The sequence below is a fragment of the Platalea leucorodia genome (assembly GCF_965183815.1).
Source record: "Platalea leucorodia genome assembly, contig: HAP1_HAP1_SCAFFOLD_228, whole genome shotgun sequence".
Taxonomy (NCBI): Eukaryota; Metazoa; Chordata; class Aves; order Pelecaniformes; family Threskiornithidae; genus Platalea; species Platalea leucorodia.
In genome coordinates, this window is record NW_028121335.1 from 70,831 (window position 1) to 135,394 (window position 64,564).

At 53.8% G+C, this 64,564-nt stretch overlaps 2 protein-coding genes across 2 annotated transcripts; both read right to left on the reverse strand.

Moving 5' to 3' along the window:
• Positions 1–25,401: 25,401 nt before the first annotated feature.
• LOC309603872 (olfactory receptor 6E1-like) lies at positions 25,402–26,349 on the reverse strand (the record flags this gene model as incomplete). The annotated part of the gene is made up of 1 exon (XM_082338759.1): positions 25,402–26,349. One exon carries the CDS (start codon positions 26,347–26,349, stop codon positions 25,402–25,404), a length of 948 nt encoding a protein of 315 aa, XP_082194885.1.
• A 31,100-nt stretch (positions 26,350–57,449) lies between these two features.
• LOC309603873 (olfactory receptor 14C36-like) lies at positions 57,450–58,409 on the reverse strand (the record flags this gene model as incomplete). Its single annotated transcript, XM_082338760.1, has 1 exon — positions 57,450–58,409. The coding sequence occupies one exon, from the start codon at positions 58,407–58,409 to the stop codon at positions 57,450–57,452; it is 960 nt and encodes a 319-aa protein (XP_082194886.1).
• Between the last annotated feature and the right edge of the window lie 6,155 nt (positions 58,410–64,564).

Sequence of the window (64,564 nt, forward strand, 5' to 3'; positions counted from 1 at the left end):
CCGCTATTGTTTCCCTCACTCCTCTCCCACTTTGGCGGTTGTGACCTTTCTTAAATACACTTTCACTAAGGTTCCACCATCCTCGTTGATGGGCTCAGCTTTGGCCAGCGAAGGGTCTGTTTGGAGCTGGCTGGAAGCAGCTCTGTATGGCATGGAGGCAGCCCCTGGTTTCTTCTCACAGACACCACCCCTGCAGCCCCCCCACTACCAAAACCTGCACATGGACGCCAAGACACAGTGGAAAGCTTTGCCTTGCTAAATGACGTCCCCTGCTCTTCCCTCATCCACAAATACAGTTTTCTCGCTGCGGAGGAAGGGAGAGAAGCAGAGAAGGCCTTGATGCTGTGCAAACCCAGTTCAGCACTAGCTACAACATTGGGGTGCTGTCAACACTGTTTTGGTCACATATCCCAAACATAGCACCATACGGGCTGCTATGAAGAAAATTATCCCCATCCCAGCCAAAACCAGTACAATGTGCCTGGAAATACAGTTTCCAGGATTCACTGCTCTATCACCTTGCCAGGGAGAGAGGTGAGGCTGAGTGGCCTCTAGTTCCCTGGGTCCTCCTTCTTGCTCTTCTTGAAGATAGGATTGACATTTGATTTCCTCCAGTCTTCGGCCACTTCCCCCAGTTTCGATGACTGGTAAAAGATTATTGAGAGTGGCCTCGCAATGACATCTGCAGCTCCCTGAGCACTCGTGGCTGCATCCCATCAGGGCCCAGAGACTTCGGTATGTCCAGTTTGCTTACGTATTCCCTGATCTGATCCTCTTGCACCAGGGGTATGCCTGCCTGGCTCCTGACTTTCCCCACTGGTCTCTGGGACCTGGGATTGCTGAAGGCCTGTCTTGCCAGTAAAGGAGGCGGTGAAGAAGGCATTCAGTGCCATGGCCTTTCTCATGTCCTGTGTCAATAAGTCCCCTAACTCCTTCAGCAGTGCACCCACTGTTTTCAGAGCTTTTGCCATAGCTTTTGTCAGCTCTGTCAGTACAGAAACCCTTCCTGTTGCCATTAACATCCTTCATGAGATTCAATCCTACTTGGGCTTTGGTTTTCCAGACTGCCTCTCTGCATGCTTGGACAGTCTCTCTGTATTCCTCCCAGGTTACCTGTCCCTGCTTCCACCCTCTCCATGCTTCCCTTTCATGTCTGAGTTTGGCCAGGAGGTCCTTGCTCCTCCATGCAGGCCTCCTGGCATTTTTGCCTGACCACCTCTGGCACCTCCAATGTCACCAGGTGTTTGTGTGTGAACAACTCCCTCCTGGCCTCCACCCCCAGCAATGAGCATGGGAGCTGAGACAAGGAACTCACATGCAGGAGCCTATTTTGTGCACATGTATGAACTGAGGCAAGAAGAAACCCACCACCTGTGGGGTTGTGGCAGGCATGGGATAAAGTTTAGTCCCCTTCTAGCCCAAGGACTACAAACCCAGAAGGAGATGCCTCGACTGACTCAGCTGAACACCTTCCCTCCGCAGGAGTAAAGGAGATCATTCCCTGTCCCTCTCTGGGTGTCCTGTGTAATGATGGGAAAAGACAACATGATTTTCATGCCCAAATCTTTCTCCTGGCAGAAGAAATGCCACTGGTGGGAGTAAGTGTCTCTCCCCAGCTAAGGGAGGGAACATGGAATCATAGAATCATAGAATGCTTTGGGTTGGAAGGGACCTTGTAAGGTCACCTAGTCCAGCCCCACTGCAATACGCAGGGACATCTACAACTTGATCAGGTTGCTCAGAGCCCCATCCAGCCTGGCCTCGAATGTTTCCAGGGATGGGGCATCTACCACCTCTCTGGGCAACCCGTTCCAGTGTTTCACCACCCTCATCACGAAAAAGTTTTTCCTTGTCTTCAGTCTAAATCTACCCTCCTTTAGTTTAAAGCCATTACCCCTTGTCCTATCGCTACAGGCCTTGCTAAAAAGACTATCCCCATCTTTCTTGGAGGCCCCCTTGAATATTGAAAGGCTGCAAGAAGGTCTCTTGTTGAAGAGCCTTCTCTTCTCCTGGCTGAACAACCCCAGCTCTCTCAGCGTTTCCTCATAGCAGAGGTGTTCCAGCCCTCTGATCATTTTTGTGGCCTCCTCTGGACCCTCTCCAACAGGTCTGTGACCTTCCTGTGCTGAGGACCCCAGAGCTGGAGGCAGTGCTCCAGGTGGGGTCTCACCAGAGAGGAGTAGAGGGACAGAATCCCCTCCCTCCCCCTGCTGGCCACGGTGCTTTTGATGCAGCCCAGGGTACGGTTGGCCTTCTGGGCTGTGAGAGCACATTGCCAGCTCATGTCCAGCTTTTCATCTACCAGTACCCCCAACTCCTTCTCGGCAGGGCTGCACTCAATCCCTTCATCCCCCAGCCTGTACTGATACCTGGGATTGCCCCGACCCAGGTGCAGGGCCTTGCACTTGGCCTTGTTGAACCTCATGAGGTTCACACAGGCCCACCTCTCCAGCCTGTCCAGGTCCCTCTGGATGCATTCCGTCCCTGAGACGTGTCAACTGCACCACTCAGCTTGGTGTCATCTGCAAACTTGCTGAGGGTGCACTCGATCCTGGTCTCTGTGTCATTGTTGAAGATATTGAACAGCACTGACCCCAGTACGGACCCCTGAGGGACACCACTCGTCACTGATCTCCATCTGGACATCGAGCCATTGACCACTACTCTCTGGATGCGACCACCCAGCCAGTTTGCTATCCACTGAATGGTCCGCCCATCAAGTCCATATCCTTCCAATTTAGAGAGAAGGAGATTGTGGGGGTGTAGAGAACTGGTACCAAATGTGGTTTTGTCTTGACATTGCCACTGTAGCGGCATCCAGCGTCGCGCTTCGAGAAAACCCTCTTCTCCACAGTTTTGAGAAAAACAACCTCGTGCGCCTGTGCAGGGACTAAAGGCGCGAAAAGAGCCGAGGCAGGGACTAAAGGCGTGAAAAGAGCCAAGGCGGGGGCAGCACGTCCGTGGCGAACCGCATGTACGCATTTGTGATCCGCGCATGCGTGAGAGCCCCTACATAAGGAGCACATGTGCCCCAGGACAAGATTGGGCACGGGACCACTGGTTCCAACTGCAAAGTGTTATGGACCGAATAGCGGTTTTGCATAAAGAAGCTAGAGTGAAGAAGGGGAAAGGGAAAGCCATCGTTTGTGCTGTGTTAGGAGCGTGTCTGGCAGTGGCGGTGGAGGACAAGAAACGAGCACCCTGCCAATCGGAGGCTGTCGCCGCTTCATTGCAAGCAGCAATAGCACCGCTGCGAGAGCAACTACTAGAGACCAAACGGGCGCTAGAGGAGGAGAAGCACCAAAATATGATTTTAGTGAGGGTGAGAAGCACCAAAATATGAGGGTTCAGCTCCTGAGGGAGGCAGACACCCTCGCTGAGGCGGAGGTAATGTTGGAGGAGAAAGGGGTACGCCAAATCTATCCCCAGAAAGATTTAAAGCGATTAAGAGGGACTGTGGATAACCCCCCCCATATGTGCCTGCTAGTAAAGACAGAATACATATATGAAGATGATAGCGACAACCGTCCCCAAGTTGTAACCAAAGAAATCCCTTTTACCGCCACCGACCTGGCTAAACTCCGAAAGGATTTTGCTAGGATGGCAAGGGAGTCTGAAACCGAATCTGTGTGGAGGGTATCCCTGTCGGGGGGGGACGGGATCATGCTATCGGAAAAGGAAGCAGAGGGGTATTGGGGCCCGGGTGTCTTCCTCACAACAGGCAATCGCCGGGCCCCATGGTCTCTGACCCAGAGGGCAGCATATTGGGCGGGGGGGCTGAACCCATTAGAGAGGGGGGACCCCCTGGCTATAACTGGTTCCATCGATCAACTATTAGAAAACGTACAGAAGGCAGCATGCGTGCAAATGATGTATGACAGGGAACTTAAACCAAATCTAAGCTCTCCGATGTTGTTACCGGTAGACCCCGAGCGGCTGACACCGCTAATAAGAGGACTCCCCGACTCGTTAAAACCTATCGGGATCCAATTACAGGGGAGAATTCAAAATGTGCCTCGCGAAGAGCGAATCGCAGGTGCCCTGGAGGGAATGGTAACCCCCAAACAGCGGCAGTGGGGGAGGAAGGTGTGGACCTGGGGGGAGATAGCTCAGGAACTGATAAACTATGGGAGGAAATATGGGCCAGTAGGCAGGACTTACCAAAAGGTAGAAACTAGGGCTGTGCGGGCAGCGAGGCCGGCAAATAAATCGCTGGCTTTTTCGGGGGGAAGCCCCGACCTAACACAAAGGGAGAAACCCCCATTCCAACAAGGATTGTGGCAAATGGGACTGCAAAAGGGGGTGCCCCGAGACTTGATGGATGGGCTCCCCACCAAAAAGTTGAAGCTCTTGGTGCGGAGGTGGTCCAGGCAAGGACGCCCTCCCAAACCGAACCCACCTTCTGCGCCACCATTGGACAGGGAGGAAGGGTTTAAGAAGGATGAAAAGAGTGGCGGGAAACTAAGACCTCCGCCCCCTCAGGGTGAGGAGGGAGGCGGAGGGTGGGTGTTTATCAGACAACTCACCTGCAATAATAAAGGAGACCTACTAAACCCCGCCAACCGGGATGGGCCGAGCGGGTGGGGGAGGCAGTGGCCAATGTCAATAATTGCTGGGGTACAAATGGGTGCCTGAAAATTGCGGCATTTTGTCCACAGGCACCAACCATGGTACATGTCTCTCGAAACCCCAATTGCCCTGGTGCATCATCTTACTCTCCCGGCCAGCTGGTTCTGGTCGAGCTTCCCACCGTGGGAGCTGTGCCTCTCATATTAGATACCCCCGCTAAACAAATATACATGGAAAGCGAAAGATACCAGTGGGAGAACCTACAAAATCCACACCAAATGGATTATTCCCTCCTTCTAACCCAAGGAGCGAGTTTGTTCCTATTTGTTTTTTAAGGGCGGCAATATAACCATGATGCACCTGCTACTTTGGATCATTTTAACTCAGGGACACCAACCCATTAGAATATTCCACTGTGTATATCAGTTTTTATAATTGGTGGTCCATATGTGTGCATACATGTTTGTACTTCATTGCAGCTCTATGAATAATTCAAGATTTAATATTTATGGCAAACAGGCTAAATGTTAGATGTTTCAGTGCACTACAGTCTTTATGCAATAGTACAAAGACATCTAATTGTGTGGTGCGTGTCTAAGCATGTATATGTGTGTGTGTACTTATTTAATAAAAAATACCCAATAACTTTCCAATGATACCTATTTATGTTGGACATCTCAAGGAGTTCAACCTATGATTTACTATATATATAATTCTTACTTTTTTTGATCTTCCTCTATTTTCATCATTAAATAGTCCTGTATATGGGAAAACTTAATAGCCAAGTAACATGAAATGTTGTACTTGCTTAGAAAACGTAATTGTTTAGTTCTCTCTGCAAAAAGTAAATATTGAATGTTCACTACTCATGGGGCTTGGTATTGTACCAGCCGAATAAGGGATGGGGCAACCACCTTTTTCAGCCCTCTGGGTGACAAAGACACAACTTATTTTCAATTTCCACCAGGGAAAGATGGGCCATTTGCTCAAGGAAATAAAGCCAAAAAAGGGCATTATTGGATCTGTGGGAATACAGCGTATAAATTCTTACCCGCGGGGTGGTCAGGAGTTTGTTATATAGGGATCATAAGGCCCCTGTTTTTTCTCTTGCCGGAAACTGGTGGACCCCAACTAGGCCTAAAAGTGTATGATAACCTCGGGGATAGAAGTATTGCCTGTAAGACGCGGTCTACCAAGGTAAATTTAGGTGGGACACAAAAATATGGGAATGACGAATGGCCGCCCGAGCGAATAATTGAACGTTATGGGCCAGCAACCTGGAATCCTAATGAGCCCCTTGCAGGGGCAAGAGAACCAACCTATAATCTAAACCGAATAATCAGACTACAAGCGGCCCTAGAAATTATCACCAACAGGGCCGCTGATGCCATACCTATTAACTCAACGGTCTCAACAAATGCTCACGGCAATCCTTCAACACCGCATGGTTTTAGATTATTTATTGGCTGAGGAGGGAGAGGTGTGTGGAAAATTAAATATCTCTACCTGCTGCCTAGAAATAGATGATGTAGGAGAAGTGGTTCTCCAACTGACCCAAGACATCAGGAAAATAGCCCATGTCCCTGTTCAAACCTAGAGTGGTTGGAACGGCAATTTGTGGTCCTGGTGACCAGGGGCACCGTGGGTCAAACAATTAATATTGTATTTGCTATGTGCAACTGCCACCTTACTGTTCCTACCCTGTATGATTCCATGTTTTATTCAATTAATTCGACACGTTGTGTCAAATATGCACTTTGTTCCTAACACCCCACCTGATGGTGTAACGAAAATCTGTACCATCCATCAGCCACAACCAACCTCAGTACCCATCATTTAAACCCGTTCCCTTCTGAAGGAAGAAACTGCGTATTGCCAGTTATTGTTAACCCTATTTCCAATGTTTACCCTTCAAAGCTGAAGAATTGTTGAAGTCGTTCGAGAATGAGCTTGCATTGAGCAGTACCTCAGTTAACCTGTATCAAGACATTCCTTCACCCGAAACAATGTTATTCCCTTTTTCCTTCCCACAATTTTCCTCCACCCTTATCCTCAACTCTCTCAACTCTGCGTTTCTTTCTTTCTCCCTTGTTTTGTCTTTCTCTCTCTCCCTTATGCCACCAAGCTGCAATGTCGAGCCACTGGGTGGTGCAGAGAACCGGTACCAAATGTGGTTTTGTCTCGACATTGCCACTGTAGCGCCATCCAGCGTCGCGCTTTGAGAAAACCCTCTTCTCCACAGTTTTGAGAAAAACAACCTCGTGCGCCTGCGCAGGGACTAAAGGCGCGAAAAGAGCCGAGGCAGGGACTAAAGGCGTGAAAAGAGCCAAGGCGGGGGCAGCACGTCCGTGGCGAACCGCACGTACACATTTGTGATCCGCGCATGCCTGAGAGCCCCTACATAAGGAGCACACGTGCCCCTCAGCGGGGACAGTGGCAGCGCGCGCGAGACCACTCCTTCCGTTCCTGCACCTTCAAGGCCCCCCCCCCTCTCCCGCCCCATCCCCGACGAAGCCTGAGGCCACCGAAGATCCAGCGGAAGATCACCGGACTCGAAGTGGTGGTGATAAACTCCTCCTTCTCTTTCTCTCTCTCTCCCCTATTCTTTTCCTCTCCTCCCTTGCCCTCCCTCCTCCCTCCATTTTCTTCTCCCCTCAAGTAAAAGAAAAAAGGTTGTACGATATCTGACCGATTCCAGCGTCTTAATCTCGTCCTTGGGATCGTATCGAAACCTCCCCCGACATTGGATCGGGACAGCAGGTTATGAGAGCAAAGAGCATAAGTGTCCTGGTGTCACTGCAGGAGAGCTCCAGTGAAATCACAGAAGAAGTGGTGCACTGCACTGGGGCCACAGACCTGCATCTGGGACAAGAATGAAGTGACTCTTGCAGATGAGAGAAATCCCCCCTAGCCAAGGTGTAGCTGCCTTCCCAAAAGAGACCTTCCAGGCCATGAGTCTTGCAGAGAGAAGCAGGTGGCACACAGCCCAGTACTGATCGTAGGATGTAGCCACCAGCAGGAAACACTCAGTACATGCAAAAGTGCAGCAAGTACTACTAACACTGCTGGTGGTGTGTCCAGTCCGGTCAGCAGTGTGGTCAGGTCAAGGGCGCGGTGGTGGAGCTATAGCAAGTCTTCAAGTTGTCCACCACCAGCACAATGATGAGGGTGTTCCCAACACCAGTCACAGGGCAGGTCATGAGAGAGAGGAGGATTTCTCTAAGGCTTGGGGACATTCCCTCTTTGCAGTACAGGTAACTCCGTTGATGAGCTTTGATTGTCCCCTTCCCCTTTCTCCATTGAAGGTTTTATATCCTTCCTGTCCCCTCTCTCCTGGCAGGACACCTAGGAGGAAGAACATTTCTTTTTCTATGCTAGTTGCTTAAAGGAATTGTGGAGGAACTTCAGAGAGGTGAAACATGAAGGCGTGTGTGCCTCTGAGTGTATTCGTACTCCCCAGATGTGCTCTGTGCCTTCTGAAAGGTGAGAAATGCCGCCGTCTAGATGGCAATGCTGCTCATGCTAGCAGGAATACTTCTGACTGCACAGGTGAGATACTCCACAGGCGAGCTTCTTTCATACCATGTATTTGAAGGCACAGGCCAGAAAGGTCAGGGAGGGTAATGTAGAAGACCAGGAACATTTGCAATGAACCTATCCGAGGCAGGTGAGATGAATCTCACTGGGACAGTGGGAGTTGTTCCTGGAGTAACACACAGAAAGTTCAGGGGTCTGTCAGGTGTCCACATCTGAGCTGGCCTCGTGCACTCCTCATACACACACGGGTGTTCAGAGACAGGAATCCTTCCTTTGCAGACGTAGAGGCAGTGAATTGCAACAGTGGTAGTGCCTCCCTGGCCTCCTGTTGCCACTCCCAGAGGCTGGGAAGCACCTAAGCGCGGCAGTGCATCACCCTGCTTTGCACGCCTTAGAGATGCCCCAAGGCATGAGGAATGGACACAGGAACCTCGGGCCAAGGCAGCACATCCCAGTGCTGCATTCAGGTGGTTTCCCAGGGGACATTCCTCTCAATGTGAAGTGACCTCAAGACACTGTCTTTCCCACAAGCCTCCACAGCAACCCCAAGAATAGCTGATGGCATTTGTGCCCGCTCAGGTTCATCTCACCACGCACAGCCCATGTCTTTAGTCTCATCCCATAGAATCAAAGAACAGTTTGCCTTAGACGGCACCTTTAAAGATCATCTGGTCCAAACAGACTTCCATGGGCAAAGACATCTTCCACTAGATCAGAGAGCTCAAAGCCTCATCCAGCCTGACTTTGCACACTTCCAGGGATGGGGCAGCCACAACTTCTTTAGGAAACCTCTTTCACTGTCATAGAATCATAAAACAATAGAATCATAGAATTGTTAAGATTGGAAAAGACCCTGAAGATCATCGAGTCCAACCGTTAACCTAGCACTGCCAAGTCCACCAGTAAATGATATGCTCAAGCACCACGTCCACTCGTCTTTTAAATCCCTCCAGGGATGGAGACTCAACCACTTCCCTGGGCAGCCTCTTCCAATGCCTGACTACCCTTTCGGTGAAGAAGTTTTTCCTAATATCCAACCTAAACTTCCCCTGGCGCAGCTTGAGGCCGTTTCCTCTTGTCCTATCGCTTGTTACTGGGGAGAGGAGACTGCCCCCCACCTCGCTACAACCTCCTTTCAGGGAGTTGTAGAGAGCAATAAGGTCGCCCCTCAGCCTCCTCTTCTCCAGACTAAACAACCCCACTTCCCTCAGCTGCTCCTCGTACTACTTGTTCCCTAGACGTTTCACCAACTTTGTTGTCCTTCTTTGGACAAGCTCTAGTACCTCAATGTCCTTCTTGTAGTGAGGGGCCCAACACTGAACACAGTACTCGAGGTGCGGCCTCACCAGTGCCGAATACAGGGGCACCATCACCTCCCTGCTCCTGCTGGCCACACTATTCCTGATACAAGCCAGGATGCCATTGGCCCTCTTGGCCACCTGGGCACACTGCTGGCTCATGTTCAGCCGGCTGTCAACCAACACCCCCAGGTCCTTTTCTGCCAGGCAGCTCTCCAGCCGCTCCTCCCCAAGCCTGTAGCATTGCATGGGGTTGTTGTGACCCAAGTGCAGGACTTGGCACTGAGCCTTGTTAAACCTCATACAGTTGGCCTCGGCCCATCAATCCAGCCTTTCCAGGTCCCTCTGCAGGGCCTTCCTACCCTCCAGCAGATCAACACGCTCGCCCAACTTGGTGTTCTCTGCAAACTTACTGAGGGTGCACTCAATCCCCTCATCCAGATCATCAGTGAAGATGTTGAACAGGACCGGCCCCAGTACTGAGCCCTGGGGAACACCACTGGTGACCGGCTGCCAACTGGATTTGACTCCATTCACCACCACTCTCTGGGCTCAGCCGTCCAGCCAGTTTTTAACCCAGCGCAGAGTGCACCCATCCAAGCCGTGAGCAGCCAGCTTCTCCAGGAGAATGCTGTGGGAAACAGTGTCAAAGGCCTTACTAATGTCCAAGTAGACAACATCCACAGCCTTCCCCTCATCCACTAAGCGGGTCACCTTGTCTCACCACCCTCATCATAAAAAAATTTCTTCCCTATGTCCAATCTAAACCTAACCTCCTTCAGTTTAAAACCATTGCCCCTTGGCCTGTCACTACAGGCCTTCATATAAATTCTCTCTCCATCTTTCCTATAAGCCCTTTTGATATATTGAAAGGCCACAAGGAGGTCTCCCCTGACCCTTCTCTTCTCCAGGCTGAACAACCCCAACTCTCTCAGCCTCTCTTCATAGGAGAGGTGTTTCAGCCCTCAGATCATTTTCGTGGCTCTCCTCTGGACCCGCTCCAACAGGTCCATGTCTTTCTTGTCCTTGGGAACTCAGAGCTGGACGCAGTGCTCCAGCTGGGGTCTCACAAGACTAGAGGGGGAGAATCACCTCCCTCAACCTGCTGGCCATGCTTTTATTTAGGCCACCCAGCATACAGCTGGGTCTCTGGGCTGCAAGAGCACATTACTGGCCCATGTCCAACTTTTCACCCAGCAATATCCCAAAGTCTTTCTCTGCAGGGCTGCTCTCAATCCATTCACCTCCCAGTCTTTACTGACAGCGGGGATTGTCCTGACCCAGGTGAGTGGCCTTGCTCTTGGCCTTGTTGAACTTCATGAGGTTTGGACGGACCTGAAGCCTGTCCAGGTCCCTCTGGATGGCATCCCTCCCCCCAAGTGAATCAACTGTCCCATGCAGCTTGGTGCCCTCTGCAAACTTGCTGAGGGTGCACTCAATCCCACTCTCTCTGTCATTGATAAAGATACTAAATAGTACTGGTCCCAGTATGGACCCTGGAGGGACACCCCCTGTTATTGTTTTCGGCTTGGGCATTGAGCCATTGACTGTAACTATTTGCATGTGGTCATCTAGCCAGTTCCTTATCCATCTAACTGCCCATCCATCATACCCATACCTCTCCAATTTAGCAGCAAGAATGTTGTGGGGGACCATATCAAATGACTTAGGTTAGCTCTGCCAAAGAAGTGCCCATTGCCTGTCACTGCGTGCAATCACAGGACTGCCACACAAAAGGCCTGTGACCAAGCTGCAAGAGCAATCCTTCCTTACAGCAACGCAGGGGCTCAGAGAGACAGTGTGGAATTTAAAAGAGAACGGCTCCAGAAACACCGAGCGCTGGTGCTCCCCAGCAGTGGTGCTGTGCCAGCACTGTTTTCCCCTCCACCTCTGCACACAGGCACTGCCACTGTGGCACTAGAAGAAGTATCCGAAAAAGGATCTCAGATTAAGAAGTCGCTGCAGGGTCTTTTTGTTTTTTTAAATGCACAGAGAACATGGCTCTTATTTCAACAGTCTTTTCAACGCTCTCTGGGTAACACTAGAAAGGTAGATAAGGAATTAGAAATGGTATGAAGAATGACATTAATTTCTGCACACTATCACATGTAAAACAGAGCAAAAAACCCTCCACCACACCACCGAAACCTCCAGAAGACAGGCTGAGCCTGTAATGAGCTACACTATGAGCGATATGCATAAGAAAATGGACAGTTTACTGCTTCAGAAAAGCATCCAGTCATCAGTTTCCACACTGCATCCTTGAGCTCCTTGTTCCTCATGCTGTAGATGAGGGGGTTCACTGCTGGAGGCACCACTGAGTACAGAACTGCCACCACCAGATCCAGCAATGGGGAGGAGATAGAGAGGGGCTTCAGGTAGGCAAACATGCTGATAAACAGGGAGACAACGGCCAGGTGAGGGAGGCACGTGGAAAAGGCCTTGTGCCGTCCCTGCTCAGAGGGGATCCTCAGCACGGCCCTGAAGATCTGCACATAGGACAGCACAATGAAAACAAAACATGCAAATGCTGCTAAGAGACTAACCACAATAAGCCCCACTTCCCTGAGGTAGGAGTCGGAGCAGGAGAGCTTGAGGATCTGGGGGATTTCACAGAAGAACTGGTCCATGGCATTGCCTTGGCAGAGGGGGAGGGAAAATGTATTGGCCGTGTGCAGCACAGCATAGAGGAACCCACCGCCCCAGGCAGCTGCTGCCATGTGGACACAAGCTCTGCTGCCCAGGAGGGTCCCGTAGTGCAGGGGTTTGCAGATGGCAACGTAGCGGTCATAGGACATGATGGTGAGAATAGAAAACTCTGCCGACATCAAAAAGACAAACAGAAAGAGCTGTGCAGCACATCCCTGGTAGGAGATGGCCCTGGTGTCCCACAGGGAATTGGCCATGGCTTTGGGGACAGTGGAGGAAATGGAGCCCAGGTCGAGGAGGGTGAGGTTGAGGAGGAGGAAGTACATGGGAGTGTGGAGGCAGTGATCGCAGGCCACGGCGGTGATGATGAGGCCGTTGCCCAGGAGGACAGCCAGGTAGATGCCCAGGAAGAGCCAGAAGTGCCCGAGCTGCAGCTCCCGTGTGTGTGCGAATGCCAGGAGGAGGAATTCAGTGATGGAGCTGGCATTGGACATTTACTGCTTCTGGGCATGCGGCACTGTCTAAGGAGGAAAAGGTGGTGAGACGATACGGGAGACTTCTCTGAGCAAAATCAAAGCCATTTCCCATAAACCCTCCCCTGCTGCACACACCCACCCTTTTGCCTTTCTAGGAGACCTTCCTTCAGCTCTGTGGCTGGAACTCTGGTTGGTGCTGGTTCAGTGTGTGGTGAGGAGCGCGTGCTGTGCCCGCTGATGGCTGAGGAGTCAGCCCTGCTCTACAGCAGTGAGTTCATGGGAACGGTGGGGGCAGGAGCCAGTGCTAGTTTTTGACTTTATCAGATGAAACTGCTCCCAAAACAGAAGAGCTTGTCTGCATCTGCACTGCCAGCGCTAAGCAACGGGGATGGCAGAAGGCAGTTTGAGAGGTTATTTTTACATCTCCCCTCATTCTCCCCTGGGGAGTGTGTTTGCGTGTCAGAAACCCTCAGCATTTCTGCTGCACTCAGGGACAACAGAGTGAGTCCTACAAGACAAGAGGATTGCCTATGGTTTAGTGAAGAGTGAGGGGTGATTGTCTGTCCCTCCGTGTTGTTCCCAGCTGCCCAGTGCTTGCACCTTTCTGAGATGGAGGGTGATCACAATCCTACGTTTTCCTGAAAAGTCACCAGACAGTGCTGAGAGCAAAGGCATCCACTGCAGACCACTAAATGTCTTCCCGTTTCTCAAGGTCTTAGCACCCCATTTCTAGCCAAAGACACACATGGCTCATTGTGCATCCTGGAAGGCATCTGGCAGTTTGGAAGGACACCCCAAGGAGGTAGCCAAGTGTGCTAATGATGGCATCTGATTAAGGGAAAATCAGCTCATTTCCTAGCCTCACAGACTGCATTGCCCAGAGCTTCACAGGTTAGAGGAAAGCTGGACACCACATTGCCTTAAACACATCTGAATGGGAGGACCCACAAGATCCGTGCCTGACTCAGCTGAAACTATTATTCTCAGAGATCCTGACATCAACACCAAGAGCAGCTGAGGGAGGCAATGGAGAGGCAGAGGGACACTCAGGAAAGCCTTTCCCTTACCCAGCGCTGCAGAGCCCTTCCCAGATGCTGATAACACAGGGCAATGACCTTCAGCCCCTGGTCAGTGGGAAATGCACTTGATCTCTCCTGCTGGCAGAGGGACGAGGAGGTGACTAACACCCTAGATGCCATGGGCTGGCTGAGGGCTTTGCTAGGTGGGAGAGGAGACAAGAAGGGTGTTGCTCAGGGAAGGCATCTGTACTGCAGGGCATGGCTGGCAGGCACCCATATCTCCTCTGCAGCAGGGTTTCCCTTAGCATTTCCCTCTCTCCCTGCCCATGTCTCTACTGCCTGTGCTGTCCCTGCTGGGATCTGTTTCTCTGGCCCCACATCTCTTCCCTGCCAGTGCTCCCAGACCCTATCCCAGCCCCTGTGTGCCCAGCTCTGCCCTGCAGCCTCTGTGTGTGTGTGCAGGGGCCAACGAGCAGGTCATGCAAACCCTGATGAAACTGGAAAGGTGATACCAGTTTTAGCTCTAGGCTGGTGGGGGGTGAAGGTACTTGCTGAGCTTCCTAGTAGACCCCAAGGTGATGGTTTAGGAGTCTCAGCCCCTTCTCTAACCTGCACAGCTGAGTTTCCAGTCCCACCAAGCCAAGCCAGAGAAAAGTGGAAGCATAGATTCAGGAAAGCACAGACTCAAGCAGGAAACCCTGACCGTACTCATGAAAAGTCCCCTTGGAAATGACCTGGGCATGAGCTGGATCTGAGAGCAGCGTTGTCCCATGCAGCACCCTCTCAACAGCAGAAGAACCCTGCCTGGCCAGGGGTCACTCCTTGCACAGCTTCTCCCCACAACACCGTGGGGAGCTCCCCAGGCAGGCTGAGTGCTGACCCTGGCAGGCAGCAGAGTCCTTGCCCTGGCACACAGCCCCCTGGGGTGCAGGGACCCTGCTCTGAAGGACAGACTTGGGCATCCCTGGCTGCACACCGAGATTCACACTGTGCGTCTGTACCTGGGAGAAGGCAGCAGCCATGCCCCGTCCCTCTGATGGTGCAGCAGGGAAGCCCTGCTCTGGAGCACATCCTTCTCCTCTACACTAGAGAAACTGTGAGAGTCCTGAAAGATCCCATAGGCTGTGGGATGTGCCAGCTTTTGGAGATCCCTCCAGGAACACAAGGTACGTTGCCCTGCATCCAGAGACTTACCATGTAGAGGGCTTTGAAGATCTCTCCCTCAGCAAGGTCTCGGCCATCTTCCCACCCATGCCTGCCTTTAACTTGTCTCTGCCTCACTCATGTCCCCTCGGTGCCTGCAGGCAGTGCCCTCAGCCCTGCTGCGCTTTGCAGAGCTGCTGCTCCTGGGCAGAGCTGTCTCTCTGCAGCACTGCCCACTTCCCACGAGCTCCCTCTGTCCCAGGAGCCCAGCCCAGCTCAGCAGCACAGGACCAGCCCAAGGCAGCACTATCTCTGCCCTCTCTGGGCTCCCTCCAGATGTCTCTGGGGCTCCAGGGGAACCTGCTGTGAAACAGGCTGAAGGAATCACTGATGTTCCCTCCCTCAGCTGGGGAGAGGCACTACTTTCCAGCAGTGTCATTTCTCCTCTTGGGAAAAGAGTTGGCCATGAGAATCACCTTTTGTTGTTCCATCATTAGACAGGACACCTGGCAGGTGACAGGCAGGGATCTAATTTCTGCAAGCTGGGGAATGTCTTCAGTTGGGTGAATTTAGGCATTTCATTCTGGGTTTGTGTTCCTAGGAAGAGAAAGACATTCAGAATTCTTCTGTCCATGCCATGTCTCTGCTCTGAAGCAAAGCCTTTGCACATTCAGGGTCTTGGACACTGGGTAACAGGTTTCCTTATGGCAAGTAGGAGCTTGCCCGCTGCCACAGCTGGGGTGCTTCAGCACAAATGTGCACCAGTGCCCTCAGACAGGGGCACAGACAGGAGCCGATACTGTGGGAGACAGAGCTGTGACATGGTGGCAAAGCTCAGTACAGCTGGTCTTCAAGGACAGCATCCTCCAAGCTCAGCAATAGTCCAGATCGCAACTCGATCTAACCTTGAAAGGCAATTCAAGGGCACCATCTGCATGTTTACTACTTCTGGAACTGTTAAAGAAGAAACAAAGATACTGTGTGGCCACTGCTGAGTTTTCTAAGAGGAGGTGTAGGTAAATATGAGAGTCTCTGTTATCCTCTTTGCCTCAGTCTTCCCCAGCAAGGTCTCTCAGGCCTCTGTGACTCAGGGCGGGGCTCTGGAGGAGATCAAGCAGTGGTGGATGTGGATCAAGTCAGGGGGCACTTGAGCAAATGTAATCCTTGCCAGTCTACGGGAAAGGAGGGCTGGCATCCCAGGGAGCTGAGAGGGCAAGCCAGTCTCACAGCGATGACACTCTCCATCATCTTTATAAGCTCATGGAGACTGGGGGCACTCCCTGATGACTGGCAGCACCCAACCATTGCATGCACCTTTCAAAAACACCCAAGGGATAACCAGGGAAACTCAAGGCTGCGTGTGAGTGTGTCTGAGTGTGTCCATTCAGACCCCATTTCTGGGTGTCTGAAAAAGAAGGTGACTGGTTTTCCCCAGGGTAGCTTGTGTCTTGCCACCCTCTTTGCTTTCCGGGATAAAAGGGCAGGATTGCTGGACAGCGGGAGAAGAGTGGCTGTCTTTTAACCTGCAAGTCAGTGAAGAGTTCAGCATCATCCCTCACAATATTCTTGTGCCCAAGTTAGGATATTATGGCCTGCATGGGTGCATAAGTAGAGGGGAAAAGAACGAGACGGCTGGTCAGGCTCAGAGGGATGTGGTCAATGTGTGGTACTCTGCCTGGAGGCATCTAGCTAGAAGGGTCCTGCAAGGGTCTGTCCCACCACCTACCCTGTTTCACATGTTTATAATGACCTGGAGGAGATGAGAGAGCTCTTTTTCATGCCAATAGAGATGAAAGATTTTGAAGAGGAAAGATGTGTTTGGGTAATTTTGATGCCACCGTGATACTAAGAAAACATTCATGTTAGGCATCTACCCTATTTCTAACCAGGAAGCTTAAGCCCTAACCCTACCCCTACCCCTAAATGGCACCTTCCCCCTGACAGGAATCCACTACTCCAATCCCTAACCTCAAACCTTACCTCTAAACCAAAGCCCCAAACCTTAAACGCTTACTCTCATCCTGCTACTCACTCTAATTCCTAGCCTTCATCCTGAACAGCCCTCAGTGGGGCCAATCAATGCTTCAAGGTTTTGCTTCTGCCTTTGACTTCTTGAGAGGTTTGTTCAGTCTGCTCTCAGTATCTGAGGTTCACAGACACAGGGCCAACTACAGCATGGGGGCTCATTAAAATACAGAAAGCCCTAACGAGCTATTTCTCTTCCTGTGATTTTCTTCAACTCTTCAAGACTTGTCCAGCTAATTGTAGAGTCATTTCAAAGTGTAGTTAAGGAGGAAGATTCCCAAGTGAACCCAATAAAAATCCTTTTTTTAAAGGTTATATTTTATTCATTTCAGTTGAGAGCAGAGGTGATAGCAGCATTCTCCAACTGATATTGATGCAGAGGGTCTCCTCAGGAGGTCTGCACAGCTAGGAAAAGCAGTCCCTTGAGGTCTGGCACTGTAGTGACAACCTTGCCCCTTGCTTCCTCCCTTCCTCAACCTCACCATTTCTCTCATTGGCCACCTGGGATTTACATCAGTTTCCTGACATCAGACTTCACTGACCTCTGGGAGCTGAATGTTACAGCTCCATTGCACCATCTCCCACCTGATCTCCTTAGACAACTGGCTGCACACAGGCACGGAAGGATTCTTCCTGTTGGCAAGCAAAGAAAATTAAACTTGATAAAGTTTCATAAACAATAAAATACACTCCTCGAGCATATGCTACTCTACAAGCTACCTCTAATGAGGTTGCCTTTCTACAAGGGATAATCTTAGGAGAAATGTTTTAGATACATAGCTACAGAAAGGTAGAGATAAACATAACTAAAGAATTGGCTAAACAGACACTTGTCCTACTGAAGGACAGGCAAGCTTTTAGTCCCTGAAGCTCAAAGCAGCAGCACAGGTGAGAAGGATCTGAATGAGCTATGAGTAAGGGCAGGAGAAAACTGGAGAATAATGGAAAAGGGCTGTTGTCTGCACAACCTGCTGAAAAGATGACTTTAGAAATGCTCATCGTACCCGGACAGGTGAAAATATAGGAAAGATTAGAGAAATTAAATACAGAACACCATCCAGCATTTATCCGCTTGATCCAGTGTGACCTGGCGGCAAAGGCGGCCAGCAGTGTCCTGAAGTGCATAAAGAGAACCCTCACCAAAAGTGCGAGGGAAGAGGTTGTCTCCCCCTGCTCATCACTCGTTAGGCCACCTGTAAGCAGCTGTGTCCATTTTTGGGCCCCCATTTCAAGTGGACTGGGTCTGGCTGGGATGGGGTTAACTTCCTTCATAGCAGCCCATATGGTGCTATGTTTTGCATTTGTGCCTAAACCAGCGTTGATAACACACCCGTGTTTTGGCTATTGCTGAACCGTGTTTGCACAGCGTCAAGGCCTTCTCTGGTTAAACCTGAGAGGCAGCTAAACCCTGCACAGCCGTTCGCTCACTCCCTCGCAGTGGGATGGGGGAGAGAATCGAAAACAAAAGGTAAAACTCATGGGTTGAGATAAAGGCAATTTAGTAGGACTTAAAAGAAAGGGAAAAGAATAACAATGCTAAAAGAATATACAAAAGAAGTGATGCTGTCCAATGCCCATCCAGTTCCTGAGCAGCGGACCCTCGGCCAGCTTTTCCCCCAGCTTTATATGCTGAGCATGACATCATATGGTACAGAATATCCCTTTTGGTCAGCTGGGGTCAGCTGTCCCAGCTGTGTCCCCTCACAACTTCTGTGCCCCTCCCAATGTACTCGCTGGTGGGACAGTGTGAGAAGTATTACGTAGCAATTAACATCATCCAATTCAAACCATTGGCTATTCTCACCCAAAATCAAATCCCCTTGAGGAACGCATTGGACTTCCCCATCCTCCTGCATCACCCACCAAGTGCACCCAGGTCCTTGAGCAGAAGCAATCCCACGAATGGTTTTGCCTTTACCCAAGGCAGGAGTAACCCAGACTGTCTTCCCCAGCATATTTTTTATGTGCGCTAGAGGGACTTTATCCCCCTCTATGGTATGTAAAAGTTTTGACTGGGCAGGGCCAGCTCGATCACCACATCCCCTAGTGTTGACTAAGCAGGTGGCCTTTGCTAAATGTGTGTCCCAATGTTTGAATGTCCCAGCACCCATTGCTCTCGGTGTAGTCTTTAACACTCCATTGTACTGTTTGATTTTCCCAGAGGCTGGTGCATGATGGGGGATGTGATATATCCACTCAATGCCGTGCTCTTGGGCCCAGGTGTCTGTGAGGTTGTTTCGGAAATGAGTCCTGTTGTCTGACTCAGTTCTTTCTGGGGTGCCATGTCACCACAGGACTTGCTTTTCAAGACCCAGGATAGTGTTCCGGGCAGTGGCATGGGGCACAGGATATGTCTCCAGCCATCCGGTGGTTGCTTCCATCATTGTAAGCACATGGCGCTTGCCTTGGCAGGTTTGTGGGAGTGTGACATCACCAATCTGCCAGGCCTCCCCATATTTATATTTCAGCCATGGTCCTCCATACCAGAGAGGCTTTGCTTGCTTGATTGCAGCGTGTGTTTCACATCCATGGATAACCTGTGCTGTAGTGTCCGTGGTCAAGTTCACCCCTCAATCATGGGCCCATCTATATGTTGCATCTCTTCCTTGATGGCCTGAGGTGTCATGGGCCCACCCAGCTAGAAATAATTCACCCTTCTGTTGCCAGTCCAGATCCACCTGAGGCACTTCAATCTTAGCAGCCTGATCCACCTGATGGTTGTGTTGATGTTCTTCAGTGGCCCGACTCTTGGCTATGTGAGCATCTACGTGAGTTGTTTTTACAGCGAGGTTTTCTACCCAGGCAGCAGTATCATGCCACAGTGCAGCAGCCCAGATGGGTTTGCCTCTGTGCTATTAGTTACTCTGCTTCCATTGCTGTAACCACCCCCATAGAGCATTTGCCACCATGCATGAGTCAGTATAGAGATAGAGCATTGGCCATTTTTCTCCTTCAGCAATATCCAAAGCCAGCTGGATGGCTTTCACCTCTGCAAACTGATTCAATTCACCTTCTCATAGAATCATACAGTCATAAAATCATAGAATGCTTTGGGTTGGAAGGGACCTTTAAAGATCATCTTACCTCAGCAAAGAAAGCTGTAGCACTCACCTGCATATTGTCAGGCTTGGCGCCGTGACTACCTCCCGGGGGAGCTTCTTCCAATGCTCCACTACCCTTTGGGTGAAGAACCTTTTCCTAATGTCCAACCTAAACCTCCCCTGGCATATCTTCCTGCTGTTCCCCCGGGTTCTTTCATTGGTTGTCAGGGAGAAGAGATCAGTACCTGCCCCTCCTCCTTCCCTTGTAAGGAAGCTGTAGACCGTGATGAGGTCTCCCCTCAGTCTCCTCTTCTCCAGGCTGAACAGGCCAAGTGACTTCAGCCGCTCCTCATAAGGCTTCCCCTCTAAACCCTTTACCATCTTTGTGGCTCTCCTCTGGACACTCTTCAGTAGCTTTGTATTTTTTTTTGTACTGTGGCACCCAAAACTGCACACAGTACTCAAGGTGAGGCCACACCAGTGCAGAGCAGAGCAGGACAATCTCCTCCCTCGACCAGCTGGCGATGCAGTGCTTGATGCACCCCAGGACACAGTTGGCCCTCCTGGCTGCCAGGGCACACTATTGGCTCATGTTCAACTTGCCGTTGACCAGAACCCCCAGATCCCTCTCCATGGGGCTGCTCTCCAGCCTCTCATTCCCCAGTCTGTAGGTACATCCAGGTGCAAAATGCAGCACCTGCCCTTGTTAAACTTCGTACAGTTGGTACTTGCCCAGCTCTCTAATTTGTCTAGATCCCTCTGCAGGGCCTCTCTGCCCTCGAGAATGTCAATGGCTCCTCCCAATTTTGTGTCATTGGCAAACTTTGATAACAAACCTTTGAGTCCTGCATCCAAGTCATTTATGAAGACATTAAAGAGCACTGGCTCCAACATGGATCCCTGGGGAACCCCGCTAGTGACTGGTCGCCAGCCCGATGTAACCCCATTTACTATAACCCTTTGAGCCCCACCCATCAGCCAATTGCTCACCCATTGCATTAGGTGTTTATCCAGCTGTATGCTGGACATTTTGTCCAGGAGGATACTGTGAGAGACGGTATCAAAGGCTTTACTGAAGTCCAAAAAGATGACATCGACTGGCTTTCCTTGGTCAGCTAGGTGGGTAACCTTGTCATAGAAGGAAATCAAGTTTGTCAAGCAGGGCTTTCTCCTCATGAACCCGTGCTGGCTGGGACCAATGACTGCGTTGTCTTTCAGGTGTTTTTCAATAACTCCCAGAAGAATTGTCTCCCTCATTTTGCCAGGCACAGAGGTGAGACTGACAGGCCTGTAGCTACCAGGGTCATCCCTGTTGCCCTTCTTGAAGGTTAGGATAACATTTGCCAGCTTCCAGTCAACTGGGACCTCCCCAGATTCCCAGGAGCATTGTCCTTGAGCTTTGAGCTTTGAGCTTTGGTACTTTAAGTACTAAAGGCTGCAATAATACCACTTTTCTTTACATCAGACTTCTCCACTGAAGTCTGCACCTTGGTGTTACAGCTCCATTGCACCATCTCCCACCTGATCTCCTTAGACAACTGGCTGCACACAGGCACAGAAGGATTCTTCGTGTTTGCAAGCAAAGAAAAGTAAAGCATGATAAAGTTTCAGAAACAATACAATACACTCCTTAAGCATATGCTACTGACAAGCTACCTTTAATGAGGTTGCCTTTCTACAAGGGATAATCTTATGAGAAATGTTTTACATAGATAGCTACAGAAAGGTAGAGATGAACATAACAGAAGAGTCTGCTACAAGGGCAATTGTCCTACTGAAAGACATGAAAGCTTTAACTCCCTGAAACCCAAAGCAGCAGCATAGCTGAAAGGCATCTGAATGAACAAAGAGTAAGGGCAGGAGAAAACTGGAGAATAATGGAAAGGGCCTTTGTCTAGACAGTCTACTGGTAAGATGACTTTAGAAATGGTCATTGTATCAGGACAGATGAAAACACATGAACGATTAGAGAAATTAAATACAGTGCATAACAGGCAGAATAGTGGTAATGAAGTTACAGGGGAAGACTGATATTTCTGTGGAATATCCCTTTTGAAAGGTCATGGGATTGGTAGAGGTGTCTTGTGAGTGAGGACAAAGCAATGTTGCGTCCATCTCTGAAAGAAGCCAAAGGAGCAACCCAGGGAACCACAGGCTGTACAAGCTCACTTTGGTGAGGAGTAATCTATCGATACGTCGATCGAAGTGTTGATCTGCTGGAGGGAAGGAAAGGCCTGCAGAAGGACCTGGACAGGCTGGATCATTGAGCCGGGGCCAACTGTATGAGGTTCAACAAGGTTCAGTGCTGGGTCCTGCACTTGGGTCACGACAACCCCATGCAACGCTACAGGCTCGGGGAGGAGCGGCTGGAGAGCTGCCTGGCGGAAAAGGACCTGGGGGTGCTGGTTGACAGCTGGCTGAACATGGGCCAGCAGTGTTCTCAGGTGGCCAAGAAGGCCAATGGTATCCTGGCTTGTATCAGAAATAGTGTGGCCAGCAGGAGCAGGGAGGTGATAGTGCCCCTGTACTTGGCATTGGTGAGGCCGCACCTCGAATCCTGTGTTCAGTGTTGGGCTCCTCAGTAAAAGAAAGACATCGAGGTCTTTCTGGGGGTTGTTTAGTCTGTAGAAGAGGAGGCTGAGGGGAGACCTTATTGCTCTCTACAGTTACCTGAAAGGAGGTTCTAGCGAGGTGGGGGTCGGTCTCTTCTCCCTTGTAACAAGCCATAGGACGAGAGGAAACAGCCTCAAGCTGTGCCAGGGGAAGTTTAGGCTGGATATTAGGAAAAACTTCATCACCGAAAGGGTAGTCAGGCATTGGAACAGGCTGCCCAGGGAAGAGGTTGAGTCTCCATCCCTGGACGTATTTAAAAGAAGGGTAGACGTGGTGCTCGAGAACATAGTTTAGTGGTGGACTTGGCAGTGATAGGTTAACGGTTGGACTCGATGATCTTAACGGTCTTTTCCAACGTTAATGATTCTATGATTCTATGATATCTCTTGGGTTATATTTCTGGGATCTTTAAAGAGAAGAATGTTTCCAAAAGCAGTCAGCATGGACTTTCAAAGGGTAAAGCATGCCTCACCAGGCTGACTGCCTTCATGATGAAGTAACTGCATTTGTGCCTGAGGGGACAAGAGTGGATGCTGTTCACCTCAACTTCAGCAAGATTTGTGACATGTTCTCCCTCACTATTCTTGTACCCAAGTTAGGACATTACATTCTGGAAGGGTAGACAAACAGATGGTTTAAACACCAGCTGGATGATCAGGCTGAGAGAGCAGTGGTGAAGGGGTCATACCCTACCTGAAGGCCAGTGGGACATACTGGGGCATCATGGGGCAGCACAGGGAACACTCCTGGGCCTCGGATGAAATAATGCCGGGCACAAGTATAGACTGGGAGAGGAGTGGCTGGAGAGCAGCCCTGCAGAGAGGGATCTGGGGGTGCTGGCTGGCAGGGGGCTCAACAGGAGTCAGCAGTGTGCCCTGGCAGCCAAGAGGGCAAACCACACCCTGGGATGCAGTATAACGAGGTGCTGAAAAGAGGGGATGTTGTGGTTTAACCCCAGTCGGAAACTAAGCACCACCCAGCCACTTGCTCACCCTCCCTCCCACAGTGGAAGGGGGAGAGAATCAGAAAAAAAAAGTAAAACCCGTGGGTTGAGATAAAGACAGTTTAATATGACCGCAGAGGAAGGAGAAATACTAATACTAATACTAATACTAATAGTAATACTAATACTACTAATAATAAAAAAAAGAATATATCAAACAAGTGATGCACAATCACCACCTGCTGACCGATGCCCAGACCGTCCCCGAGCATCGATCGCTGCCCCCTGGCAAACTCTCTCCAGTACATATACTGAGCATAATGTCATACGGTATGGAATATCCCTTTGGCCAGTTTGGGTCAGCTGTCCTGGCTGTGCTCCCTCCCAACTTCTTGTGCACCTGGCAGAGCATGGGAAGCTGTAAAATCCTTGACTAGGATAAAGACTGCGTAGCAATAAGTAAACCATCAGTGTGTTATCATCAACATTATTCTCATCCTAAATCCAAACCACGGCACTATACCAAGTACTAGGAAGAAAATTAATTCTATCCCAGCTGACACCAGGACAGAGGATTATCCCGCTGTATTTGGCACTGGTGCAGACTCACTTAGAGTACTGTGTGCAGTTCTGGGCCCCACAACTGAAGAAGGATGTAAGGTATTTGAATGCGTCCAGAGGAGGGCACCAAAGCTGGTGAAAGGGCTGGAAGAAATGTCCTTTGAGGAGCTGCTGAGGACACTGGGCTTGTCTGGTTTGGAGAAAAGGAGGCAGAGGGGTGACCTCATTGCTCTCTACAGCTTCCTGAGGAGGGGAAGTGGAGAGGGAGGTGTTGATCTCTTCTCTCTTGGATCCAGGGACAGGACGTGGGGAAATGGTTCAAAGCTGCACCGGGGGAGGTTTAGACAGGACATTAGGAAGCATTTCTTTACCAAGAGGGTGGTCAAACACTGGAACAGGCTTCCTAGAGAGGTGGTCGATGCCCCGTGAGTGTCAGTGTTTAAGAGGCATTTGGACAATGCCCTTAATAACATGATTTATCTTTTGGTCAGACCTGAAGTGGCCAGGGATTTGGACAAGATGATCCTTGTAGGTCCCTTCCAACTGAACTATTCTATTCTATGCTATTCTGTTCTGTTCTATTCTGTTCTGTTCTCTATATATACCTGTACAGGGTGGATCCCTCCAGCAGCTGGGCTCTGATGCTCAGTCTCCTCAGTAACTGCCCTGGATACCAGCCTCCCCAGGTGCACGCACCTGGACATATGAGCCCCCTGAAGCTGCAACCCCATTCCAGATGCTGCTACAGACCACCCCAGTCACACACACACACACACACACACACACAAACTCTTAGAGTCCAGTCACTCCGGTCTCTCAATTGCTGGCACTAATGACATACGGGCTGTCTGACCCCCTGGTCCTTCTCCAGTTGTTGCACTCACCCCCCTGTGCTCACATGTTCATGCAGAAGAGAGATTCCCCCACACAGGAATGAGCTAGAAATTAAGTTTAGTGAGAAGACAGGACAGACTGCACTGGTCAGGGTCCTCCCCTGAACTTCCCATAATAAAAGTCCTGTGCAATCCAAAAATGCTCTTCCCCTGCATCCCATAATGTGTCCTACGCCCCTAGGCAACAATTCCCTTAGTCCAAACGGTGATCCAGAGAGCTGCTCGCAGTGACTCATCTTGGTGGGTTTCACACCTGGACAACGGGGCTGATGGCTCTCCCAGGGCAGCCCTGGAAGGAGCTGGGACAAAACGTTCCTTCCTCAAGAGCCCGTCATTTGGGTTCCCACCTGCCACGGTGCCTCTGTACTCTTCTCGCTTTGTGGAGATGGGCTCTTGATGAGCTGGTGGCTCTCCTGTGATGGCTCTGGGAGCAGCTGGGGTAGAGTGTTGACTGAGTTACTCCTCCTGCCATTGGTAGTGCCTTCTTTGCGTGTGCAGATGAGCTTCTTCTCACTTAACCTAACACAACCCAACAAGAACATGCATCTCCTGAGGCATCTGTACTTGCAGGTTACATACCTATGCACTGGTATTATTTAGCATATTGGAATTGCTGTCCAGAAATGCATCAGGATTAGGGGAAAGGCTGTGCTGTTGCACGGGCAATGGCTTCGTTCAGGGCCAGTAGCACAGTCTGGTTTCTAAGACTGTAGATGAATGGATTTAAGACTGGGTACAGGACAGTGTTCAGCAAAGCCACAATTCTGTTTGTCTCAAGGGAAACATCTCTGGAAGGACGCACATAGAGAGCAATGCAGCTCCCATATGCAATGGCCAAGGTGGTGAGGTGGGAAGAACATGTAGTAAAAGCTTTTTTCCTCCCAGCGGTTGCTGGCAGGTGCAGAATACAGAAAAGGATGCCCATGTAAAATGCCAGAGTTAAACATAAGGAACCCAGTAGGATAAACGATAACAAAACAGAGTCTATTTTCCAAAGCAGGCTGGGGTCAGAGCAGGACAATTTGAACAAGGGGGAGTTGTGACAAAAAAAATGGTGGATCTTGTTCGAGCCACAGAAAGTCAGCTTGTAGAGGAGGACCAGACGGTAACTCAAGACTGTGATGCCTATGACCCAAGCAGCAACAACCAGGTGGATGCAGAGCTGAGGCTTCATGATGGCAGCATAACGCAAAGGCTGGCAGATGGCAGCGTAGCAGTCAAAGGACATGACAACAAGTAGAACCATCTCTGTACAGCCCAGGGCAAAATAGAAACAGGACTGGGCAAAGCAGCTGCTTAGTGAGATCGTTCTCCTACCAGAACCCAGGATCACAAAAAATCTGATGCTTGTGGAGGATGTGAACCAGATTTCCAGGAAGGCCAGATTGCTGATGAAAAAGTACATGGGGGTTTGCAGGCGGTGATCCACACACACGAGGAAAATGATGGTTGCGTTCCCCATCACTGTTGTCAGGTATATGAGCAGAAGGAGCAGAGAGAGAAATAGCTGTAGGCTTTGATCAAGCCCTGAGAAACCCTCTAGGATGAACTCAGTAACTGCAGTTTCATTTTCTGCTCCCATGCTGAATATCAGTTCATCCTGCCGAGACAGGAAGATGGCAAAACCCAAGTGTGATTATTTCACCGTCTGGATGAAAGGAATCCTTCCTTCTCTGCTTCTTTCCTTTCTTGCAGTCTTCCTCCTATAGAGCACAGAGAGAGAGAGAGACCTTCAAGCCTTTCTCACCCCCTGATTTTTCTGGTTTACATTTCAGTTCGAGTCCTCAGAGAATTTGTTGTCATCTTTCTACCTTTCTCAAACACTCCCAAAGGATTCTTTCTCCAGAGCAGAAGATTTTAAAGAGGCTGCGAGCTATTTCACCCCTCTCTTGTTTTCAAAATAAGTAATAATAAGTCTCTTGTTTTCAAAATAAGTAAATAAGTCTCTTGTTTTCAAAATAAGTAAAAATAAGTCTCTTGTTTTCAAAATAAGTAATATCCAGTATCTCTTTTGTAATCTCCTGCTTCCTTCCACACCTTCCAGCCACAGAGATATCTTAATCTCCAGCATGAGACTGACAAACATGTCAGGGGAAATGACCAGAGTGAACCAAATATCCAAGAAGGACAAGGTGCTGCGGAAGGGATGCCTGGGGGTGTGGCACTAGTGGTGGAGCCAAAGGATGGCAACAGTGACTGCATTCCCCATGACAGTGAGCAGAGAAATCACCAGCAGCAGTGTGAAAAGGAGGGTTTTCAACTCGTGAAGGACTGAAAAGGCCTTCAAGAAAAATATTCTTGCTCTGGTATGGTTGTGAGGATCCATTTTGGTACCCGGTCAGTTGAACGTGTGGCAAGGGTAACTAATATCGTGCTTGGTGAAATTCATCTTGTTACCTCTGTCACCATTCCCTTCCCTTTTCTTAGGTTTCCTCCTCCTTCTTTCGTGGGCCTCAGAGCAGATGCCTAATTTCTCCAGTGTGGAAATCTGCTATACCTCCACTATCCTGCCCAGGCTGCTGGCCAGCTTCCTAGCCAGGGACAGAACCATTTCTGCTCAAGGCTGCATGACACAATTCTTTTTCTTTGCCTGTTGTGCAGGTAGCGAGTGTCATCTGCTGGCCACCATGTCCTAGGATCGGTACTTGGCCATATGCCACCCCCTGCTCTATGCCAGCCTCATGCAGCAGAAGCTCTGTCTCCAGCTGGTGGCTGGGTCTTGGCTAGCAGGATTACTAATGTCTACCATAGTCACCGGGCTACTTTCCAACTTAGACTTCTGTGGTCCCAATGCAATTGATCACTTCTTCTGTGATTTTGCCCCATTGCTGGAGCTTGCCTGCAGTGACACCACGGTGCTTAGACTGGTTACTTTCATCATCTGCTTTCTGGATATGGTCTTCCCATTTGTGTTCACCTTGGTATCCTATATCTGCATCATAGTTGTGATCCTGAGGATCCCAGCCACCACGGGGAGGCAGAAGGCCTTCTCCATCTGCTCCTCTCACCTCATCATGGTCACTGTTTTCTATGGTACCCTCATCGTTGTCTATATGATACCCAGAACAGCCTCACTGAGGCAGCTCAATACAGTGCCATCCTTTTTCTACTCCATCCTCAGGCCCATGGCCAATCCACTCCTCTACAGCCTGCGGAACAGGCAAGTCAAGGGGGCTCTTGGAAATGCCCTCAGAAAGACTGTGGCCTGCATCGAGAGCTCCTACTAGTTGTGACCCACCAGGAATAAACAGGTTGCGGTTGTGTCAAGTGTGGACAACTCAGAAGTGCATATTTTGTGTACCAGGTATATCTTTAGAAGTGCAGAATCTGGGGACTGTTTGGGGAATGAGAAGTGGGAAAAGAGAATTTGTGTCTTAAAGACATACAGGTCTGGTGTTGAAGAGTGTAAAAAACTTCCCTGGCTTTCTTCTTGCTTTAAAGTAACCACAGTTGTGATCCTGCAAGTGGGAGCTGTTGAAATGCCACACCTGCCCAGGACTGGCAGAAAGCTTACTCTAAACATGCTGTTTTCTCTTCTGTTAGCCAGCCAAGCTGAGGGGTGGGGTTCCTGTGTGTCTGGGATTCTGCAGGACATCTTCATATTGACCATGAGAAGGGGGCAGCTGAATCAAGCCCTTCCACTGGACATGTCTAAATCTGAGTAGATGAATCCCATCCCTCCTGTTCTCTGGGCTGTCTAGCAGAGGAGAACTGTGAAAGCTAGTCTGATAGGGCCAGCCCCTCTGGAGAAAAAAAAAAAAAGAAAAGTAGATCCTTCTTCAGAAGAAGGGTACACGAGCTGGGTCTCACCTTCCCAAATTTTTAACACAGAAATCATTACTTTCCATTTCTTTCCTTCTCCTAATCTGACCCGCCACCAGCCCCCCTCCCCCAATGTAATTACTTACTTGTTTCCCACTGACTGACTTCAATATTGCAACCTGAGTCCTCCTGTTTTCTTCTTTCTTGCAAAAGAGAGCAAGGTCATGCTCATGGGGCATGACTGAGGACATCCACCCCCAGCAGTGGGCTTTCCCCATTTCCTAGGCTGAGGCATGCGCACAAGATGGAAATGTCTCCATCACCCCTGATTTGCGGAAGGGCCTTCAGCCCTGACATACTCCCACAACACACTTATTCCTCCTCCACCCACAGACATAAATCTCTTCCCGCTTCCAGGCTCAAATCATGGTTGCAAGAAGTTGATGCATTCCAGAAGAGGCCTTGAGCTTCTTGGATCTTCTTGGTGCGTATGGCAATGTTCCTGGCTCCCTCCAGATTTGATGGACTTCCTGTCTATAACAAGGGCTTTCTGACAAGCTTTTATGAAATGTTTGGTTTTCTGTCATTCCTGTGTGTGGAAAGAGTAGACACAGAGCAGAAAGAAATATCCACCAAAACGGATGCTGAGTGAAGTGCCAGTAAGAACCAGGTGAGGCACCCCCCTGGCTGTGGCTTCCTGGCAAGAAGTCTGTCCTGAGAAGGGGATCCAGCCTCTGCCACTCTGGAGTGGGGAATCAGCAGTGTCCATGCCACCTGGCAGAGACTGTCTGTCCAAGCAGAGTTACTGTCTTGTCAGCTTTGAGCACGAGCTTGAAAATGCTTGGCTGCAGGGGTAGTGCCTGCGGGATTATCATTGCTCCAAAAGAGCAGTCCTTCCAGGTCTTTCTTGAGCAAGAACGGGAGAGTCATGGCTGAGGATGGGCTTTGGGGCCATGTGTCTGAAGCAGAATAGATGAGCAGCCCATCCCCGTAACTCCACTCAACCACTCCAGAAGGTCACAGTGACTGTGCTCTGGTTTTGATTCCCCTAAACCCTCTCTGCTAGGCAGGGGCTCAGCAGGGAAAAATCTATGGCACTGGGCAACACAATTGCCGCAGCTGTACCACCCTGAGGACACCATCCCTGCGTGTGGTCAAACCATCAGCCTTTGGGTTAACAGCTGAGCACGCTCACCCACCCTGCCACAGGGACCCCAGCCAGGGCTGTCCCCGGGCACGGCTTTGCTGTCAGGACAGACATCAGTGCTGAAGGAATGGGAAGGTCCCTGAGCCCAACGCCCATCCCCAGCCCCATGGAGATGGAAGCCTGCTGTTCACCTCACCTGCAGGGCTGCTGGGGAACAGAGGGGTGCAGGGGGAGGCCCGGTGTCTGGAGCAGGGGGTATAAGATTTCTGCCTCCATGTGCCCTCCACGGCATGCCCTAGGATGCCATTGGATCCTGCGGGCACATCAGTCCAGGGAGGGCGTTTCCCTCACCCTGTTGCACTGCTGCTGCTGCAGAGTTGGGGACAGGTGTGGCACAGATGGCTGTTGCCCTGGGTGGCAGAGGAGGCTCAGGGGAAAGGATTTTCTCCTCTCCATCAACCCATCCCGGAGTGGGCCAGAGTGTGGGAGCAGCACCTGCAGCAAGAGCCTCCTTCTGCCCCATTGCCCTGCAGAGACCTTGAAGGGGCAGCGCTCTGCAGTGCAGCCCTGTGCCAGGATCAGGACCCAGCAGAGAGGCAGTCCCAACTTGCCCCACATCAGAAGGATTCAAGTGCTGTTTGCTGCAGAGGGTCCCTGGGCACCCAGGGGAATACAGGACTTGTCATAGGCACATCACGGGAGGAGAGTGCCTCTCCTGCTGGCAGGTGTCAAGGGGATGTAGCTGAGTGGCAGAGCACCTGCTTTGCATGTGGGAGGGCCTGGGTTCAATCCCCAGCATCTCCAGGGGTACTTTTGCCCTGACTCCCCAGCCTCAGGCAGGTGCAGGCTGGAGCTCGGGCACTGGTCCTCTCCAGGCCCTGTGGGCCTGCCCTGCCCACCCAGGGCTTGCCTGTGAGGTGAGGAGGGCTGTGGGAGGGCTGTGGGTGCTGCCTCTGCTGAGCCCCCTCTTGGAGGAGAAGCAGGCAGCTGTGCTGGACCTGAGCTCAGGTCACTGCCCAGCACCACAGACCCACCCCACCGCCCAGGGACAATGCTTGGCAGCAGAGTGTGGGGGGACCTCAGGGAGGGGGAGAGGTGTCAGCAGCACACTAGGAATCATTTCTGGCTGCACTGAGAGATGTGGTGTGAGGGTGCTGGTCCAGCCCAGGCGTCCTTTGGGACCAGGGCCACACTGCCCTGGTGGCTTTTCAGGGATAAGGGTCTGAGATTGTCCCGTCTCCAGGTGGAGATCCCATACCACATGGGAAGCACTCCTCTGTGCCAGCAGGTAGGGCTGTCTGAGTTGGACGAGCCTGGGCAGGGCTGTGGGACTCCCAGCTTTGACATTTCTTATCCTGACCCTGTCTCCAAGTGCTTCTGCTTCCACCATCATCACTGGCTTAAGCAGAGCCTCAGCTCAGGGCATGTGGAGCTCCTGAGGTCAGACACAGCCCACAGACATGGGGCTGGTGCCCACCTCTTGTTCCTGGGGTGTTTGGTGTCTCTGTCGATGCTGCGCTGGTGGGATCAGGGAGGCACAGGCCTGTCCACAGCCGTGCACAGGCGGGAAGGGCCAGATGGTGCCGTGGCTGCTCCGCCAGCTAAAACATCCACAACCAAAACGGAGTGTGAGACATGGCCTTTCACTGCAGGGTGCTCAGCCCCTGGGAACAGTGAGCCCAAACTAAGAGAAATAAGGCCGCTCTCCCAAGGGCTTTCCACAGCCGTGCTCTGCCCAGCGTGGGGCAGCAGTGCTGAGAGTTGGGGGTCTCACTGTGACCCCCCTCAGGTAGGTCCTTGGGAGCTGCAGGAGCAAGCACCGATCTCGGGCACAGTGACAATCCTGCTTTGCTGCAGAGAATAGACCCCACCCACAGGGCCAGACTGTTCAGGTCCCAAAAATGCCATGAAATGGGCTCTTTCTGCTCAGGTCTGCTGCTCCCTCAAGCACACCAGGCCTGTAGCTTACCTCCCTGAGGAAGAGGAGGCAAACCTCTACCAGGTGCCAGAGTAAGGGAGAAATATGATACCTGTGGGAGGGCAGAGGTGGTGGGGAGGTGCCATGGGACAGGCAGTGGGCTCATCTCCCTGATCCCCACTTGGGGCACCTTGAGTCTGCAGGTCAGTGTCCATACTGCCCATAGGACCCACCATCCTGTGTTCAGAAGGTAACACTCCCCTCTTTACTTCACTTGTATACCTTATTTCTCTGAGATGCAGGGCTGGAGCTTATCCCAGTGGGAGTTTTCCAGGGGATGGAGTCTGTGCTTGCAATGTCCATGCATGTCACCCATCACCATTGGAGTCTCGCCCTGGGAACACTGCTCTCCCGTGGCGGCTGCCAGCAGGAAGGCTCCAGGGTATGGAGCAGAGGGATATGTGAGCCTGGGCTTCCTCCAGATCCCCCAGGGTCCCCCCAGGGGTGGAGGAGCTCCCAGCAGGGAATGGGGCAATGCAGAAGTGGGAGAGGATGTTGGTGACAGCCGCCTCCTGCCCTCTTCTCCTCTAGGGCCAGATCCTGCTGTTGGCAGCAGTACTGAGCTGCAGCAACTCCCCACAGGGAGCCAACACACCTTCCAGCCTGCAGCAGAGGAGCCTTTCAGGGAAGAGCTGGAGGGGTGTGGAGACCCACCAGTGGGAGCAGGGAGGGCAGTTTGGGCTCCAGGTCCTGCCCAAGTATCAAACTCTTCTCCCCTCCTGGCTTCTGTGCTTTTTCTGCCCATGGGTGCTGGGGCTGGTGAAAGCCCCAGCCAAGGGAGAGGGACCCGGGCTCAGCTCCCGGCACCACCTGTTTTAGGGGAGGGACACAAAATCTCCGCTGCCATGGAAACGTGCCCACATGAGCATCCTCCTGGATGGGTCCTTCTCCAGACCAGGGCCTAGACCACGGCTTTTGGCTGCAGCACACGTCTCGTGGGGATCCTTTCTCCATCACCCGGCCCTCCAACAGCGCTGAGGGAAAGGTGCCCCCATCCCCCCTGCTCCCATCCCTCCTGTACCTGCACACAAGTACTGCCCCAACACAAATCCAAACTGACACCCCTGGTGAGGCAGCAAGAGGGCAGGGGTGGGGGCTGGAGGGGAGCAGGAGGAGGGGGTCCCAGGGCTGCCGTGGGGCCTTACAGCCCCTGCTCAGGAAGAAGGCAGCTCTGTGCCTGTGACAAGAGTTCTCCGGGGTCTGTGAGAGCCCAAGAGAGCAGAAACAGCCCATGGAGACTGGGGTCCTGGCAGAGCACGAGGAGAGGGAATTCCAGCCCCGTGTGTCCCAGAAAGTGGCTCTGCACCCTGTGCTGGGGCAGTGTGGAGCACAGCTGCCTCCTAACCATTGTGGGAGGTAATCCATGGGCCATGATCCCCGCTGGGGCTGGCTGGGCTGTTCAGGGCACTGCGGCCACCTTAGGGCTCACTTCTGTGGGGCCACAGCCCAGGGCTTATCCTGACATGGCAGCTCTGTCATGGCCTTGCACTGTGGGACCAGTGTGGCCCAGGCAGGGCCTGGGGGAAAGAGCAGCTGGAAACCCCAGGGTGAGGAAATGGGTGCTCCCGCTGGGGGGCATCACAGCACCTATCAGAGAGCCATTTTGACTAGAAACTGCCTGTGGCCAGCAGGATGGAAATGGCTCTGTCAGCAGGATTATTCCCCAGGCACCAGGGGCTCTCGCAGCCCCACAGCCTGACCCCAAGCCTGCTGTCCCTGAGACGCGCCCCTTCCCTACCACTGTGCCTTTATTCTCTGCTCCCCTGATCAGCCTCAGGGAGATGACCCGACACCTGGGCAGGCAAGCAGCAGCTCTGGGTCAAAGCCCCCTAGAGACTTTTAATAAGAACCAATATGGATGCACAGTGTGAAAATGGGAATAAAAATAGAGGAAACTCCCAGCCATTTCTGCTGCCCGTGGTAAAGGGAGACGGTTCCCTGGTGCTCACAGCTCTCCCAGCTGCACAGGCCTCTCCTCCCTCCTGCCTGCACCCAGCTGCACAGCAGGGATGGGCTCTCCTGGCCTGGGGCTCAGGGACTGTTGGGCACCAAGCTCCGCTGTCACAGCCTTTGTGTCCTCACAGGGATGTGCCAGAGACACCTCTTCAGCATCATCATAGCCCATGCTCCCCAGGGACACGGATGAGGTGTCTCCTTCAGCTCCAGGGACACCAGCACTTCTCCGGGAGTGCAGGCTGCTCCCTGAAAGCAACAAGGCAGGACATTGCAGTTTGCCCCATGGGGTCTGTACATCACCTTCCTCCCCACTCCTCCCCACATTCAGCTCCTTCTCCCACCCCCAGTCCCTCCAAGGAAAACTCCTGGGTCAGGTTCCCTCTTCCCAGGAGCTTTGGGTGTCAGTATGGTAGCAACTTGGGTGGCACCAGGGATGGTACCCCAGGAACCAGCAGCGCTATCTTTCCCTCTCACCTCCGAATGCATCCCTGGGCCCTGCTCCCTCCTCTGGTGCCCCGGGCATTTCCCAAGCTCCCTGCCCAGGGGCAGCATCATCCCCAGGGTCAGAAACCTCCCTGGCATCATCATAGCCATCCACTGGGTCACCTCCAGGCAGGACAAGAACATCTGAAAGGAGAGGGCAGCAGATGACAGTGAGAAGACACGACCACCAGAGCAGAGGATGGGAGGATGCGCATGGACACAGGGCGGACACACTGGTGTTGGCAGCACCACAGGAGACCCCCATGTCCTCCCTGTCTGTGATGGTGACACTCTGTGACACCTCTGTCCATCACATGGCTGCAGGGAGATCAGCCCCTTCCTGCCTCCGTTACCTGGTGCTGATCCCACACCATCCTCCTCCTCGCTGTCCCCAGGGGAGGGCTGCAGCTGGGTCAGGGACTCCTCTGAATAGGAGCCTGGCGAGATGCACAGAGGGTGTTATGGAGCGAGCCCCATGGACCTGTCTCATGGTCAGCGCTGCTGGGGAAGGGGGACCCACAGAGCTGGGGCTGCATGGGGAGGAGGGCTGGGAATCACCCTGCTCCCCCAGGACAAACACCGTCTCAAAGGTGCTCCCAGAGCTGCCCTAGCACAGCCCCTTCCCTCACTCCTCGGGTGTCACATGAGGTGCAGGGGCAGGAAGAGAGGGGCTGTCCAGCTGGGATGGGCAAAGCTGGTTGGGAGGAAGCTCCTCTCCCGGGCCCAGGACCTGGATGCTCTCCCCACAGACCACACGGCCCCAGCGCTGCAGGGACCATGGGCTGGGAGGCTTCAGGGGATCAGCCCTGTGTTGGGGCCAGGGGAAAGGGTCCTGCAGATGGGCCTGCAGGGAGGACCCACACCCACCTGAGCGACCAAACCTTGCCTGCTTCTCCCACACCTGGCTGTAACCAACCTCCTCATACACGGCCTCGGGGAAGAGCTCCTGAGCCCTCCTGGAGCCTGGGGACAGAGGCAGGGCTGGCACAGGGACAGGCAGAGGGGCGATGGGACCCCACTGTGCTCCCCCAAACCTGTTCCTTCGGCCAGCCCAGGACTGGTCCGACAGCACAGCCCCACTGCGCTGTCCAGGCACGGCCGCCACATCCCCAGTGAGGGCAACATTGCTGTGGAGATTATCTGGGGCAGCGTCACCCTCGCATCATCCTGTCGGAGACAGTGCTCATGCCCCTCTGGCCCCTGGGTCATTCCCTGACTTGTCTGACCTTGGAGCAGCTCCCATGTTTCCTCGCCACCCGGAGCTGCCCCTTATCTGCCCCATGGGCCTATAGCAGGGCCCCTGCCCTGCCGGGGGATGGGTGAGGATGGGTAGGGCTGGGCAGAGGGACAGCTTGGGGGCCTGACACCATGGAGATGGACTCTACTGCCCCATGCTCCTCCTGCCAACTCCCTTGCCCCAGAGCCCCCTCCAGCACTACCCAGAGCACTGCCAGCCTTGGCCATCCCCACTCTGCTCTTTCTCTCCTCGCCCCATCACTACCTCCCCCCGCCTCTGGGCTCTCTCCACCCCTTGCTGCTGGTGCCCCATGGCCAGGCAGTCAATGGGGTGGTGCATAGGACAGGTGGCAGCACACAGTCTCATCCCCCCAGCTCTGCCTGTACCCCTCAGTGACACCCCGCAGCACCCCACAGCCCTTCCAGGAGACATGGTCCCTGGGACTGCTATGGAAGGACCCACCTCTGCGCCCAGCCCTGGCGCTTAGCACTTGCCCAGCCAGGAGGGCCAGGAGCAGGCAGAGAAGGGCCCCCAGGATGATGCAGATGATGATGGGCACTGAGACTCTCCCGCTGCTGGTCAAACGACCCCGGGTAGGATCTGCATGGGCAAGAACATGGAAGGGGCAACACCAGGCCTGGGAGAGGTGGGGGCAGCACCAGTCCTGACTCCCATCACTCAAGGCACCAGAGGGTGGAGGACCCCAGGGCTGAGTAATGGGGAAGCTTCCACCCTGCTGAGGAAATTACAGCCCTCCCCAACTCTCACACCACCACCCCAGAGCCTCCTCCTGGGAGCTTCACACCCCAGCAAGGAGCCCCTTCCATCCAGCTGTGGGTCACAGCCTGGTGCTGGGGATACCCAGCCTCGGGCGGGAGGACGAGTTACCTGCTCGGGGTGGGGATGCTGCTGTCCTGGCTGGAGCTGCAGAGGAGGAGAAGGAGAGCTGGGCTGAGAGGATGGGTGTGTGGGTACTGGGGAGCCTCCTTCCCAACACGCCCTGGGTGTGTCTGGAGATGTCCCTGACACATCCCACCCAAACTGCCCCTCCAGTAGTGCTAGAAAGGGAGGCCGGGACAGGGCCCATGGCCTCTGCTCTGGGCAGCAGGCAGGGTGGCACAGGCAGCCCAGGGGACAGCCCTGGGGCTGCAGAGCGCCCCAGGCAGTGGCCTGAGGACACCCAGCTCCACTGAGGCTGCTCCCCACCTGGCACCAGGCTCCTGCACTCTGCAGGAATGGTCTCGCTCTTGGGAGGTCAGGGCCCATGCCAGGACCAAGTGGACGAAAGGCCTTCTCTAGCTCCCTGCCAACACCTGAACGAGAGGTCCCAGCCCTGCCACTCACCTGAGCAGCACACAGCAGCGTCTTCCTTATGCCGGCAAGCACCGCCATCCCCGGGCCGGGCCCAGCAGTCCTGCAGGGGCAGCTCCGTCCCCCGGCACTCCACCTGCTCCAGCCAGATGGGGCCTTGCCCCATCCCAAATGCGGCCTCATTCAGGGCAGACACTGCAGGGCCACAGCCCAGCTGCCTGCACGCCACCTCGGCATCCCGCATGTCCCAGGAATCGTCGCACACCGTCTCCCAGGAGCCGCGGTGCCAGACCTCCACTCTGCCCGAGCACCCGTCCTCGCCTCCCACGGCACGAATCTTCTCCCTGTCTGGGGAAGGCAAAGACCTCCCATGGCACCCAGACAGCAGGCAGAGCCCTGCCAGACAAGAAGGGTACACAGAGGAGCAGCTCAATACCTGTGCAGCTCGTGGAGTTGGGGCATGGGGCCAACGGGGCCGGGGACATTCCTGGGTGTCACCCTGAAGAAAGAAACCCTGTAGTGAAGGGGGCTGGTTCAGGGGATCGTGCAGAACACAGCAAGGCTGAGCTCTACTTGTGCCTCCCTGTGCCATCTTGGTCATGGCAGCATCTGCATCCCAGTCATTCAGGGGACACGTGCAGGTCTAGGGGGACCCTGACTGCTCAGCCCCTAAAGGTCCCTGGTTCACAGAGCAGCAGTCGTGTGTCTATGGAGGGGAGGCTCTTCTGAACCCCATCTGGTCTCTTCTGAGACCTCACCTGGAGATGCCTCTGCCTTCCCCAGGCACTGCTGGCAACCTGGGTGGCAACTGCTGCTGGACATGTGTGGCTGGGGTCACATTTGTGCCACCGGCAGGAGTAGGGTCTGACATGGAATGAAAAGCCCCTCCAAGCATTTTTTTGCATTTGGCTGTGCCCAGCAGGGAGCAGGAGCTGGGGTGACACTGGTGCCTGAGTGGCTCAGAGTTACTGTTGCAGGTGATGTGGATCTCGTCTCGCAGGTCTTCACATGACTGTGTGTCCCAGGGAGTGGAGGGACACTGCCAGAAGGAGCTGGTTTTCTCCCCACACTGCACGTTATCCAGCCACGCAGGGCCAGACAGCCTGCCATAGGGCAGCCATGTTTCCAGGGATCCTCCATCCCCGCAGCCCAGTTCCTTGCATGCCAGCGACACCGTGTCGAGAGTCATCGAGTTGGAGCAAATGCTCCCCCACATCCCGTTGTAGAAAACCTGCAGGCGCCCGGAGCAGCCGTCGCTGTTCTCCAGCCTCAGGGCCACGAACTCTGGAAGGAAAGGCACCAAGGGGAACAGGCTGGTCTGGGGCTGTGGGAGAGGGGACGCCTCTGCACCCCCCGTGCCCTCAGCCAGGCAGGGGCATGGCCAGCGCATCCCTCTTGCACCCAGGGGCAGAGAGAAGTCCCTGATGCACTGACATCCCTGCCCTTCCCGCTAACACTGGGGAACAACTGAGCTCCCCAGGGCCCCCCAGTGGGACTGAGGGTGCCCGTGCATGGGTGTCTGCAGCATGGGCTCAGGCAGGAGTTCAGAGGCAGCCAGGGACAGCCTTGGACGTGCCAGGCTCTCCACACATCCCGGCCTCCCCAGGAACCAAGGTCCCACCACAGACCTGAGCAGATGACTCCTGCGTCCTCTTTGTGCCCACAGTCGTGCTGCCCCCAGGGCCTGGCAGGGCAGTCCCAGAGAGCAGCTTCATCCCCGGAGCAGTTCATGCCATCCAGCCAGATCTGCCCAGAGCCTTCCCCGAACCGAGCGGAGCCAACCGCCTCCACCGCCCCTCCACAGCCCAGCTGGTGGCAAACAACGGCAGCATCAGACAGGTCCCAGCCGTCGTCGCAGACAGTCCCCCAGCTGGCCTGGTAGTAGATCTCCACTCTCCCCACGCAGCGCCCAGACCCATTCACCAGCTGGACCTGCCGGCTCCCTGCAGTGGGGAGAAACCCCCGTTGCTGTCAGGGGCTGGCTGCCCACCCACCTCATCATCTGGGGGGCCTGTGCAGTGCCGCTCACCCCAGCAAATGACTCCCACGTCCTCCGCAACCCCTGCCGCCAGTGCACTCTCGGGCAGGGAGATGTTGCATTGGGTCAGGTTGGTCTCCTGCCCTGTGCACCGGACCCCTCGCAGCCCTACGGGGCCTGTCCCTCACTCAGGCTTTGGGGGGTTGTAGGCTGTCTCTGCCTGTCCGCACTGCAGCTGCCGGCACACCACGTTGGCCTCCCGCACGTCCCACTGGTCATCCAGGACTCTGCCCTACGTCCCACGCTGGAAGATCTCCACTCACCCGTCGCACCGGCTCCCTCCACCCACCAGCCGCAGGGATGCAAACCTGGCTGAGCCTGGGGAGAGCAGAGATGCCACAGCCATCGGCGGCACCGGGGAGCATGGCACCCTTCAGGGAGGAGGGCAAGGGGGAATTCTCCGACCAAATAGGACAGGATTGAGCCTTGTGCTGACAAGAAGCAAGGGCAGAGCCCAGGCCCGCTCTGCAGCTCACACCCAGGTCTGCTGCGGCTGGGGGCACCCAGGCAGCTCCTGCCTGGGTGGTGGGAGGAGGCTCTGCAGGGCTCTCTGTGGGGATGGGATGGGGTTGTCTGCAGCTAGAGGGACGGAGCAGAGCCCTGCAGCCCTGTCCTGGGCTCATCCCACAGCAGAAAAACACAGGAGCCGAGGCCTGCCAGTGGCACCAGGGCCTAAGCCACTGCCCTGGGGGCAGATGCCTGCCTCCGTTCAGTCTCCTCCTCTCCCACAGCACAGTAGTCAGTTTGAGCAGGCAAAGCCCTCCAGAAGGCTCCTGGGGAAGCAAGGGTTTCTCCAGGGAGAAATTCAGCCCGGTACTGCCATGGGACCCCTGCTTTGGGTGGCCGTGTTGCACACAAAGGGCAAATGGAGTTAATGCAGCATTTTCCCAGCACTCACCTGAGCAAATGACAGCGGCGTTGTTCCCATGGGAGCATGGTGAGGCCCCCAGGGTGATCACTGGGCACTGTACCAGGTGGGCTTCAGTCCCGTCACAGTGGAATTAGTCTCTCCAGACCGGGCCAGTCTCTCTCCCAAAACGTTCTTCTCCAGGAATGGACTCAGCAAACCCGCAGTTGAGTTGACGACAGAGAACGTGGGCATCCGAGAGATCCCAGCGGGAAGCACAGAGGGTCCCCCAGGTCCCCAGCACCTGGACTTCCACCCTCCCTGCACACGCCGTGCTGCTGTTCACCAGCCTGACCCCTGTGTACTCTGGGGACAGAGAAGGAGGACTGAGGGTGGATTGGTGCTCTTGTATCCTCAGTAGCTGGCGCAGAGGCCAGAGGGACAGCATGCCTTTCTTCTCTTGCACTATTTTCATGCTGCAGACAACCCATCACCCCTCCTGTCCTCACACCTGGCCCAGCACGGTCCTTGCTCTGATCCCCGACCCCTGGCACAGCTCAGGTGTTCAACACCCCACCCTGAGTCCTTACGTGTGCAGGTGACAATAGCGCTGTTCGTGTGGGTGCAGGGCTGGTCCCTGGGGGAACCCCTGGGGCAGGAGGTGAGGAGGGATTCATTCCCCACACACTGCAGCTCTCCGTCCCACATGGGACTCATCCCTTCTCCAACGTGAGCTGCCCCAGCCACAGGCAGGGCCACGCCGCACTGCAACTCCCTGCAGACCACGTCAGCAGCTTTGGGACCAAAGTGGGAGTCACAGACAGTTTTCCACTGGTCCCTGTCATGGATCTCCACCCGTCCTGAGCAGTGGCTCTTCCCTTCCACCAGCCGGACAAATCCTGGAAGAAACAAAGCAACTGAGAGTGCTCTGGCAGTTCCCACAACACCTCCAAGCAAGCCCTGACCAAATGACCCATTGCACATCCCAGGGGAAGCTGTTGGGAGAGTGTTGGTGACACAAACACATCCAGGCCCCCCTGCACCCCTTCTCTACACCATCACAGCACTAGAGGGTATGTGTCTGTTGCAGACCCGCAGCAGACCCTGCAGACCATGTTGATGCCTTTGGGAACAAAGTGTGAGAGACAGTTTTCCAAGGGTCCCCGTCATGGGTCGCTATACGTCCTTAAGAAGGGGCTATTCCTTCTGACCAGCCAGCAAGATCCCTCAGCAACCAAAGACCCCTGAGAGTTCCCACAGCCCTCTGGCACGCCCCTGACCATGTCCCACCTCATCTCCAAGGTGGTCAAAGGCAAAAAGCCCCACGACCACCCCAGCTGCTCTCACAGGGTGCTGATGGCACAAACACAGCAGGGCCCGCCTGCCGCTCCTCAGAAATCAGCCCAGCCCTTGTGGGCTTGCTTCCCTCCCAAACCCACTGCCACAGGCACTGCTCAGACAAACTGCTGCTGCCCCACAGACCTTGGGCTGCCCGGCACTGGTCCCTGGGCACTGCAGCACCCAGAGCGCTTGGGGTCCAGGGAAATGAGCCCAGACACTCTTGGCTGCTGCAGCTCGCTCTGCCCCACTGAGCCCAGGGCCAGGCATGAGGAACCTCCTGGTGCCACCAGAAACATGCCCTGTTCCCAGGGGGGTCTTGGGCTGTTGGGGCACTGCTGTTAGATGGGACATGTCACAGGGCACAAGTGTAGTGAGGCTGAACCTGCAGTCGGTGTCTGTGCCAGACCCCTGCTCTGGCGCCTGCTGGGGAAAAAGGTCCCCAGTCCTGGCCAGAGTGCACTGCTGGATGCTCATGTCCCTGGCCAACAGCCGGGCAGAGGGCAGGAGAGTGGGCAGAAGAGCAGCCCTGGGCTTACACAAGCTCCCAGTGCAAGGGCAGGCACAGAGGAGAGCCAGTCAATGCTGGCAAATCCAGAAGTGCAAGGCGGCCAGGGGCTGGGACAGACATAAGAGGCTGGGCAGCAGGTCAGCACTCCTGGATGGGACCGTGTCCCCACGGGCAGGCTCTCATGGGGTGACCCCGGGAGAGGAATGAGGTGCCACATGCCACCCTGCTCCGCAGACCAGGCCAAGCGCTCCTCCTCTCTGAGCAACCCCTTTGCTTCAGCCAAGGGACTTGTGCCTGCCAGGGAGGAAAACCCCAAAGCAGCTACCATCCCGTGCCCTTCCTCGGTACTGTGGGTGGCCACATGAGTCACTCTTGGTGCCCCTGGCATGGGGGGACCTGGCCCTTGGCACTGCCAGGCAGGTCCTGGGTGAATAAGAGGAGAAAGATGGGAATCAACAGACAATGCAGGGCAGGGTGGGGGATTCACCTGAGCCAGCTCAGGGGCCAGGCAGGGTGTGGGCACCTTAGGTTGGGCTCCCTCTGGGCTTTTCCCAGGGACTGGGAACACCAGCAATGACAGTCCCAGCTCGGCAATGCAACTGGCCCCATTGGGCAATGCTCTGGTGCCCACTTGTTGCTCCCTGAGGGCACAGCCAGGTTTCTTTCCCCATCCCAGCCCCAGAGGTGGGGAACAGGCTGTCCCCTTACCTGAACACATCACTCCAGCATCCTCAGCATGACCACAGTCATTTTCACTCCATCCTCCGTGTGGGCAGTCAGAGAGGGCAGATTCGGTGCCATTACAGCCAACATCATCCATCCAAATGGGGCCAGATCCTCGCCCAAAGTGTCCATACTGAGGAGCTCCAACAGCAGACCCACAGTCCAGCTGCTTACAAACCACTGCCGCATCGTTCATGCTCCAGTAGTCATCACACACTGTCCCCCACTTGCCCTGTTGTTTCACCTCCACTCTCCCAGCACAGTGCCTGCCGCCATCGACCAGCCTCACCTCTGCAGCACCTTCAAACACTGACATAGGACCAGTCAGGACAGCACTGAGCTCCGGCACTGTGGGTCTGAGGGAACCCCTGCCCGGGAGGAGTCAGAGGTGCCAGGGTGGGAGCCCACTCCCCTCCAGGATGTCCCCGGGGACTGCAGGGGTCCCTTCTATCCCCACAGGCTGCGCAAGGCTGGGGATGCCCAGCTCCCATCCTGCTGGGTCATTTGTGGCCCCACACACTTTGGCACCTCCTTCTACCACAACGGCCCCCTGCAACCTGCCCTCAGCCCACACCCACCCAGGGCACCCACCCCTCCCCAGACAGCACCCTGAGAAGAGACCTGCTCCCACCAGGGCTCCCCCAAGCACACACTCCTGCTTCTCCCCAGGGCCCCAAGATCCCCTGCACCACAGCCTGCCCTGGGCATCTCCCAGCTCATCCTCCACCCTCAGCCCTTTCCGTGTCCCCTCTGGTGCAATATGATGATCCCAGTGAGCCCTCCCAACGCATGCCCCCTCCTTGTCCTTGGGCATCAGCCCAGCCCTGCCCTTGTCTAGGATCCCCCAGGAAGGTCACCTCTCTGCCAGCCCGTGGGAACAGACACCCCAGGTCCCTTGTCTCCACGGGCACAACCTGCCCCCCCTCAGGCTGGAGCTCACCCCAGTGCTCAACACCCCACCCTGAGTCCTTACGTGTGCAGGTGGCAACAGCGCTGTTCATGTGGGTGCAGGGCTGGTCCCTGGGAGACCCCCTGGGGCAGGAGGCAAGGAGGGATTCATTCCCCACACACTGCAGCTCTCCATCCCACATGGGACTCATCCCTTCTCCAACGTGAGCTGCCCCAGCTACAGGCAGGGCCACACCGCACTGCAACTCCCTGCAGACCACGTCAGCAGCTTTGGGACCAAAGTGGGAGTCACAGACAGTTTTCCACTGCTCCCCGTCATGGATCTCCACCTGTCCTGAGCAGCGGCTCTTCCCTTCCACCAGCCGGACAAATCCTGGAAAAAAACAAAATAACTGGGAGTTCCCAGTGGCAGTGGCCAGTGGTTCCCACGTGGCAGATACGTGGCCACATCCTGCAACACCTCCAAGCAAGCCGTGACCAAATGGCCCATTGCATATCCCAGGGGAAGCTGTTGGGGGAGTGTTGGTGACACAAACACATCCAGGCCCCCCTGCACCCCTTCTCTACACCATCACGGCTCTAGAGGGTACGTGTCTGTTGCAGCACCAGGCACCCCTCAGACAGCCTGCTGCTGCACAAGGCACCCTGTGCTGCCCGGCATGGTCCCCCCAGCACTGCAGTGGTGTGAGCAGTTTGGGTCTGGGAGAACTGGTCTAGATGATAATGACTGCTGCAGCCTGCTCAGCCCCTGCAGAGCCTGGGACCAGGCAGGACCACAACCTTGATGCAGCCAGAAATGTACCCCTCTCCCAGGGGAGTTCTGGGGTGTTGGGAGGTTCCTGTTAGGGGCAGATGTCACAGAGCACAGCAATGGTGCGGCTGTTACCATGGCTGGTGCCTGTCCAGACCCCTCCGATGCCTGCTTGGAGGGGGTGTCCTCAGCCAGGCACACAGTGCTCTGCCCAGAGGTGCAGAGGTCCCAGGCCAACAGCCAGGCAGAGGGACAGGAGACCCACATGCCCCCTGGGCTCATGCTGGCTCAGAGGGTAACAGCAGGCACAGATGAGAGTCAGTAAATGATGCCAAAGCCTCTGTTTCATGGGGCAGTGTGGGGAACCGTGGGCAGGCAGGCGAGGCTGGGAAGCAGGTCAGTGCTGCCTGCATGGGGCCGTGCCCCTGTGGGGCTGTCACAGCCCCAGGCACCTCCCAGTACGAGCCTGTGCATGCCGTGATGCAGAAGGGAGCAGCCAGGGTCAAGCAGCTGCCAAGCTCCTAAGCCTCGCAGTGCTGGACCACACAGCTGAGCCCCGGGGACAGGCAGCGAAGGGCCGTGTGCCACCCTGCTCCTCTCCCAGGGCCCAGCACTCATGCTCTCCAAAAAGCCCTTTTGATTCAGTTGAGGTACTCATGCCTGTCAAGGGGAATGACCCGGGGGACCAGCCATCTCATGCCGTTCCTCCAAGGTGTGGAGTGCCAAGCAAGTCCCCCCTGGTTTCTCCAGCACAGGCACCCTCAGCATTGTTGGCTGGGAACTGGCAGAATGGGTGGAGACCAGTGGAGATCAGTGGACACCCCGGGGCAGGGATGGAGGATTCATCTGCAGCCCAAGACACTGACTGAAGAGGGGCTGAGACACTGTGGCAGGGTCAGTTCACCCTGCGGTAGGCTTCCTCTGGGCTTTTCCCAGGGACTGGGAACACCAGCAATGACAGTCCCAGCTTGGCAGTGCAACCGGCCCCATTGGGCAATGCTCTGGTGCCAACTTGTTGCTCCCTGAGGGCACACCCAAGGTCCCTTTCACCATCAAATCCCCAATGGTGAAGAACAGGCTGTTCCCTTACCTGAACACATCACTCCAGCATCCCGCCTACGATTACAGTTATGTTTACCCCATCCTCTGTGTGGGCAGTCAGAGAGGACAGATTCGGTGCCATTACAGCCAACATCATCCATCCAAATGGGGCCAGATCCTTGCCCAAAGTGTCCATACTGAGGAGCTCCAACAGCAGACCCACAGTCCAGCTGCTTGCAAACCACTGCCGCATCGTTCATGCTCCAGTAGTCACCACACACGGTCCCCCACTGGCCCTCGTGTCTCACCTCCACTCTCCCAGCACAGCGCCTGCCACCATCGACCAGCCTCACCTCCGCAGCACCTTCAAACACTGACATGGGACCAGTCAGGCACAGCACCAAGCCCCAGCACTGCAGGTCTGGGGGAAGCCCCTGCCCAGGCCATGTCAGAGGTGCCAGGGTGGGAGCCCTCTCCCCTCCAGGCTGTCCCCAGGGCAGTGTGGGGGTCCCTTCTATCCCCATGGGCTGCGCAAGGCTGCTTGTGTGCAGTTCTGGCCCTGCTGGGTCATTCGCCATCCCACCGCACAAGGCACCTTTTCCCACCCCAACGGCCACCTGCCCCCTGCTCACACACACCTGCACACTGTGCCCAGCACAGGGCACCCTCTCTTCCCCAGCCCAGCACCCCCTGGACAGCCCCGTGTACCCAGGCCTGCAGCTTCCCATGCAAACCGCCTGCCCCGGCACCATCCATACCCACTCCCACCCTCAGGGCTTTCTGTGTTCCCACTGAGACGATTCCGATGATGCCCCCACCGACATCCCCTCCTTGCCCCTGGTGTCAGCCCGGCCTCTGCACTGGGCTGGGCCCCCCAGGAAGGATGTCTCTCTACGCAGATGCCCCCGTCCCCTTCTCTCTGCGGGGCACAAACTGCCCTCATGGGGTCAGGGCTCCCCTGCAACAAGGGGGCAGTCAGCAGCACACAAACCCTCCGGGGTACCCCAGAGGCTGGCAGTGCCCTGGGCATCTCTGGGTGCTGCCGTCACCAGCTAGGCCACCACCGCCTCCAGAGGCACAGTGCTGGGCATCAGGGGGTCCCAAAAGGGTACCCCAGGACAGGCTGTCTATGAATCCAGCCAGGCACAGGCTGCCTTCAACACCAGAGCCCTGGAGGTACTCTCCCACCCAGACAGGCAGGCACAGGGTCCAGGGACTTGAGCACCTTCTGACCCTCATCTCAGTAGCACCTGCAAAGCAACCCCATTCCCAGACAGATCCCGATGACCATGCGGGTACCCGCTGGCCCTGGGCTGTGGGACAATGGAACTGGCACTTACCTCTGCACAGCTGTACCCAGAGGAGCAGCCACAGCATCTGAGGGGACAGGAGTCCCTCTGTGCCCATCCGGAGCCTCCTGCCCTGCCAGCACATCCCTGCCGCGCCACACTCCCTGCCACAGCTCTTGGGGACTCATGGGGACAATGATGATGGGAGGGCAATATATCTCTGAAGATGCCAGCCCAGCTACAGGACGAGCCAATCAAAGCAGCAGGACCTTTTTAGACATTATCGGGAGCTATCTCCCCTCCGACACAGCCCAGCCCTCCAATGAACTTCTCCAGTGCCATTCATGACCATATATGAGAGATGGCTCTGCTGCAGGTGTCACGTCACTGTGGTGGGGGGCCGTCATAGGACAGGGCTGGTCGGGGAGCGGGGGGGCAAATGGGTTTTTCACCCCTTGAACCCTGCTGTGTTGACCAGGAGCACTGGGCATCTCCTATGCCAGGCACATCCAAGAGCCCAAGGTGAGAGTGTCCAGCCACACCCGTGCCATGGGAACCACAGGGCTGGGACTGCACCAGAGGCTGTGTCAGGAAGGGAAGGAAGGAGCCCCTGACCCTGCTACAGACCCCGCTGTGCTGGGAGCAGCAGCTGGGAAAGGGCCTTAGCCCAGGCCAGAGCCCCATCCCAGGAGTGCTGGCTCACCCATCCTTCCCTGGAGAGCCCCATGGAAGGTCCCTCATGTCCCTGCCCTGGCAGCAGATCCACGGCCCAGAGGCTCAGACATGTCCCTGACTCTCAGCCTGTCACCAAGGGGCCGTTATTCCCCGCAGGCGGATCAGGAGCTCCAGCCTGCAGGTGCACAAACCACAGCCCCCGTGGCCTCGCAGCGCTCCCCGCGCTCCCCCCGCAGCGCCCGGGCAGGAAGCCTGTGGTTTCCTCCTGGCACCGTGCCCAGGCACATCCCTGCGGTGCCCCCGAGCCACCCCCACCCCGACTGCTCCAGCCAGGGCTGCAGGGGCTGCTCCTTCGGCCTTGCAGACACGGGGCCCGGCAGCTCCCGTCCCCCGTGATGCCCTTGGGATGGCACACGGCCGCTCTGCACCGAGCCCCACAGCCATGGGGTGCCATTGGTGATGTGACCACTGCCACCCTCCTACTGCCACCTCTCTGCGCTCATGGGTTATACTGATGGTGACCTCACACCCTCCTACTGCCAATGCTGCGTGTGCATGAGTTACACTGTCACACGCGTGTGCGGTGTATGGCCTTCTGCTGATGATAGTTCTTTCAAAAAGTCGTATTTGGGCGTGGTCTAAATATTATTTTGGTGCCATCAGAAGCACCTACATGAGCTATGTGCCAGCTCCTGGCCTATCAGCTACTCAGGCACCAGTGACATCGCAAGCTCATACACAGCCCCTGGCCTATCTGCTACTCAGCCACAGATGATGTCATAGCATCTACCTCTGATGTTGGCTTGCTCCTGGCCTATTGGCTGCTTGGGCACAAATGACCTCAGAACCACCTACAGAAACTGTGGGCCTGCTCCTGCCCTATCAGCTACTCAGGCAGGAGTGACCTCAAAACAACCTACACATACCTATACCTGTTGTCGTTTAACCCCGGCCAGCAGCTAAGTCCCACACAGTCGCGCGCTATTTCACTAAATAGAAAGGTAATTCTACCCCAGCCAAAACCCGTACAATGCCAGATGCCTGCTCCTGCCCTATCAGCTACTCAGGCACCCGTGACCTCACAAGAACATGTACACCCATTTGCCATGTACTTGCTGTTGGGGTACTCAGCCTCCGGCAACCTCACAAGCACCTATCAGGGCCATGCACCTGGTGCTGGCCTATCAGCTATTCAGCCAAGAGTGACATCACAAGTACATACCCAAGCCATGTGTCTCCCTCTTGCCTAGCAGCTACTCAGGCACCGGTGACCTGACCACCACATATCCACCTACTTGCTATCCACTCGCCTATGCGATACAAAGGCACAAGTGACCTCACAAGCTCCGACACAAGCCACATGCATGCTTTTGGCCTATCAGCTACTCAGGCATCAGTAATCTCACAACCACTTACACAAGCCATGTGCCAGCTCTCAGCCTATCAATCATCTACTCAAGCACATACCAACCTATTTGCTATGTGCTGACATGGCGGAGTGACCTCATGTGGCAGCCCCCACCCAGTCACTTGCTCACTCCCCATCAGCGGGATGGAGGAGGGAACTGGAAGGGCAAAAGCGAGAAAACAAATCTCATGGGTCGAGATAAAGACAGTTTAATAAGTGGAGGAGTAAGCACTCACAGCAGGAGATCGACGCCCGGCCAGTCTCTGAGCAAAGGACACTTTGGAGAACACTCCCTCCTCCCCAGTTTTATTGCTGACCATGACATCATATGGCGTGCAATATCGATTTGGTCAGTTGGGGTCAGCTATCCCGGCTTTTGTCCTCGCTGTCAGGGCAGAGCGAGAAACAGAGAAGGCCTTGATGCTGTGCACGCACTGCTCAGCAGTAGCTACAATGTCGGTGTGCTGTCAAAGCTGGTTTGGCCACCAAGGCAAAGCACAGCACCACAGGGGCTGCTAAGAAGAAAATTAACTTCATCCCAGCCAGACCCAGTACAATCTCCACCCCTTATTCCATACCGTGTGCATCCTGCTCAGGTCCTACAGTATTCAATACATTTCCATCCACCGGCACCACTCCCTTCCCCATCCTTTGACAGGACATAGACACAGCATACTGGGTTTGCCTGGTCTGGCTCAGGTGGACCTGGACAAGTCCCAGCGCACTCCTGACTTCTCCCCTCACTCAGTCAGCCAGAGCTTTTTGAAGCAGTCAACCAGGCTATCAACCTCAGGACAAGGAATCACATGTATCACCAGCCCACACCCCACACTGGTCTTACAGGTAGCTGTCAGATCCCCCACAACCCTGAGGAAAGGGAGTTCCCCACCAGCACCCTTCTCCTCTCTTTGGCACCTCAAAATCCAGTTTGCTGTTCATGGGCTCATTGGCTAGTTCCTCTTGTTCACATGGTCTTTGCTCAGATCCGCTGTGGGTCTTTTCCATATGGTCCCCATGCACATATTCTTCTGAAGCTGGCATTTTGTCCTGTTTTTTTCATGTTCGCAGACAGCGTTGCCTGTGTCTTGCAGCAGAGAGAAAAGCTGAGAGTCCTCCCCAGTTCACCCTGCGTGGCCATCCTGCTGGGCCGGGCTGGGATGTGGGGTCCTCCTAGGCCAATTCACAGGATTGGGCTCTTCTTTGTATGCTGACAGGATTTGGGCCAAGGGCCCCTTGGTGGCCTCCTGGGAGGGGGCCATAGCCCTCGAGCATGTTCCAGCTTGGCTGTGTCCTCCCCACCCTCTTGAGGTTCCCCCCACCCCAGACATGTCTGGGCTTCTTCTGCAGGCTGGTAAAGTGGGGGACCTCGACCCACCCTTGTACTTTGCTTTCTATTCACATTTAAACTCTGATTATTCCTTCCGGTAGCTTTTATTAAAGAAGGTGTTATCCATTTCATACCTATGTTGCAATGGCTATATAGATTCAATTTCTCTGCCTTTATAAATGTTTGCATATCTATATATAAATGCATACACATGTATATGTGTAGAGAAGTGTATGTATTTAAAATACTGTCTCTAATCATAAATAAATAAAAATATAGTTATACTTATTTGTACACTCACTTTTAGATATATTTCTAAAAATGTTTATATTGTATATAAATGTACATATTTTTGTATCTGAGCACGTCCTTGTCCAAAGGAGGCAGGCAGCCAATCAAAGGGATGCATGGGAACACATGGGTCTGACAGTGTCAAAGAAATGGCTGCCAGCCAACCACAGTGCAGTATGAGAACCTGTGGGGAATGAGGCTGTCACAAGTGGCGGCCTCCCTGTACGTAATGACAGGGGGCTTCCCTTGCCGACTGCTTCTGGGCGCAGCGGGAGGGGAGGCTCCTCTTGCCAGCCAATCACAGGATTTCCTGAGAAGACGTGGGTTTGATGCTCTCAAGCAATTGCTGTCAGCCAATCACAGAGCAGTGTGATGTTTAAGAACATGGCAGCTCACTGTCGTCAAATGGTGGCACCACGTCATAAAATGGCACCACCACCCCCCAAATGGCAGCCTAAAACAAAATGGTGGTCAAAACAAAATGGCAGCCCTGGTGTATTCAGGGGAAGAGCCTTCTGGGTCAGATGTACTTCCGGGTCAACCAGAAGGGCTGGCTACTCCTTCCAGCCAATCACAACCAAGCACGTGACCCGTAGAGGGGAGTGCCTTCCGGGGCAAATGGCCCCTGAGGCAGCTGGGAAGGGGCGGGACTTCTGCTGGCAGCTGGTGGGCGGGGCATGGCGCGTGTCTGCCCTCCGGTGGCGGTGGTGCCTGTGCTCCTGGCGTGTTCCAGGGTGTCGTGGTTTAACCCCAGCCAGCAACTAAGCACCATGCAGCCGCTCGCTCATTCCCCACCAGTGGGATGGGGGAGAGAATCAGAAGGGTAAAAGGGAGAAAACTCGTGGGTTGAGATAAGAACAGTCTAATAACTGAAGTAAAATAAATTAGAACATTTAAATAGGCAAAGCAAAAACCGTGCACGCAAACAAAGCAAACCAAGGAGTTCATTCACTACTTCCCATCGGCAGGCAGGTGTTCAGCCATCTCCAGGAAAGCAGGGCTCCATCATGTGTAACGGTTACTTGGGAAGACAAACGCCATCATACCCAATGTCTCCCCTTCCTTCCTCTTCCCCCAGCTTATATACTGAGCATGACGTCATATGGTATGGAATAGCCCTTGGGCCAGTCTGGGTCAGCACTCCCCCTGGCTGTGCCCCCTCCCAGCTTCTTGTGCGCCCGGCGGAGCAGGGGAAGCTGAAAAGTCCTTGACCAGTGTGAGCGCCACTTAGCACCTATTTAGCAACAGCTTAGCACTACTTAGCAAGAACCAAAGCATCAGTGTATCATCGACATTGTTCTCATCCTAAACCCAAAAAACAGCCCCATACCGGCTACTAAGATGAAAATTAAATCTATCCCAGCTGAAACGAGGACACAGGGCCATGACCCAAATGAGCACAAGGAAGGCTCATGGTGAGGTAAAAATGCTCCTTTGAACCGCTGTCAGAGAACGGGTCACTCTGGTGTCAGAGCTTCAGTGTCTGTGCCTGACGTGAGAACTTTCCCACCTCCCTGTGCTTCCAGGTTGCACAACCCTTCTCCAAAAATCCGCTGCGGGACCCTCCTGGGTCTCGTGGGAAAATGTGCACGACTGTGCTGAGGATCCCCTGGGAGCAGAGACAGCACAAAGCCTTTTCTGCGTGCCTCCTCCCCTGGCCGTGGTCTCCCTCTTTATCAGCACCTGAAGGCGCCCTCCATCTCCTCCCCACCCCTGGGTCTGGTGGTGGCAGCTCTGCACTCAGTGGTGCCTCCAGCAGTGACCCCCTCATCTACAGCATGAGGAACCAGGAGCTCAAGGGTGGAATTAGGATTACATGAACGTTTCTGCAATAGTGATCAACTCTCCATCTCTCTCCGCAAACGACTCCCAGGATATCCCATCCAAACCTGGTGCTTTGGTGTATTATCATTGTTTTGGTCATTATCATTTAACTTTACCATTATTGTTACTTGTGGTTATTGTGTTCCTAGAGAAATGTTTGGATTTGTCTCGTTTCTCCAGAGGCATGAACCTGCTCTGTCTCACCTGGAGCCTGGGTAAGAGTGTGTCTAACACCGGGGCGGAGCTGACTGCCCCATAGCCTCTCTGTAATAAAACGGGATCTCCCCTGGGCAGTGGGGAGATAAGCAGCAGTCATCCCCATCCAGCTGGAGCTGCTCCACACCCTGAGCAGCAAGGCCAGTGTGGAGTCGCCCTGTGACCCCAGGCACCACAGCCAAATCACCCTGCAGAGCAGCATTGCCAGCTCGGGGCCCTGCAGGGGTGGTGGGGAGGGGGCGAGGAGCGGCCAGATAGATGAGAGGAGGGTTAGGGAGAGCTCAGAGCAGAGATGACCTGGGCTGGAAATTGCCTCAGAGACAAAAATACCAGCTGTCCTGGTTTCAGCTAGGAAAGAGTTAATTTTTTTCCTAGTAGATGGTATAGTGCTGCGTCTTGGTTTTAGTATGAGAGTAATGTTGATAACACACTGATGTTTTAGTTGTTGCTAAGTGGTGTTGCTAAATTGTTGCTAAGTCCCTGCATCCTCCTTCTTGCCACGCTTCAAGACAAGAGATTTGCTGTCTTCACATCATCAGGAACCTCACCAAATCCTCTTGACCTTCCAAACATGATTTCAAGTGGCCTTACAAGGACATCAGCCATCTTCCTCAGCACTCATGAGTGCATCCCCTCAGCTCCCAAGGACTTATGCATGTGCGGTTTGTTTCAATGATGTTCCCTAAGCTGAGACTCCTGCACCAAGGGTAAGTCTTCCTTGCTCCTTGCCTCTGGTCTTGGGGGCCTGGGATTCCTGAAGGTTGGTCTTAGCAGTAAACGCAGAGAGGAAGAAAGCGTGGAGTACCTTGGCCTCTTCTGTGTTCTCTGTCACCGGCATCACACCCCATCTAGCAGCAGGCCCACATTTTGCCGAGCCTTCCTTTTGCTGCTGGCATTGTTGTTAAATCCTTTCTTGATGCCCTTCCTGTCCAGATGGAATTACCAGATTGAGATTGAAATGGGCTTTGGCTTTCCTAACACCCTCTCTGAATGCTCGGGAGGTTCTTGGTGCCCTCCAGAAACCTCCTGAGTGTCTTGTGCCCTGCTGTGCTGCCCCTCCGGCAGATGTCCAGCTGGGTAATCTCTGCCACGAGGACCAGGGCCTGCAAATGAGAAGCTGCTTCTACTTGTCGGAAGAAGGCCTCATCTGTTGCTTCTTCCTAGTACAGTTGGTCCACAGCAGACATCAACTACAACATTACCCATGGTAATGTTGCTCTGCCCACTAATCCTGATCCATCGGCTCTCATCTGGCTCCTCACCTATCACTAGCAGAGCTCCATGCTTTCCTTCTGCTCACCCACAGACAGGGCACCTTCCCCTCCTCACTGACCTGCCCCATTCTTCCTAAAGAGGCAGCTTCCATCCATGGCCAAGCTCCAGTGCTGTGAGCTATCTGACCGTGTCTCTGATACCAAAGTGAGATTACAGCTCAAGAACTGCCCACAGACTCCTAATTCCTCCTGTTTGCTCCCCAAGCCGTCTGCATTCCTGTGCAGGCCCATCAGAGGTGTGCCCAGCCATGCTGATTCCCTGCTGACACCGAGGGCTACTTGACAGGTGCCCACAAACAGCCCTGGTTGTACCCTTTGCTTCACCTCCAACTTTCTGATTCCCTGTGTCCCCCCTCCCAGGTTCTTCCCTTTGGTCATCCTCAATCCCTGTCATTCAAGAAGCCCACCCCTGTTTTCCCTTTACCCGCTGGCCCTGGCTTTGGTTTCCTGTTGCCCTCCTTTGGTGTTTCTGGGCTGGCAGCGTTGGGAATTCCTACCTTGGTCAGCAAGGCCATTAAACTACTACCTCCTTTTATTATCCATGATGGCCTTCAATTCCTCATGCTGTCATCTTGTTAGAGGCACCACAGGACAGGGTGAGCCACCTACACGCACACAGGAACAGCTGACACAAGGAAGATTCAGTTCATGGGGACCCTGGGAAACCCTGGGATTTGGCCAACAGAAAGCTCATCAAGTTTGACAAGGAGAAGTGGCCAGTCCTGCATCAGGGGAAGAATAGCCCCATGTATCAGGGCAAGCTTGGAGCTGACCAGCTGAGGAGTGAGCCTGAGGAGAAGGCCGTGGTCTCTACAAGGGATGCTATAGGAGCCAGTGGAGCATGCTGACCATGAGTAAGGCCAGCTGCACACGGGGCTGAAATAGGATGAGCGTAACCACCCAGAGAAGGGGAGTTACCTTGACTCAGCACTGATGTGGCCACATCTGAGATAACCTGGTGTGGGGCTCCATGTTCTGCAGGAGTGGGGAGGAACTGGAGAAGGTCCAGAGGTGGCCTGCCAAGCTCGGGTGAAGGGGCTGAATCACATGGCTTGTGTGGAGAGACCGAGGGACCTGGGCTGCTTTGGCCTCATGGCATAGAGGCCAAGGGCAAGGTTGTAGTAGCCTGCAATCACTTGAAAGGTAGTTTCAGGGAGGATGAAGATTTCCTTTGTAGAGGAAACAGCATGAGGAAGGAAAGGCTTTGGAGTCTGAGCCTAGGCATGAGGAAGATGAAATGTCACTTGAAGGGTAGTGGCGTGGTGCAACCGGTCACTGGGGGTGGTGGTGTTTGTCTGCGATCAGCCCATGGCTTTCTGTTTCAGAGAGAGATATTGGTACAGGTAGGGACATGGGAGGATGAGAGCAAGGTGGGGAAGTGGATCGTGTGTCTACAGCCTGCAGGGAAACAGGCACAGGCGTGGGACAGCGTAGGACATCCTGGGGTGGAGATGGCCAACGACGATAGCCGTACAAGAACTGTTTTTGACAGAGAGATAGGAAGGGATAGATATAAATGCCATGAAGGAGCTGATTAAAGAGTGAATTTGAGTTCTGAAAGATGGGGCGAGCTTCTAAGTCCCTGAAGCTCAAAGCATCGATGAGATAATTGGGAGGTATCTGAATGAACAAAAAGCAGGGGGAGGGGGAGAGCAATGGGAAGGGCAAATGTCCTGATAGGTCTGCTGAGAAGATGCCCTTAGACATGGTCATTTAATCAAGAGAGGTGGGAAGACCTGAAAGATAAGGGAGATTGAATATGCAGCGTAATATAATAGATAGAGCAGCCATAATGCAAGTACAGGAGATCAGTATTTTTCCTCCTATGATTAATGCACTCCCTGCAAATTCCTACTCTGGCATGATGGGAAAACCCTGCCACTATATTAAAAGTACTCAATTGTTTCAGCTGGTGAAAATGGGCTCCTATTTTTTTCTCAGTGTTGCAGATTTGTTCACCTTTCCAGGCAGACCTTGTTTGCCTGACCATAGAACATCCAGGGCGGCTTTTAGAGGCCTCCATGTACCTGAGGTGTTTGCCTGGGGCTGGCAGCTCTCAGGCAGGATGTGTGGGAGAGCAGAGCCCCTCGGGATCTGCAGGCAGAGGCTGGGCAGGGGGTTCCCAGGGCATCTGCACTGGCAGGAGGTGTCTGTGTCCCTGTAGCTGAAGGCATTTGGGTCCTACATCCAACCACAATAAAATTTAAAAGCTGAAAAGTGTTTTCAAACATATTCTTTGCTTTGCAGCTTTCTGTTTATTTCTTTGTTTTATGTTTATTGACATTTTGTAAACATTTTTCTTTTCAGGCTAGCAGCATTTAAAGAAAAGGTCATTTTGTGTCTTGCCCAGAGCCCTGTGCCCCCAAGACAGTTCCTGCCCAGGACTGTCAGCGACACCCCTCAGTCTTTGCCAAGAGAGTCACGCTGTAGTATCGACCTCTTTTCACTGGCTGAGATGTTAGTTTAGGTGGTCACATACAGCACAGGAAAATTCCTGCCCCATAAACATTTGCTCTGTGGTCATCAGAGAAGGGGCCTGACACCATAGGATCAGTTCAAGTTGGAAGGGACCTCGGGAGTTCTGCAGTCCAACCTGCCAGAAAAAAAAGGGTCAGACCAGGTTGTTCATGGCTTGATCCAGTCTGAGTCTGGAAACCTCCAAGGACGGAGTCTGCACAGCATCTCTGGGTGACCTGCTCCAACGCTTGGCTCAGCTCACACTGAAACAGACTTTCCTTATCTGCAGGCTTAATCTCTCCTCTTTCACCTCCCACCCCCTGTCTTTTGTCCTCCCACCATGCCCCATGGTGAAAAGCCTGTCTCTCTCTTCTCCATCAAGTCCTTGTAGGTACTGGCAGGCCACAGTGAGGTCCTCTCAGCCTTCATTTCTCCAGGCTGGACAGGCTCATCTCCCTCAGCCTCTCCTCAGGGGAAAGGTGCTCCAGTCCCTGACCATCTTGGAGCAGAGGGATTCAAGCACTGAGCCCAGCAGGAGGCTGGAAATGGCCAAACAGGACAATTCACCCATAAACTTGGGGTGTGCTGCCAGTGCTGGAAATGGCCAGGGAGAAACGCTGGGGGGTTACAAATGCCCTGGGGCACCTGCCCCAACTCTCCATGGCACCAAAGGCACAGAGCAACCTCCTCTCTCCTGCGTCTGCAAGTCTCAGCTCCCTTCCATGAGACCTCGCTCTGCAGCACCAACCCCTGGTGTGAGTCCTCACCCTGCAAGGTCAGACAGCTCAGCTAACTTCAGTGCGTTCCTCTCCTGAGCACTTCCCAGCCCAGCCCAGTCCCTCTCTGGTTCTCCCCATCACTTCCCGCCCCCTACCCATCTCCCCCCTGTCCAGCCCAGAAAAGCAGCCCATTCTGGGCTGACCCCATGGCAGTGCCCATTGATGGGTACTGCAGAGCTCTGCACACTCAACCCCACAGCCCCAGCCCCTCTGAAGGTCACAGTAGCTCCTGGGAGGCAGAGACGTGTCTCAGCCTCCCCATCAGCCCCAGGGCTGAGGGCCAGCCATGGCATGAGGAGATGGAAGCCAGTGGCTGCTCCTGTCTCCAAGACATCCTTATTGTCCACTGCCAGCGAGCCCCTCTGTGCCAGCCCCTCTCCCAGGAAAAGACTCCTGGCCCCGGGGATCCTCAGGCTGCTCCGGCTGCCCAAGCAATAGAAAAGCCTGCCCGAGCTGGTGCATTCAGAAATAGATTTCTCTTTGTCATTTATAACGCTCTGGAAGCACAGAGGTGCTTCTTTGCTCTTCTCCAGGCATGTCCCTGCCCCCAGAGAGCCTTTCACCAGGGAAGTTTGTCCATGCTGGCCTGACCTGCCACTCCTACCCCCTCCCTGTGCTCTCCACAGGGCCCCAAGCTGTTGGTACTGCTCTGCAGAGCGAGTGGGCTGTGGTGCCTGAAAGCCATGGGGTGATGTCCCAGGCAGATCCCTGTTAATCATTCACCAGCTCCAGAGGAACTGGGCACCCCCAGGTGAAGGCTCAGCCCAGGCCCATTCTCTAACACATTGCCCCATGCCCTCCTCTCCCCATCCCATGGAGAAGCCAAGCAAAGCAGCACAGCATTGTGGGGGCAATTTCTTCAGCCTGACCTCAGCTTTGGCAGAAGAGCCCAACCTCCAGACACCAGCACTGAGGAAATCCCCTTTTATTCCAGAGATGCGACATGGGAGGCGAGCTGTACCATTGTGCCAGCCACATGTGAACAGGCCTCTGGGTCAGACAGGCTGGGTTCAGGCCTCTGGTGAGGCGGAGTGGCTGCAGGCATGGACAGACACGGTTATCACAGGCAAAATGCCCAAAGCACAGGACATTCCTGAGATGAATTTGAAATCACTTCTGAAGAGACACGAGCTTGTTAATGCTGCTGAAAAGAGCTGATTGAATCAGCTTCTTCAATGTGTCTTTAAGCTCCTGGTTCCTCATGCTGTAGATGAGGGGGTTCACTGCTGGAGGCACCACTGAGTACAGCACTGCCAACACCAGATCCAAGGATGGGGAGGAGATGGAAGGAGGTTTCAGGTGGGCAAGCATGGCAGTGCTGACAAACAGGGAGACCACGGCCAGGTGAGGGAGGCACGTGGAAAAGGCTTTGTGCCGTCCCTGCTCAGAAGGGATCTTCAGCACAGCCCTGAAGATCTGCACATAGGACAGCACAATGAAAACAAAACACCCAAATTCCACAAAGATACTAACCATGATAACCCAGACTGCCCTGGGGTAGGCATCTGAGCAGGAGAGCTTGAGGATGTGGGGGATTTCACAGAAGAACTGGTCCACAGCATTGCCTTGGCAGAGGGGGAGTGAAAACGTATTGGCTGTGTGCAGCACAGCATAGAGACACGCACTGCCCCAGGCAGCTGCTGCCATGTGGACACAAGCTCTGCTGCCCAGGAGGGTCCCGTAGTGCAGGGGTTTGCAGATGGCAACATAGCGGTCATAGGCCATGATGGTGAGAATAGAAAACTCTGCTGACATCAAAAAGACAAACAGAAAGAGCTGTGCAGCACATCCCTGGTAGGAGATGGCCCTGGTGTCCCACAGGGAATTGACCGTGGCTTTGGGCACAGTGGTGGAAATGGAGCCCAGGTCAAGGAGGGACAGATTGAGGAGGAAGAAATACATTGGGGTGTGGAGGTGGTGGTCGCAGGCTACGGCGGTGATGATGAGGCCGTTGCCCAGGAGGGCAGCCAGGTAGATGCCCAGGAAGAGCCAGAAGTCCAAGAGCTGCAGCTCCCATGTGTCTGTGAATGCCAGGAGGAGGAACTCGGTGATGGAGCTGCCATTAGACATTTGCTGCCTCTGGGCATGGGGACCCGTGCAAGGAGGAAAAGTCATTGACAAGTTAGAGGAGACTTTTCTGAGCAAAACTAAAAGCCATTTCCTACAGACCCTCCCCTTGCTGCACACAAACACACATAAACACACACACATTTTCCTTTTCTAGGAGACCTTCCTTCAGCTCCATGGCTGAAGCTGTGGTTTGTGCTGGTTGAATGTGCCGTGAGGAGCTGGGCCTCTGCCCTCTGGCTGCCGAGGTGTCAGGCCTGCTGTGCCACAGTGAGTTCATGGCAACGGTGGAAGCAGGGTCCAGTCCTGCTATTCAGCTTTGTCAGATGAAACCATCCCTAATGCAGAAGGGCTTGTCAGCATCTGCACTCCCAGTGCTAAGGAATGAGGATTGCAGAAGGCAGACTGAAAGTATTTTTTAAAAAAGTATTTCCCCCCCTCTTGCTTGAGGATTGTTTTGGGATGTCAGAAACCCTCAGTATTTCTGTTGCACTCAGGGAGAACAGAGCAAATCCTGCAAGGCAAGAGGATTGCCTTGGGATTAGAGCAGAGTGAGGGGAGCTGGTCTGTCCCTCAGTCCGAGAGGCCCTGGCCTTGCACCTTTCTGTGATTGAGGGCAATCACACTGCTGTGTTCCTGTGAAAAGCCAGCAGACACTGCTGAGAGCAGAGGGATCCAGTGCAGACCACTAAATGTCCCACCCTTTCTCAAGGCCTCAGCAGCCCACTTGTAGCCAAGGACACACATGGCTCATTTCACCAACCCAAGAGCATTTCCTTGGCCATTGCATCTCTGTGCTTCTCCATGGGGCTTCCAGGTAACACAAAGATGCTGTGGGACAGATTTGCCTTCTGGAGGGCAGCTCACAGCTTGGAAGGATACCTCAAGGAGATGCCTCAGTTTTTTCATGATGGTATCTTGCTAAGGGCAAACCAGCTCATGCCCCAGCCCCACAGCCTGCATTGTCCACAGCCTCACAGATGAGAGGAAGGCTGGGACACTTGTTCCCAGGGGACACAGCTGCACGAAAGGCCCCACAGGATCAGTGTGTGACTCTGCAGCTGAAACTGCCACCCCCAGAGAGCCTGACAGCAAGACCAGGACAACAAGAGCAATCACACAGACAAGTGGAGAAAGAAGGAAAAATACAGGGAGGGTCTGGCTGAGAGAGGCCAGGGCAGAGGCATTGGGGCACTCAGGACAGCGTTCCCCTTCCCCAGCTGTGCACGCCACCTCCCAGACACCACCATTACCGGGCAGCTGCTCTCAGCCCCTGCGCTCTGCAGAGGGAAGTGGGCCCGTGGCTGGAGAGCTGCACCACAGCTCTGCTGGAGCTCTGGCTCCTCTGCAGAGGAGGTGCTTCACAGCTTGGACCCCACAGCCCTGAGGGCAGAGGCTTTGGTGGGTGGGAGAGAAGGCAAGGGGACTTGCTCAGAGGAAGGCGTCTGCATTGGAGGGGATGATACGGAGTTTTCTGAATTCTCCCTCCCACAACATTGCTCTTTTAGATTTCCTCTCATTCCCTGATTGTAATGCTGCTGCCTGGAGATTTTCCTCCTGGGGAAGTGATTCCCTGTGCCATGTCTTTTCCCTGTCAGCACTCACAGACCCCATGCCAACCTCTGTGCACTCCCCTTGGCCCTGTTTGCAGGGCACTGGCTGGGCACATGTTCCTGTTGGGAGGTTCAGAAGGGCAGGTCAGAACAGCCATGATGGTGCAGCAGAGGTGATGCTGGGTGCTGCCCCTAGGCAGAGGAGGGGCTGAAGGCACTTTAGGAGGTGGTTAGATGACCTACTGGCCACTCCAAGTTACAGCTCAGGAGTCTCAAAGACTTGTCGAAACTTGACAGGTCCTTTTCTATTTCTCTTTCCCTTCACCGGCCCCACCCCTGCTCCTGTTCCCTGCCCTCAGAGTAGGGCACTGAAAACACAGGCTCAGGAAATCTCTTTATAGCAAACTCTGCCTTGACCTTCTGTGTGTGTGCTGCACCCCTGGCTGCACACACACAGTCACCCCCTGCAGCTGTCCCTGGGAGAAGGCAGCTGTGATGCCCTGTCCCTCTGAGGGCGCAGCAGGGAAGCCCTGCTGTGCAGCACGTCCTTCTCCTCTACACTAGAGAAGCTGGGGCAGTCCTCCTGACTCTGGGATGCGCCAGCTTTTGGAGATCTTTCCACCAGCTGCAGATACATTGCCCTTCATGAAGGTACTTACCACGTAGAGGGCTGTGAAGATTTCTTCCCCAGTGAGCTCTCAACTTTCCTTACGCCCCAGACTGCCTTTAAGCTCTCCCTGCCCTGCTCCTCTCCCCTTGGTGCCTGCAGGCAGTGCCCTCAGCCCTGCTGCGCTTTGCAGAGCTGCTGCTCCTGGGCAGAGCTGTCTCCCTGCAGCTCTGCCCGCTTCCCATGAGCTCCCTGTGTCCCAGGAGCTCAGCCCAGCTCAGCAGCAGAGGACCAGCCCAAGGTGGCAATTTCTCTGCCCCCCTCTGGGCTCCCTTGATTTGTCCCTGGGGCTCCAGGGGAACCTGCTGTGAAACAGGCTGAAGGAATCGCTGATGTTCCCTCCCTCACCTGGGGAGAGACACTTCTTTCCAGCAGTGTCATTTCCCTGCAGAGAGACAGAGTTAGGTGCAAATATCAACTTTTCTTGGCCCATCATTAGACAGAACATGAGACAGGGCTCTCCTTTACCCCTGCTGAGGGAAGGGATGCAACTGAGGCAGGCAAGGCATCCTCTCCATGGTTTGTAGTCCTGGGGCTGGCAGGGGACTCCGCTCCCCCCCCATGCACACCACCAACCCACAGGAGGTGGGATTCCTCTTGCCTCTGTTCAGGTGGGCATTAGAGGGCACCTGCATGTGAGCTCCTTGCCTCAGCTCCCATGGTAATTAATGGTGGTGGAGGCCAGGAGTGAGCTGTTCAGGTGCAAATGGGTGGTCACAGTTGAGGTGCTAGAGGTGGTCAAAGATAGGTGCAGGCTATAGAAAGAGACTGAAGATAGGTGCAGGCAGATGTAGAGACAGGACAATATCAGACCACAACCACCTTGACTGACAGCATCTTCTTGGAGGTTCTTGGGAGTTTCCTTTGAACAACTAAAATGACAGCTGATGCCCAAATTAAGGGGCAACTGAACCTCTCCCTACTCATTATGTTCAGGGTGGCCTATGGAGGTATTCCTATGATGGAATGGAGTCATGTGCCATAGGGAGAGTTCAGGCTCTCTCTTTCTCTTCTCCATGAGCTGTATTTACTAGGCCTCCACTCACTGTGTTGGCAGTTGCCTCATGTTCATCCCCACATTACCTTACAGAATTCCGGGTGTCGACTCAATTTAATTTTCAAACCCAGGCCCACAGAGCAACCTGAGACGCCAGGGCCGGCAGCGACAGCACAGCACCTACAGGAAAGCAATCCCCCATTCAGGGCGGGTGTGTGACAGACACCCCTGACGGCATCGCAGCAAGTGGGATTTGGTGCCTGTGTGCCATTGGCTGATGCCATCAGTCAGAGGCATCAGCCATCAGGTGCCATCAGAGAAGCAAGGTCTGTCCCTTCTCTACACAACAGCTGCCTGCATTGCATGAACACAAAGCACCCTGCACCGGGGTCTTTACTCACTCCCTTGGTGATTCGATCAAGGAACAGGCCAATCATGTTAACAGCGTGCCTGGATACATCTTGTCTTCAAGGACAGCATAATCCAAGCACTGACGTGGTTCATCTCAAAACTTAATTGAAACTCCAAAGGGAATCCAAGGGCATTAAGATGAGCTGTTGCTACTTCAGGAAGAGCTAAGGAAGAGTCAGAAATACTGTGAGACCACTGCTAAATTTAGTAAGAGTAGGTGTAGATGGATCTGAGATACTCTACATCCTCTTTGCCTCAGCAACCGCCAGCGAGGTCTCCCGGGCCTCGGTGCTTTGAGGCAGGACACTGGAGGAGGGCAACCAGCAGTGGATGGGGATCAACCAGGGGTTCCTTGAGCAAAACTGCACCCTTACCAGTCCATGGGGACTGGAGGGGCTGCACGCAAGGGTGCCAAGAGAGTGTTTTTTCACTGCTGGTTCATTGTAATTCGAGTAAGAAAGGCAGCCAGACTCTGTGAGCTATCATTTAACATGCTGTTTCATAAGCACTAACACTATGAAGAGAGAATCATGCAGATCATCTTAGGTCCCTTTTAGATGGTGGGAAACCCCAGCTGGTGTGGCATTGAAACAGGCCTCTGACCCACACACAGCATGCCATGCGCACCCCACCCATAGAAGCCATTCCCCTCTTTTGATCATTCAAGCTACTGCAGGCATTTATTACAAAAGAAGAGCTCTTTCCATCATCTCTACAGTCTAACAGAAACGATGTTCTCATGAGAATTCCTTGCTGCACTGTTAGATACAGGCAAGGCCAGGCAGGAGGTGTAAGGGGCAGTACTGAGTGGGAGCTGCCTGCAGGCTCCTCTGTGACAATGAGTTGTTGAAGTCGTCCTGCGGCCAAAGGCTCCGTTCTGCACGGCACAGGCGTGAAGGCCAGGCTGTACGTGCAGCGCAGCACAGCTCGCTGTCCAATGGTCTTCTGGTCAGGGTCACTGCTCAGAGTTTCCCTGTTCGAAGTCTGCACTCCACCCTGGTGCCACAGCTGAGCTGTGGAGGAGGAGGTGGATCAGAGCTAGGAGGAGGTGGATCAGAGTCAGGAGGAGCTGGAGCCCCGTGGCTTGTCACACAACTGTGACGGCTTTGGATGAAATGAGATGTGGTGGGACAGCTTGCTCACATGGGGTTCTGCAGTGGAGGAATACAGGCTCTGCTGGAGAGACAGGCAGAGAGGATGAGGATGGGGGATGCCCCCTGTGTTCTCTTCCTGTGGAGGAGGACAACCAGCAGTGGATGGGAATCAACTCAAGGGTTACTTGAGCAAACTCAAGCAAAAAGGAGATGGGTGTTTTGAGCAGGTCCCTGAACACAAGTATTGGTATGCCATGACACCTGAGATTCCCCTTTTGGGTCCAGAGGAGCATGATGCCCCTTGAGGTGTCCTGGAATATCTCCTGACCCAGGTGATGCTTTAGGCTGAGAAGAGAATCAAAACACCACCTCTGACCACAGTGATTTCACCTTCAGTGCTGACCTACAGGGCAGGTGGAGGGACTTGAGACCTTCCAGGCATGCTGCTGAAGGATGAGGTCTTCAGATATCCAAAAGGAAGATAATGGTGTTGTATCAGTGTCCATCTCATAAATCTTTGGCCTGTTTTGTGCTTTCACCAGTTTGGGATCTGTCCCTCGACATCTTTTTGATAAAAAAATAAACTCCTCTCGCACACACTTGGAATAAGGATGAAAGAGAGCAGAAATGAATTAGGGGCAATATTGTCTAAGAGGTGTTACCATGAAATGATAACAAAGAGCTAGGAATGAGAGAAAAACCATTGTTCTAAAAACTTCATGTCAAGGGCTAAATTCTGTTAAGTTATAGCTGTCTTGTCAAGTAAGAACGAAGGAGAGGAATAAAAAGTAAAGAAATTAAGTATATCATCATCAAGAAGGAGAAAAGAAATTTTTAGAGCATGCTACTGTTACTGTTTTTAGTGAAAATAGAAATAAGTCCCATAATGTAGCCGCTAAGCCCCCAGCCAGCTGCTCGCTCACTCCCCTCTCCTGAGGGATGTCCTGGTTTCAGCTGGGATAGCGTTAATTTTCTTCCTAGTAGCTGGTACAGTGCTGTGTTTTGGATTTAGGATGGGAATAATGTTGATAACACACTGATGTTTCAGCTGTTGCTACATAGTGCTTCCACTAGTCAAGGACTTTTTCATCTTCCCATGCTCTGCCAGGTGCACAAGAAACTGGGAGGGAGCACAGCCAGGACGGCTGACCCAGACTGGCCAAAGGACTATTCATTACCATATGATGTCATGCTCAGTATAGAAACTGGAGGAGTTATCTGGGGGGCAACGATCGCTGCTCAGGGGCATCGGTCGGTGGGTGGTGAGCAATTGTATAGTGTATCACTTCCTTTGTTTATTATTATTGTATTGTTATGATGATATTATTATTACTACTAATACTGCTCTTCTATTTTATTTTCCCTCAACTATTAAACTGCTCTTATCTCAACCCACGAGTTTTCTCCCTTTTACCCTTCCAAGTCTCTGCCTCATC